The sequence below is a fragment of the Oncorhynchus mykiss genome, chromosome 2, assembly GCF_013265735.2.
Source record: "Oncorhynchus mykiss isolate Arlee chromosome 2, USDA_OmykA_1.1, whole genome shotgun sequence".
Taxonomy (NCBI): Eukaryota; Metazoa; Chordata; class Actinopteri; order Salmoniformes; family Salmonidae; genus Oncorhynchus; species Oncorhynchus mykiss.
The window spans coordinates 839444-911532 of record NC_048566.1 but is presented as its reverse complement, the minus strand read 5'-3'; the positions used below and the strand labels follow the sequence as shown (position 1 = coordinate 911532).

Below are 72089 nucleotides of genomic sequence, written 5' to 3'. Positions count from 1 at the left end.
CGCCATACTGCTATATACAGTACGTTATCCTACTCCATACTGCTATATACAGTACATTATCCTACTCCATACTGCTATATACAGTACATTATCCTACTCCATACTGCTATATACAGTACATTATCCTGCTCCATACTTCTATATACAGTACATTATCCTGCTCCATACTTCTATATACAGTACATTATCCTACACCATACTGCTATATACAGTACAGTATCCTGCTCCATACTTCTATATACAGTACATTATCCTGCTCCATACTTCTATATACAGTACATTATCCTGCTCCATACTTCTATATACAGTACATTATCCTGCTCCATACTTCTATATACAGTACATTATCCTGCTCCATACTTCTATATACAGTACATTATCCTGCTCCATACTTCTATATACAGTACATTATCCTGCTCCATGCAGTACATTATCCTGCTCCATACTTCTATATACAGTACATTATCTTACACCATACTGCTATATACAGTACATTATCCTGCTCCATACTGCTATATACAGTACATTATCCTACACCATACTGACATGTACAGTACATTATCCTGCTGTATACAGTACATTATCCTGCACTATACTGCTATATACCGTACATTGTCCTGCTATATACAGTACATTATCCTGCTCCATACTGCTATATACAGTACTTTCTCCTGCTATATACAGTACATTATCCTGCTCCATACTGCTATATACAGTACTTTATCCTGCTATATACAGTACATTATCCTGCTCCATAATGCTATATACAGTACATTATCCTGGACCATGATGTTATATACACAGTACATTATCATGCACCATACTGCTATATACAGTACATTATCCTGTACGATACTGCTATATACAGTACATTATCCTGCACTATAATGCTATATACAGTACCTTATCCTGCTATATACAGTACATTATCCTGCACCATACTGCTATATACAGTACATTATTCTACACCATACTGCTATATACAGTACATTATCCTACTCCATACTGCTATATACAGTACATTATCCTACTCCATACTGCTATATACAGTACATTATCCTGCGAAATACTGCTATATGTAGTACATTATCCTGCTATATACAGTACCTTATCCTACACCATACTGCTATATACAGTACGTTATCCTACTCCATACTGCTATATACAGTACATTATCCTACTCCATACTGCTATATACAGTACATTATCCTGCTATACACAGTATATTATCCTGCACTATATTGATATATACAGTGCATTATCCTGCTATATACAATGCATTATCCTGCTCCATGCTGCTATATACAGTACATTATCCTGCTCCATACTGCAATATACAGTACATTATCCTGCTCCATACTGCTATATACAGTACATTATCCTGCTCCATACTGCTATATACAGTAAATAATCCTGCACTATCCTGATATATATACAGTACATTATCCTGCTATATACAGTACATTATCCTGCTATATGCAGTACATTATCCTGCACTATACTGCTATATACAGTACATTATCCTGCACTATACACAGTACATTATCCTGCACTACACACAGTACATTATCCTGCACCATACTGATATACAGTACATTATCCTGAACATACAGTACATTATCCTGCTATATACAGTACATTATCCTGCTCCATACTGCTATATACAGTACATTGTCCTGCACCATACTGATATATACAGTACATTATCCTGCACCATACTGATATATACAGTCCATTATCCTGCTATATACAGTACATTATCCTGCTCCATACTGCTATATACAGTACATTATCCTGCACCATACTGATATATACAGTCCATTATCCTGCTATATACAGTACATTGTCCTGCACCATGCTGCTATATACAGTACATTATCCTGCTCCATGCTGCTATATACAGTCCATTATCCTGCTATATACAGTACATTATCCTGCTCCATACTGCTATATACAGTACATTATGCTGCACCATACTGATATATACAGTCCATTATCCTGCTATATACAGTACATTGTCCTGCACCATGCTGCTATATACAGTACATTATCCTGCTCCATGCTGCTATATACAGTACATTATCCTGCTATATACAGTACATTATCCTGCTATATACAGTCCATTATCCTGCTATATGCAGTCCATTATCCTGCTATATACAGTCCATTATCCTGCACCATACTGATATTTACAGTCCATTATCCTGATATATACAGTCCATTATCCTGATATATACAGTACATTATCCTGCACCATACTGATATATACAGTACATTATCCTGCTCCATACAGTACATTGTCCTGCACCATACTGCTATATACAGTACATTATCCTGCTCCATACTGATATATACAGTACATTGTCCTGCACCATACTGCTATATACAGTACATTGTCCTGCTCCATACTGATATATACAGTACATTATCCTGCTCCATACTGCTATATACAGCACATTATCCTGCACCATACTGATATATACAGTCCATTATCCTGCTATATACAGTCCATTATCCTGCTATATACAGTCCATTATCCTGCTATATACAGTCCATTATCCTTCTATACACAGTACATTATTCTACACCATACTGCTATATACAGTCCATTATCCTGCTATATACAGTCCATTATCCTGCTATATACAGTCCATTATCCTGAGGCAATTAAGCAGTGATTGTTGTTATCCTGCTATATACAGTACATTATCCTGCTATATACAGTCCATTATCCTGAGGTAATTAAGCAGTGATTGTCGCTGCACTACCGTGGTTCTCTTGTCTGATACCAAGGTTTATTTCCTACATTCTCTGAACTTTAAACACCATGAGGAATACAACATGCAGCCGTATAGCACTGGAATAACCACATAACAACAACCACATAACAACAACCACATAACAACAACCACATAACAACAACCACATAACAACAACATAACATAACAACAACAACATAACAACAACAACTTCTTCATACTACCAGTCACCACAATGTATATTGTCTTCAACAATGACCACAGTAAACAAATATTTTTGAAAAATATAACATTTCAATTAAATATCATACAATATAAAGCACTTTTAAGGGGAAAGGATTAACATCTCTTGAAGAAAAAAAACTATCTGGAAATATCTTGTTAAAAAATAAAAAATCTTTATTTCTTGTTTCCTGCAGTCATCAGGTCCTCCAGACAGGTGGCGCTGTCAAACCTGAACCCTTCTATGATCAGAGTGTCTCCGTCCTCCTCGATGCCGGCATCCCACATCCGAATCCTCTGGTCCCGCTGTCACAACACCAATAACACGCATAACACGTAGCGAAATAGAACACGCAGCGACATCATTTTATCTCATTGAAAATAGTCAAATCATTAGCTGTGTGTACAGTGTCACATATCCTAATAGCAGTGGATACTGGATACCCAGGAGACTGTTAGTAACATACAGAAGTTACTAGAACCTAAAAAAAAAAATGTCTCTACCTTGCCCTGGTTGTCCTGCTGGTTGGAGTATTGTCTGAGCATCCTCTCAATAGCATGCATTAACCTCTGAGCCTGACTCAACACTGACACACACAGTCATAGGGGGGGGGGGGGAAATCACATCATGCAACACAGAATCAACACATTATCATCACAGAACTATTTGGACAACAGCACGGCATCATCTGCATATATCTGAATGTATTTTATCTACCTATTTCAAATAACAGATTTAACATATGAAACATTGGAACCCGATTCTGGAAACTTCCTGAATGTTGTTAAAAAAACAAATGTACCATGTTAATAAAAGACAGTGGTCAGGTGACAGTATCTCAGAGACTCTTATCAATGCAGTTATTCAGATGTAAGTCTACTCACAATCCTGTGGCTGGAAGTGGCTGATCTGCAGTCTCTCCTCACAGCCCATCTCCCTGACCTTAGCCACCTCCTCCATCGCCACCTCATACGACTTCCTCATAGCGCCTCGCAGGTTCCTGTATCTGGGCTATGCCGGATTTTAAAAAAAAACTTTTATTTTGTTTCTCAGACACAGATTAAGCCTAGTTTTGGAATTAAAAAAAAACAACATTTTTTTTATTAGAGATTCTCCATTGAGAGGTTTTATTCTAGTTTTAGGACAAGGCAAAATCTGTGTCTGGAAAAAAACGGCGCAAAATGTTTTTAACTCCCTCCAAGATAGAGTATGTGTAACATTCTTCGTCGGGAAAAGGAGAGGAGGACCAAAATGCAGCGTGATGATTATCAATTTTAATAGAATACTTGAACAACGAACAAAAAAACAATAAACCGACAAAATGAACGTAAACGTCCCGTGAACACCAACACTGGAAACAGGAACAATCACCCACACCCCACAATACAAAACAGGCCACCTAAATATGGTTCTCAATCAGAGACAACAACTAACACCTGCCTCTGATTGAGAACAATATCAGGCCAAACACATCCAAACAGACAAACTAGACATACAACATAGAATGCCCACTCATATCACACCCCGACCAACCAAAACATAGAAACAAACAAACTAGACATACAACATAGAATGCCCACTATAACTATGGTCAGAGTGTGACAGTATGTCTCGTCATATCACTGAATCTTTCATCTCTATTCGCCTTCACTAACGAACATTAAACTGGCACAGAAATGAAAAGATACATACTTTAGTGGAGGAGTTGTGGTAGAGTTCTACATGCTTGGCAGCAGCCCAGAATCTGGTATGAGGTTTCCCCAGGAACTCAACATGGTAGTGCTCCACATAACCCTCGCTGTCCAGCCTCACATACTCCTCCACGTTGGGGTCTGGACTTAGAATGGCTGGCCACCTGGAGAGAGCAACAATGATTAGTGAACGCTTTATCTGAGGCCTAACACTGGTATGGATGAATTCAATAGAACTAACTGTAGTAGCTAAGGGACGGTTTTCATGGAACTAGATGAAACCTATTTCTGGACTAAAAAGATATTTAGGCCTAGGGTTAGTGCCTGTTTTCATGGAACTATATTAAACCTACTTCTGGACTAAAAAGCCCTTTCAGGCCTAGCCTTGATCTGAGTCCTGGAAACGGGCACATAAGCACCGACTGCCAACCCTCCCGTACCATGGCCAGTTACATGCTTTCACCAGCACCAGGCTCCCGACAGGCAGCCCGGAGTACACAACCTTCAGGCCATGTTCCTTGAACTGGGAGTTGTTGGGGAAAGGGCCCTGAGGGATGCTGCAGTGGCTGAACAGAGGGTCTGGGTTATTTTGACAGTGCCAGGACTTGCCATGGTCCGGCTCAGCCACCGTTTCATCACCCTTTGGTACCAGTCTCCACTTTAGACATCTGGGAGACTCGCACTGGACCCAGGTCTTGTCTGCATAGTAGGATGTTTCATCCTCATTGGCATTCAGGTCTGGAAGAAGACTCATTTTTTTTACAGCTGAACTGAGCGATCTTGGCTGACCTAAACAAGCAAACACAAACATGTTGGCTAGCTAGCCCATCTGATATTGTCATAGAGACAATAAATCAGTGTCAGCGACCTATAATGTATTTGCTAAGACTACTTGCTAGCAAATATGTTTGAATATACTGAGCTACTAGCTAGACAATGAATGAATGGCCTTTGCTAATGATCCACACATTTAGATCGTCATGATTCTAGCTAACGTTAGCCAGCTGGCTAACAACAGTCTAGTTTTGGATTAAAAAAATAATAATTCTTATTAGCGCCTAGCTAACGTCCCTCTTCGTTCAAGTTGTTTCAAAAATATATTAATATGTAATTTACTGGCTGGCTAGCTATCTCCGAATAAATGTATTTAACCTTACACAGATTGAATCGCTAATGTGCATCACTACTACTAGCGAATTTAGCTAGCCAGCTCGCCAATTTAGCATTTTGCTAGCTACCCGGCAAAGGCTAAAATAATCGAGTGTCGAACTTTGCAGGGGAGAGGTCAGTATGAATACACATGATATTGTTTCTATCATCTCTAACCCATAGTTGGAAGCTTTTCAAATATTATAGTATTCATCCGAGTAGTATATCTAGCTACACAACCAGATTCATAGGTTTTTTTTTAAGTCGAGGATGACGTCGGCTTTTATTTTGAAAGTCACATCAACCCCGGAAGTTTTTGAAAGTGACATTTCACAAGACGTTGGACGTTTCCTGGTTCATGGTTAATCACAAATGTATTTTATATCGAAAACATATCAAATAACGATTTACAACAGAGAGATCAAATTTTTTGGCATCACAGTCGTCCCGTAAATTGGTACTAAACCATGCTCGGTAGATACACAACGTGATATCGTCGAAAACAACATCAACAAAGGTAAAATAAGCTAACGCGGCTAGCTAGTATCAATTGATCATCAGCTGGCTGCGTATTCTTGTATCGTTTAGCTGCCAGATAACTGCTATAAGACTGTCATAGAAAACTGTCTCACAGTTGTAAGGTCTAGATGAACAATTTAGCACGATAGATAACACACCAGTCTTTAGTTTTGGTTGATCCATATTGAATAATGGCCTGTCCCGAGTTGCTAACGGTAGCTAGCTATGCTAACGTCCTTCGAAATGCTGATGTTTTGATTTTTTTTCCTGGTGTGGTGGAAAGGGACGTGTTTATTTTATGACAACCTGATATTTGTACGAATTGTTTTTAACCGATAATTGATTATGGTTTTAACTAATCGTTTCAATAATAGATAGATTAATTTCAACAAGTGTCATGACATACAACGTTGGTTTTGGTTTCTCTTTGCCGCAACAGTTCCTTAGCTCTCACTTCCGGTATCGTGTAACATTGGGACACAACATCAGGAGTCGGTGTATTGGGAATCCAAACAATACACAGACTCACGATGTTGTGTCCCAGAGCTGGTTATCGTGGTGTCTTGCACACACAGCCAAGCCCAATGCAGAGCAGGTTATCTTGGTGTCTTGCACACACAGCCAAGCCCAACGCAGAGCAGGTTATCGTGGTGTCTTGCACACACAGCCAAGCCCAATGCAGAGCAGGTTATCGTGGTGTCTTGCACACACAGCCAAGCCCAATGCAGAGCAGGTTATCGTGGTGTCTTGCACACACAGCCAAGCCCAATGCAGAGCAGGTTATCGTGGTGTCTTGCACACACAGCCAAGCCCAATGCAGAGCTGGTTATCGTGGTGTCTTGCACACACAGCCAAGCCCAATGCAGAGCAGGTTATCTTGGTGTCTTGCACACACAGCCAAGCCCAACGAAGAGCAGGTTATCTTGGTGTCTTGCACACACAGCCAAGCCCAATGCAGAGCAGGTTATCGTGGTGTCTTGCACACACAGCCAAGCCCAATGCAGAGCGGGTTATCGTGGTGTCTTGCACACACAGCCAAGCCCAACGCAGAGTGTTATGGTTCAGATAAGAAAGAGAGAGGTGTTCAACCTGCTCCTCCTATTTATTTTTTTACTTTTCTCTGCATTTTCAAACAGTGAGATCAACTCATTGCTAGAATCTCAATCCTGGATTTGTAGCACGGCGCACAATGATTGTCATTCTAAAGTTTGCTGGAAATAAATAAATTTGTTCCCAAATATATGCAACTCTGTCAAACTCATGACTATTGTTTTGTCTTAGTTGTGTTACTACTGACTCCTCGGGTCTACCTCTGTTCTCTACTAGCTAGGTCTGGCATGGAGCTTGGCATTATTGTATTGTCTTAAATGTGTATAATTGACTCCTCGGATCTACCTCTGCTCTCTACTAGCTAGGCCTGGCATGGAGCTTGGCATTATTGTCTTAGTTGTGTATAATTGACTCCTTGGGTCTACCTCTGTTCTCTACTAGCTAGGCCTGGCATGGAGCTTGGCATTATTGTCTTAGTTGTGTATAATTGACTCCTTGGGTCTACCTCTGTTCTCTACTAGCTAGGCCTGGCATGGAGCTTGGCATTATTGTCTTAGTTGTGTGTAATTGACTCCTCGGGTCTACCTCTGCTCTCTACTAGCTAGGCCTGGCATGGAGCTTGGCATTATTGTATTGTCTTAGTTGTGTATAATTGACTCCTCTGGTCTACCTCTGCTCTCTACTAGCTAGGCCTGGCATGGAGCTTGGCATTATTGTCTTAGTTGTGTATAATTGACTCCTTGGGTCTTCCTCTGCTCTCTACTAGCTAGGCCTGGCATGGAGCTTGGCATTATTGTCTTAGTTGTGTATAATTGACTCCTCGGGTCTACCTCTGCTCTCTACTAGCTAGGCCTGGCATGGAGCTTGGCATTATTGTCTTAGTTGTGTATAATTGACTCCTCGGGTCTACCTCTGCTCTCTACTAGCTAGGCCTGGCATGGAGCTTGGCATTATTGTCTTAGTTGTGTATAATTGACTCCTTGGGTCTTCCTCTGCTCTCTACTAGCTAGGCCTGGCATGGAGCTTGGCATTATTGTCTTAGTTGTGTATAATTGACTCCTCGGGTCTACCTCTGCTCTCTACTAGCTAGGCCTGGCATGGAGCTTGGCATTATTGTATTGTCTTAGTTGTGTATAATTGACTCCTCGGGTCTACCTCTGCTCTCTACTAGCTAGGCCTGGCATGGAGCTTGGCATTATTGTCTTAGTTGTGTATAATTGACTCCTTGGGTCTTCCTCTGCTCTCTACTAGCTAGGCCTGGCATGGCGCTTGGCATTATTGTCTTAGTTGTGTATAATTGACTCCTCGGGTCTACCTCTGCTCTCTACTAGCTAGGACTGGCATGGAGCTTGGCATTATTGTCTTAGTTGTGTATAATTTACTCCTCGGGTCTACCTCTGCTCTCTACTAGCTAGGCCTGGCATGGAGCTTGGCATTATTGTCTTAGTTGTGTATAATTGACTCCTCGGATCTACCTCTGCTCTCTACTAGCTAGGCCTGGCATGGAGCTTGGCATGGAGGCAGTGGAGGATGATATCTGCATTCTGAAGCATGAGACGGCGTACGGTGGAGCAGGGGAGAGCCCCGTGTCCGTGTGTGCCGGGGACGAGTCTGTAGCCTCCCACTTTGCCTTGGTCACAGCGTACGAGGACATCAAGAAGAGGCTGAGAGACACGGAGAGAGAGAACACACTGCTGAGGAAGAGAGTCAAACAACTGGAAGATAAGGTACAGGATGAGGGGGGGGGGTGGGGCTTCATTAAGACACAACAGGAACAACTTCATACATGCATATCTTGATACAGTAAGTTCTCAGCAGTAGCATTAAAATACAACTTTATTATCCTGATAGAGTCATTGATTTATTTTTGGGGAACAGATAAAACCTCAAATGGTCAAAGTACATCTAGCTCAATTGTCATGGGTTGTTCGCACAGTAAAACATTGTCACTTATCAATGTGTTGAGGTGATCCTGTTCATGGAGAGGCTTGCATCATGAGATTCAACAGCAGTGTGTTGTACCCTGTAGCTGTGTGTTGTACCCTGTAGCTGTGTGTTGTACCCTGTAGCTGTGTGTTGTACCCTGTAGCTGTGTGTTGTACCCTGTAGCTGTGTGTTGTACCCTGTAGCTGTGTGTTGTACCCTGTGGCTGTGTGTTGTACCCTGTGGCTGTGTGTTGTACCCTGTGGCTGTGTGTTGTACCCTGTGGCTGTGTGTTGTACCCTGTGGCTGTGTGTTGTACCCTGTGGCTGTGTGTTGTACCCTGTGGCTGTGTGTTGTACCCTGTGGCTGTGTGTTGTACCCTGTGGCTGTGTGTTGTACCCTGTGGCCGTGTGTTTTAACCTGTGGCCGTGTGTTTTAACCTGTGGCCGTGTGTTTTAACCTGTGGCCGTGTGTTTTAACCTGTGGCCGTGTGTTTTAACCTGTGGCCGTGTGTTTTAACCTGTGGCCGTGTGTTTTAACCTGTGGCCGTGTGTTTTAACCTGTAGCTGTGTGTTTTAATCTGTAGCTGTGTTGTAACTGATGTGTGGTTGTAACCTGTAGCTGTTCAGGCCTGAAGCTCCTTCCCCTGAAGGACCCCAGTACGTCAACAAGGCCTTCAGTGCCTACCGTGGCATCTACATGGAGAAGGAGGACCTGCAGCTGGAGCTTAATAAACTGGTATGTACAGTCCACTAGGTCCAGCTGGTGTGTACAGTCCACTAGGTCCAGCTGTTGTGTACAGTCCACTAGGTCCAGCTGGTATAGACAGTCCACTAGGTCCAGCTGGTGTGGACAGTCCACTAGGTCCAGCTGGTGTGGACAGTCCACTAGGTCCAGCTGGTGTGGACAGTCCACTAGGTCCAGCTGGTATAGACAGCCCACTAGGTCCAGCTGGTGTGGACAGCCCACTAGGTCCAGCTGGTATGGACAGCCCACTAGGTCCAGCTGGTGTGGACAGCCCACTAGGTCCAGCTGGTGTGTACAGTCAGCTGGTGTGGACAGTCCACTAGGTCCAGCTGGTATGTACAGTCCACTAGGTCCAGCTGGTATGTACAGTCCACTAGGTCCAGCTGGCGTGGACCGTCCACTAGGTCCAGCTGGTGTGTACAGTCCACTAGGTCCAGCTGGTGTGTACAGTCCACTAGGTCCAGCTGGTGTGGACAGTCCACTAGGTCCAGCTGGTGTGGACAGTCCACTAGGTCCAGCTGGTGTGGACAGTCCACTAGGTCCAGCTGGTGTGGACAGTCCACTAGGTCCAGCTGGTGTGGACAGTCCACTAGGTCCAGCTGGTGTGGACAGTCCACTTGGTCCAGCTGGTGTGGACAGTCCACTAGGTCCAGCTGGTGTGGACAGTCCACTAGGTCCAGCTGGTGTGGACAGTCCACTAGGTCCAGCTGGTGTGTACAGTCCACTAGGTCCAGCTGGTGTGTACAGTCCACTAGGTCCAGCTGGTGTGTACAGTCCACTAGGTCCAGCTGGTGTGTACAGTCCACTAGGTCCAGCTGGTGTGTACAGTCCAATATGTCCAGCTGGTGTGGACAGTCCACTAGGTCCAGCTGGTCCGTATCTCTTCCTGTCTTTATCCTGTCTCTTTGTAACTGTCTCTCCTCCTCTCTCCTTCACTGACTCTTCAATTTTTACTCTTCATCATATCTCTCTTTTTTTTAACTGTGTTTCTCTAGAAGAGGGAGAAGAGTGAGTCTGAGAGGCTCCTGAATGAGCAGCTGCAGGCCAAAGAGATGGAGCTGCTGCAGTTAAAGACTGAGATGGAGACCAGCCAAGGTACTTTAATGACCAGGGACTTAACCTCAGCCAAGGTACTTTAATGACCAGGGACCAGCCAAGGGACTTTAATGACCAGGGACTTAACCTCAGCCAGGGGACTTTAATGACCAAGGACTTAACCTCAGCCAAGGGACTTTAATGACCAGGGACTTAACCTCAGCCAAGGGACTTTAATGATCAGGGACTTAACCTCAGCCAAGGGACTTTAATGACCAGGGACTTAACCTCAGCCAGGGGACTTTAATGACCAGGGACTTAACCTCAGCCAGGGGACTTTAATGACCAGGGACTTAACCTCAGCCAAGGGACTTTAATGACCAAGGACTTAACCTCAGCCAGGGGACTTTAATGACCAGGGACTTAACCTCAGCCAAGGGACTTTAATGACCAGGGACTTAACCTCAGCCAGGGGACTTTAATGACCAGGGACTTAACCTCAGCCAGGGGACTTTAATGACCAGGGACTTAACCTCAGCCAAGGGACTTTAATGACCAAGGACTTAACCTCAGCCAGGGGACTTTAATGACCAGGGACTTAACCTCAGCCAAGGGACTTAACCTCAGCCAAGGGACTTAACCTCAGCCAAGGGACTTAACCTCAGCCAAGGGACAATATCATTACCAGGTTTTCCCCTTAGTCTCACCAACAGACTGACATGCAGTGTCATCCTGACCAGGCAGGGACATTCCCTTTACTCTCAGCCAAGGTGTAATCACCAGGATTGTCCCTAATGTCCAGCTAAGGGACAGTTAATGCCCATGACTTTTCACTGAGTCTAGACGCTCAAATCCCAATGTGCCCACTATCCCACAGACAAGCTAGAGTGTTCATTGTTCAACCTTCTCTACCCTGATGTTCAACGTTTCTACAGTGTTACAGAAGTAGAAGGGGACTGATGTCACATGACCCAGAAGTGACAACGTTGTATTCTAACCGTGTGTGTGTGTTCTCTCTCTCCATAGTGATGAAGTCTCTAACCAGTACTCAGGACTACTGGCAGGTGGACAGGATCAACAGTGAACTGAAGATGCATACTCTGCAGGAGGAGTTGGAGAGGATGACTCTGGAGAAGAACCGACTGCAGGGACACTGTGGGGTAAGACTATGTGGATATAAACTAGTGTGTTTCATTCATAAGACTATGTGGATATAAACTAGTGTGTTTCATTCATAAGACTATGTGGATATAAACTAGTGTGTTTCATTCATAAGACTATGTGGATATAAACTAGTGTGTTTCATTCATAAGACTATGTGGATATAGAACTAGTGTGTTTCAAGGTTCTGATGACGGTCTGTTGACCCAAAAACCCCGGTGAAGGTCTGTTGACCCCAAAACCCCGGTGAAGGTCTGTTGACCCCAAAACCCCGGTGAAGGTCTGTTGACCCCAAAACCCCGGTGAAGGTCTGTTGACCCCAAAACCCCGGTGAAGGTCTGTTGACCCAAAAACCCCGGTGAAGGTCTGTTGACCCAAAAACCCCGGTGAAGGTCTGTTGATCCCAAAACCCCGGTGAAGGTCTGTTGACCCCGAAACCCAGTGAAGGTCTGTTGACCCCGAAACCCAGTGAAGGTCTGTTGACCCCGAAACCCAGTGAAGGTCTGTTGAACCAAAACCCTGGTGAAGGTCTGTTTACCCAAAAACCCAGTGAAGGTCTGTTGACCCCGAAACCCAGTGAAGGTCTGTTGAACCTTTGTTTGAGGTCCATGAACACACATTGTGAATCAACCAGAATGCCAGTGTAGTTTCCCTGGCTTTCTTTTCCAGACATGGTCTGTGAACTACGCTCTTATTCTAGGGTTTCAATTATAACTCTTTTGATGACCTCCCTCTTCCTAGGATTCTTCTGGAACTGACTGTGACCAGAATCACGTGGAGTCCAACCCCAGGTATGTCCTTCATCTCCTCAGAACTACTTCTTCAGGTTTGACACCAGGGGGGAAAGATCTCACTAAATAAATTGAAGCAGAATTTAGCCCCATTTGAAACACCTGTCATTGTGTAGATGCCATACACCAGCCACCAGGTGGAGACAGAGCATTGTTTACCTCTGTAGATCTATGTCTGTAGTTTACCTAGCAACAGGGTTCACTTTCAATAAGAAACTCGTCTGAGTACTGGGACATGCCACTCAGATAGACGGATCGTACTAGAATAGACTAGGATGCATGCCACTCAGATAGACGGATCGTACTAGAATAGACTAGGATGCATGCCACTCAGATAGAAGGATCGTACTAGAATAAACTAGGATGCATGCCACTCAGATAGACGGATCGTACTAGAATAGACTAGGATGCATGCCACTCAGATAGACGGATCGTACTAGAATAGACTAGGATGCGTGCCACAGAAATTCAAGGCATCAGTTGTACATAGACACACTCACTGGCTCTATATACACTCACTGGCTCTATATACACTCACTGGCTCTATATACACTCACTGGCTCTATATACACTCACTGGCTCTATATACACTCACTGGCTCTATATACACTCACTGGCTCTATATACACTCACTGGCTCTATATACACTCACTGGCTCTATATACACTCACTGGCTCTATATACACTCACTGGCTCTATATACACTCACTGGCTCTATATACACTCACTGGTTCTGTATACACTCACTGGCTCTATATACACTCACTGGCTCTATATACACTCACTGGCTCTATATACACTCACTGGTTCTGTATACACTCACTGGCTCCTAAATACACTCACTGGCTCCTAAATACACTCACTGGCTCCTAAATACACTCACTGGCTCCTAAATACACTCACTGGCTCTATATACACTCACTGGCTCTATATACACTCACTGGCTCTATATATATATATATATATATATATATATATATATATATATATATATATATATATATATATATATATATATACACACACACACATACCATACGCTCACACACACATATTGACGCCACACACAGACACTCTGTCACACTCTTCACGTTGCTGCTACTCTGTTTATTGTCTCCTGATTGACAAGACACTTTCACCTCCACCTACATGTACATATTACCTCAACTACCTGGTACCCCTGACTCTGTATGGTACTCCTTGTATACAGTCTCATTACTACCTGCTACCCCTGACTCTGTATGGTACTCCTTATAGTCTCATTACTACCTGGTACCCCTGACTCTGTATGGTACTCCTTATAGTCTCATTACTACCTGGTACCCCTGACTCTGTACTGGTACTCCTTATAGTCTCATTACTACCTGGTACCCCTGACTCTGTACTGGTACTCCTTATAGTCTCATTACTACCTGGTACCCCTGACTCTGTACTGGTACTCCTTATAGTCTCATTACTACCTGGTACCCCTGACTCAGTACTGGTACTCCTTATAGTCTCATTACTACCTGGTACCCCTGACTCTGTACTGGTACTCCTTATAGTCTCATTACTACCTGGTACCCCTGACTCTGTACTGGTACTCCTTATAGTCTCATTACTACCTGGTACCCCTGACTCTGTATGGTACTCCTTATAGTCTCATTACTACCTGGTACCCCTGACTCTGTATGGTACTCCTTATAGTCTCATTACTACCTGGTACCCCTGACTCTGTATGGTACTCCTTATAGTCTCATTACTACCTGGTACCCCTGACTGTATGGTACTCCTTATAGTCTCATTACTACCTGGTACCCCTGACTCTGTACTGGTACTCCTTATAGTCTCATTACTACCTGGTACCCCTGACTCTGTACTGGTACTCCTTATAGTCTCATTACTACCTGGTACCCCTGACTCTGTACTGGTACTCCTTATAGTCTCATTACTACCTGGTACCCCTGACTCTGTACTGGTACTCCTTATAGTCTCATTACTACCTGGTACCCCTGACTCTGTACTGGTACTCCTTATAGTCTCATTACTACCTGGTACCCCTGACTCTGTACTGGTACTCCTTATAGTCTCATTACTACCTGGTACCCCTGACTCTGTATGGTACTCCTTATAGTCTCATTACTACCTGGTACCCCTGACTCTGTATGGTACTCCTTATAGTCTCATTACTACCTGGTACCCCTGACTCTGTACTGGTACTCCTTATAGTCTCATTACTACCTGGTACCCCTGACTCTGTACTGGTACTCCTTATAGTCTCATTACTACCTGGTACCCCTGACTCTGTACTGGTACTCCTTGTAGTCTCATTACTACCTGCTACCCCTGACTCTGTATGGTACTCCTTATAGTCTCATTACTACCTGGTACCCCTGACTCTGTACTGGTACTCCTTGTAGTCTCATTACTACCTGGTACCCCTGACTCTGTACTGGTACTCCTTATAGTCTCATTACTACCTGGTACCCCTGACTCTGTATGGTACTCCTTATAGTCTCATTACTACCTGGTACCCCTGACTCTGTACTGGTACTCCTTATAGTCTCATTACTACCTGGTACCCCTGACTCTGTACTGGTACTCCTTATAGTCTCATTACTACCTGGTACCCCTGACTCTGTATGGTACTCCTTATAGTCTCATTACTACCTGCTACCCCTGACTCTGTATGGTACTCCTTATAGTCTCATTACTACCTGGTACCCCTGACTCTGTACTGGTACTCCTTATAGTCTCATTACTACCTGGTACCCCTGACTCTGTATGGTACTCCTTATAGTCTCATTACTACCTGGTACCCCTGACTCTGTACTGGTACTCCTTATAGTCTCATTACTACCTGGTACCCCTGACTCTGTACTGGTACTCCTTATAGTCTCATTACTACCTGGTACCCCTGACTCTGTATGGTACTCCTTATAGTCTCATTACTACCTGGTACCCCTGACTCTGTACTGGTACTCCTTATAGTCTCATTACTACCTGGTACCCCTGACTCTGTATGGTACTCCTTATAGTCTCATTACTACCTGGTACCCCTGACTCTGTATGGTACTCCTTATAGTCTCATTACTACCTGGTACCCCTGACTCTGTATGGTACTCCTTATAGTCTCATTACTACCTGGTACCCCTGACTCTGTATGGTACTCCTTATAGTCTCATTACTACCTGGTACCCCTGACTCTGTATGGTACTCCTTATAGTCTCATTACTACCTGCTACCCCTGACTCTGTACTGGTACTCCTTATAGTCTCATTACTACCTGGTACCCCTGACTCTGTACTGGTACTCCTTATAGTCTCATTACTACCTGGTACCCCTGACTCTGTATGGTACTCCTTATAGTCTCATTACTACCTGGTACCCCTGACTCTGTATGGTACTCCTTATAGTCTCATTACTACCTGGTACCCCTGACTCTGTACTGGTACTCCTTATAGTCTCATTACTACCTGGTACCCCTGACTCTGTATGGTACTCCTTGTAGTCTCATTACTACCTGGTACCCCTGACTCTGTACTGGTACTCCTTATAGTCTCATTACTACCTGGTACCCCTGACTCTGTACTGGTACTCCTTATAGTCTCATTACTACCTGGTACCCCTGACTCTGTATGGTACTCCTTGTAGTCTCATTACTACCTGGTACCCCTGACTCTGTACTGGTACTCCTTATAGTCTCATTACTACCTGGTACCCCTGACTCTGTACTGGTACTCCTTATAGTCTCATTACTACCTGGTACCCCTGACTCTGTATGGTACTCCTTATAGTCTCATTACTACCTGGTACCCCTGACTCTGTATGGTACTCCTTATAGTCTCATTACTACCTGGTACCCCTGACTCTGTACTGGTACTCCTTATAGTCTCATTACTACCTGGTACCCCTGACTCTGTACTGGTACTCCTTATAGTCTCATTACTACCTGGTACCCCTGACTCTGTACTGGTACTCCTTATAGTCTCATTACTACCTGCTACCCCTGACTCTGTACTGGTACTCCTTATAGTCTCATTACTACCTGGTACCCCTGACTCTGTATGGTACTCCTTATAGTCTCATTACTACCTGGTACCCCTGACTCTGTATGGTACTCCTTATAGTCTCATTACTACCTGGTACCCCTGACTCTGTACTGGTACTCCTTATAGTCTCATTACTACCTGGTACCCCTGACTCTGTACTGGTACTCCTTATAGTCTCATTACTACCTGGTACCCCTGACTCTGTATGGTACTCCTTATAGTCTCATTACTACCTGGTACCCCTGACTCTGTATGGTACTCCTTATAGTCTCATTACTACCTGGTACCCCTGACTCTGTATGGTACTCCTTATAGTCTCATTACTACCTGGTACCCCTGACTCTGTACTGGTACTCCTTATAGTCTCATTACTACCTGCTACCCCTGACTCTGTACTGGTACTCCTTATAGTCTCATTACTACCTGGTACCCCTGACTCTGTACTGGTACTCCTTATAGTCTCATTACTACCTGGTACCCCTGACTCTGTATGGTACTCCTTATAGTCTCATTACTACCTGGTACCCCTGACTCTGTATGGTACTCCTTATAGTCTCATTACTACCTGGTACCCCTGACTCTGTATGGTACTCCTTATAGTCTCATTACTACCTGGTACCCCTGACTCTGTACTGGTACTCCTTATAGTCTCATTACTACCTGGTACCCCTGACTCTGTACTGGTACTCCTTATAGTCTCATTACTACCTGGTACCCCTGACTCTGTATGGTACTCCTTATAGTCTCATTACTACCTGGTACCCCTGACTCTGTACTGGTACTCCTTATAGTCTCATTACTACCTGGTACCCCTGACTCTGTATGGTACTCCTTATAGTCTCATTACTACCTGGTACCCCTGACTCTGTACTGGTACTCCTTATAGTCTCATTACTACCTGGTACCCCTGACTCTGTACTGGTACTCCTTATAGTCTCATTACTACCTGGTACCCCTGACTCTGTATGGTACTCCTTATAGTCTCATTACTACCTGGTACCCCTGACTCTGTACTGGTACTCCTTATAGTCTCATTACTACCTGGTACCCCTGACTCTGTATGGTACTCCTTATAGTCTCATTACTACCTGGTACCCCTGACTCTGTATGGTACTCCTTATAGTCTCATTACTACCTGGTACCCCTGACTCTGTATGGTACTCCTTATAGTCTCATTACTACCTGGTACCCCTGACTCTGTATGGTACTCCTTATAGTCTCATTACTACCTGGTACCCCTGACTCTGTACTGGTACTCCTTATAGTCTCATTACTACCTGGTACCCCTGACTCTGTACTGGTACTCCTTATAGTCTCATTACTACCTGGTACCCCTGACTCTGTACTGGTACTCCTTATAGTCTCATTACTACCTGGTACCCCTGACTCTGTATGGTACTCCTTGTATATAGTCCCATTACTACCTGCTACCCCTGCCTCTGTACTGGTACTCCTTATAGTCTCATTACTACCTGGTACCCCTGACTCTGTATGGTACTCCTTATAGTCTCATTACTACCTGGTACCCCTGACTCTGTACTGGTACTCCTTATAGTCTCATTACTACCTGGTACCCCTGACTCTGTATGGTACTCCTTATAGTCTCATTACTACCTGGTACCCCTGACTCTGTACTGGTACTCCTTATAGTCTCATTACTACCTGGTACCCCTGACTCTGTATGGTACTCCTTATAGTCTCATTACTACCTGGTACCCCTGACTCTGTATGGTACTCCTTATAGTCTCATTACTACCTGGTACCCCTGACTCTGTATGGTACTCCTTATAGTCTCATTACTACCTGGTACCCCTGACTCTGTATGGTACTCCTTATAGTCTCATTACTACCTGGTACCCCTGACTCTGTACTGGTACTCCTTATAGTCTCATTACTACCTGGTACCCCTGACTCTGTATGGTACTCCTTATAGTCTCATTACTACCTGGTACCCCTGACTCTGTATGGTACTCCTTATAGTCTCATTACTACCTGGTACCCCTGACTCTGTATGGTACTCCTTATAGTCTCATTACTACCTGGTACCCCTGACTCTGTATGGTACTCCTTATAGTCTCATTACTACCTGGTACCCCTGACTCTGTACTGGTACTCCTTATAGTCTCATTACTACCTGGTACCCCTGACTCTGTACTGGTACTCCTTATAGTCTCATTACTACCTGGTACCCCTGACTCTGTACTGGTACTCCTTATAGTCTCATTACTTACTACCTGGTACCCCTGACTCTGTATGGTACTCCTTATAGTCTCATTACTACCTGGTACCCCTGACTCTGTACTGGTACTCCTTATAGTCTCATTACTACCTGGTACCCCTGACTCTGTATGGTACTCCTTATAGTCTCATTACTACCTGCTACCCCTGACTCTGTATGGTACTCCTTATAGTCTCATTACTACCTGGTACCCCTGACTCTGTATGGTACTCCTTATAGTCTCATTACTACCTGGTACCCCTGACTCTGTACTGGTACTCCTTATAGTCTCATTACTACCTGGTACCCCTGACTCTGTACTGGTACTCCTTATAGTCTCATTACTACCTGGTACCCCTGACTCTGTATGGTACTCCTTATAGTCTCATTACTACCTGGTACCCCTGACTCTGTACTGGTACTCCTTATAGTCTCATTACTACCTGGTACCCCTGACTCTGTATGGTACTCCTTATAGTCTCATTACTACCTGGTACCCCTGACTCTGTATGGTACTCCTTATAGTCTCATTACTACCTGGTACCCCTGACTCTGTATGGTACTCCTTATAGTCTCATTACTACCTGGTACCCCTGACTCTGTACTGGTACTCCTTATAGTCTCATTACTACCTGGTACCCCTGACTCTGTATGGTACTCCTTATAGTCTCATTACTACCTGGTACCCCTGACTCTGTACTGGTACTCCTTATAGTCTCATTACTACCTGGTACCCCTGACTCTGTACTGGTACTCCTTATAGTCTCATTACTACCTGGTACCCCTGACTCTGTATGGTACTCCTTATAGTCTCATTACTACCTGGTACCCCTGACTCTGTATGGTACTCCTTATAGTCTCATTACTACCTGGTACCCCTGACTCTGTATGGTACTCCTTATAGTCTCATTACTACCTGGTACCCCTGACTCTGTACTGGTACTCCTTATAGTCTCATTACTACCTGGTACCCCTGACTCTGTACTGGTACTCCTTATAGTCTCATTACTACCTGCTACCCCTGACTCTGTACTGGTACTCCTTATAGTCTCATTACTACCTGGTACCCCTGACTCTGTATGGTACTCCTTATAGTCTCATTACTACCTGGTACCCCTGACTCTGTATGGTACTCCTTATAGTCTCATTACTACCTGGTACCCCTGACTCTGTACTGGTACTCCTTATAGTCTCATTACTACCTGGTACCCCTGACTCTGTACTGGTACTCCTTATAGTCTCATTACTACCTGGTACCCCTGACTCTGTATGGTACTCCTTATAGTCTCATTACTACCTGGTACCCCTGACTCTGTATGGTACTCCTTATAGTCTCATTACTACCTGGTACCCCTGACTCTGTATGGTACTCCTTATAGTCTCATTACTACCTGGTACCCCTGACTCTGTACTGGTACTCCTTATAGTCTCATTACTACCTGCTACCCCTGACTCTGTACTGGTACTCCTTATAGTCTCATTACTACCTGGTACCCCTGACTCTGTACTGGTACTCCTTATAGTCTCATTACTACCTGGTACCCCTGACTCTGTATGGTACTCCTTATAGTCTCATTACTACCTGGTACCCCTGACTCTGTATGGTACTCCTTATAGTCTCATTACTACCTGGTACCCCTGACTCTGTATGGTACTCCTTATAGTCTCATTACTACCTGGTACCCCTGACTCTGTACTGGTACTCCTTATAGTCTCATTACTACCTGGTACCCCTGACTCTGTACTGGTACTCCTTATAGTCTCATTACTACCTGGTACCCCTGACTCTGTATGGTACTCCTTATAGTCTCATTACTACCTGGTACCCCTGACTCTGTACTGGTACTCCTTATAGTCTCATTACTACCTGGTACCCCTGACTCTGTATGGTACTCCTTATAGTCTCATTACTACCTGGTACCCCTGACTCTGTACTGGTACTCCTTATAGTCTCATTACTACCTGGTACCCCTGACTCTGTACTGGTACTCCTTATAGTCTCATTACTACCTGGTACCCCTGACTCTGTATGGTACTCCTTATAGTCTCATTACTACCTGGTACCCCTGACTCTGTACTGGTACTCCTTATAGTCTCATTACTACCTGGTACCCCTGACTCTGTATGGTACTCCTTATAGTCTCATTACTACCTGGTACCCCTGACTCTGTATGGTACTCCTTATAGTCTCATTACTACCTGGTACCTCTGCACAGTGACTATATACTGGTACTCCTTATAGTCTCATTACTACCTGGTACCCCTGACTCTGTATGGTACTCCTTATAGTCTCATTACTACCTGGTACCCCTGACTCTGTATGGTACTCCTTATAGTCTCATTACTACCTGGTACCCCTGACTCTGTACTGGTACTCCTTATAGTCTCATTACTACCTGGTACCCCTGACTCTGTACTGGTACTCCTTATAGTCTCATTACTACCTGGTACCCCTGACTCTGTACTGGTACTCCTTATAGTCTCATTACTACCTGGTACCCCTGACTCTGTACTGGTACTCCTTATAGTCTCATTACTACCTGGTACCCCTGACTCTGTACTGGTACTCCTTATAGTCTCATTACTACCTGGTACCCCTGACTCTGTATGGTACTCCTTATAGTCTCATTACTACCTGGTACCCCTGACTCTGTATGGTACTCCTTGTAGTCTCATTACTACCTGGTACCCCTGACTCTGTACTGGTACTCCTTATAGTCTCATTACTACCTGGTACCCCTGACTCTGTACTGGTACTCCTTATAGTCTCATTACTACCTGGTACCCCTGACTCTGTATGGTACTCCTTATAGTCTCATTACTACCTGGTACCCCTGACTCTGTATGGTACTCCTTATAGTCTCATTACTACCTGGTACCCCTGACTCTGTATGGTACTCCTTATAGTCTCATTACTACCTGGTACCCCTGACTCTGTATGGTACTCCTTATAGTCTCATTACTACCTGGTACCCCTGACTCTGTACTGGTACTCCTTATAGTCTCATTACTACCTGGTACCCCTGACTCTGTACTGGTACTCCTTATAGTCTCATTACTACCTGGTACCCCTGACTCTGTACTGGTACTCCTTATAGTCTCATTACTACCTGGTACCCCTGACTCTGTATGGTACTCCTTGTATATAGTCCCATTACTACCTGCTACCCCTGCCTCTGTACTGGTACTCCTTATAGTCTCATTACTACCTGGTACCCCTGACTCTGTATGGTACTCCTTATAGTCTCATTACTACCTGGTACCCCTGACTCTGTACTGGTACTCCTTATAGTCTCATTACTACCTGGTACCCCTGACTCTGTATGGTACTCCTTATAGTCTCATTACTACCTGGTACCCCTGACTCTGTACTGGTACTCCTTATAGTCTCATTACTACCTGGTACCCCTGACTCTGTATGGTACTCCTTATAGTCTCATTACTACCTGGTACCCCTGACTCTGTATGGTACTCCTTATAGTCTCATTACTACCTGGTACCCCTGACTCTGTATGGTACTCCTTATAGTCTCATTACTACCTGGTACCCCTGACTCTGTATGGTACTCCTTATAGTCTCATTACTACCTGGTACCCCTGACTCTGTACTGGTACTCCTTATAGTCTCATTACTACCTGGTACCCCTGACTCTGTACTGGTACTCCTTATAGTCTCATTACTACCTGGTACCCCTGACTCTGTACTGGTACTCCTTATAGTCTCATTACTACCTGGTACCCCTGACTCTGTACTGGTACTCCTTATAGTCTCATTACTACCTGGTACCCCTGACTCTGTATGGTACTCCTTATAGTCTCATTACTACCTGGTACCCCTGACTCTGTATGGTACTCCTTATAGTCTCATTACTACCTGGTACCCCTGACTCTGTATGGTACTCCTTATAGTCTCATTACTACCTGGTACCCCTGACTCTGTATGGTACTCCTTATAGTCTCATTACTACCTGGTACCCCTGACTCTGTACTGGTACTCCTTATAGTCTCATTACTACCTGGTACCCCTGACTCTGTACTGGTACTCCTTATAGTCTCATTACTACCTGGTACCCCTGACTCTGTATGGTACTCCTTGTAGTCTCATTACTACCTGGTACCCCTGACTCTGTACTGGTACTCCTTATAGTCTCATTACTACCTGGTACCCCTGACTCTGTACTGGTACTCCTTATAGTCTCATTACTACCTGGTACCCCTGACTCTGTATGGTACTCCTTGTAGTCTCATTACTACCTGGTACCCCTGACTCTGTACTGGTACTCCTTATAGTCTCATTACTACCTGGTACCCCTGACTCTGTACTGGTACTCCTTATAGTCTCATTACTACCTGGTACCCCTGACTCTGTATGGTACTCCTTATAGTCTCATTACTACCTGGTACCCCTGACTCTGTATGGTACTCCTTATAGTCTCATTACTACCTGGTACCCCTGACTCTGTACTCCTTGTATATAGTCTCATTACTACCTGGTACCCCTGACTCTGTATGGTACTCCTTATAGTCTCATTACTACCTGGTACCCCTGCACAGTGACTCTGTACTCCTTGTATATAGTCTCATTACTACCTGCTACCCCTGACTCTGTATGGTACTCCTTATAGTCTCATTACTACCTGGTACCCCTGACTCTGTATGGTACTCCTTATAGTCTCATTACTACCTGGTACCCCTGCACAGTGACTCTGTACTCCTTGTATATAGTCTCATTACTACCTGGTACCCCTGCACAGTGACTCTGTACTGGTACTCCTTGTATATAGTTTCATTACTACCTGGTACCCCTGCACAGTGACTCTGTACTCCTTGTATATAGTCTCATTACTACCTGGTACCCCTGCACAGTGACTCTGTACTGGTACTCCTTGTATATAGTCTCATTACTACCTGGTACCCCTGCACCGTGACTCTGTACTGGTACTCCTTGTATATAGTTTCATTACTACCTGGTACCCCTGCACAGTGACTCTGTACTCCTTGTATATAGTCTCATTACTACCTGGTACCCCTGCACAGTGACTCTGTACTGGTACTCCTTGTATATAGTTTCATTACTACCTGGTACCCCTGCACAGTGACTCTGTACTCCTTGTATATAGTCTCATTACTACCTGGTACCCCTGCACAGTGACTCTGTACTGGTACTCCTTGTATATAGTCTCATTACTACCTGGTACCCCTGCACAGTGACTCTGTACTCCTGGTATATAGTCTCATTACTACCTGGTACCCCTGCACAGTGACTCTGTACTCCTTGTATATAGTTTCATTACTACCTGGTACCCCTGCACAGTGACTGGTACTCCTTGTATATAGTCTCATTACTACCTGGTACCCCTGCACCGTGACTCTGTACTCCTGGTATATAGTCTCATTATTTTATTGTGTTACCATTTCCTAGTTTATTTAGCAAATGTTTCATCCTTAAACTATACATGTTTGGGAAATGGCTGGTGAAGAAGCATTTCACTGTAAAGTTCACTACAGCTGTGTGTGTATCAGGAGCGTTTGACAAATACAAAGGGATTTGATCTCATTTGGACCTCCTCCAGTACATTATTATGTCCACTAGTTGGCGCTACAGACCCAGAGTTTTATTCATAGAGAACAAAGTAATAGCCTTTTATCACACCGAACAGGTGCCTGTCTGAAACGATTCCTTCTCCATCCTGTGAATCTCACAGAGAAATCTTTTAAGCCCGAGCGTCATTTTTTTTTTTTAAGTGTAAGGTTTGAAAAGCACTTGGCAAATAAATATGTTATAATTCAGTAGAAAATCAGTAACGTTGTAGATTTTTTTAAAATATTTTTTTATCCCCTGGTGTCTCTCTCTCCGCTGAGTCCGGTTTAGTCGACGTGTTCGTGAGATCTGTGCTCCTCTACAAGGCAGTCTTCCAGGTGCTGCCACCAACATCACGTCTCAAACTCCCCTTTTTGATGCTCAAAACATCTTGTCTTGTGCATTTATTTATTTATTATTTTTTTCGTGGTATCCAATTGTTAGTAGTTACTGCTCGGGAGAGACGAAGGTTGAAGGTCATGCGTCCTCCAAAACACAACCCAACCAAGCCGCACTGCTTCTTAACACAGCGCGCATCCAACCCGGAAGCCAGCCGCACCAATGTGTCGGAGGAAACACCTGGCGACCTGGTCAGCGTGCACTGCGCCCGGCCCGCCACAGGAGTCGCTAGTGCGCGATGAGACAAGGATATCCTTACCGGCCAAACCCTCCCTAACCCGGACGACGCTAGGCCAATTGTGCGTCACCCCATGGCCTGCTGCGATGCAGTGCCTTAGACCACTGCGCCACCCGGGAGGCCCCTTGTCTTGTGCACCTTGACTCTATAATCGAAAATATGTATTTAGGTCTTTGCGTTAATGTATAATTTTGAAGGATTTTCCTTCTATTATCAATTAAATGTATTTATTTTAGTATTCTGGAATTGCTTGGAGCAGCAGAAAGGGGCAGCATTACTGTTTTCACAAATATAAAAAATAATAATCTGTGTATTCCTGATTTAAGTATGTATTATATAAATATAATAATCTGTGTATTCCTGATTTAAGTATGTATTATATAAATATAATAATCTGTGTATTCCTGATTTAAGTATGTATTGTGCAAATGTAAATGGTCCTGTAGATGAATGTAGGAGTGTTGTCCTGTAGATGAATGTAGGAGTGTTGTCCTGTAGATGAATGTAGGAGTGTTGTCCTGTAGATGAATGTAGGAGTGTTGTCCTGTAGATGAATGTAGGAGTGTTGTCCTGTAGATGAATGTAGGAGTGTTGTCCTGTAGATGAATGTAGGAGTGTTGTCCTGTAGATGAATGTAGGAGTGTTGTCCTGTAGATGAATGTAGGAGTGTTGTCCTGTAGATGAATGTAGGAGTGTTGTCCTGTAGTCTCTTCTCATTGTAGTCTTGTATTGTTATTTTACAGCGATAAGGCAGTGCTACAGTCCTATGAGGCCCTGGCCACTGAGATCTCCTCTCTACACTCAGTGTTGAAACAACAGTCTGACCTGGTGAAGAAGCTCGGAGACAAACCGCAGCTAGCAGCTAACAGACGAGGTGAGTTACAAACCACAGCTAGCAGCTAACAGACGAGGTGAGTTACAAACCACAGCTAGCAGCTAACAGACGAGGTGAGTTTCAAACCACAGCTAACAGACGAGGTGAGTTACAAACCACAGCTAACAGACGAGGTGAGTTACAAACCACAGCTAGCAGACGAGGTGAGTTACAAACCACAGCTAGCAGACGAGGTGAGTTACAAACCACAGCTAGCAGACGAGGTGAGTTACAAACCACAGCTAGCAGACGAGGTGAGTTACAAACCACAGCTAGCAGACGAGGTGAGTTACAAACCACAGCTAGCAGACGAGGTGAGTTACAAACCACAGCTAGCAGACGAGGTGAGTTACAAACCACAGCTAGCAGACGAGGTGAGTTACAAACCACAGCTAGCAGACGAGGTGAGTTACAAACCACAGCTAGCAGCTAACAGAGAAGGTGAGTTACAAACCACAGCTAGCAGCTCACAGACGAGGTAAATTCTAAACCACAGCTAGCAGCTAACAGACGAGGTAAATTCTAAACCACAGCTAGCAGCTAACAGACGAGGTAAATTCTAAACCACAGCTAGCAGCTAACAGACGAGGTCAATACTAAACCACAGCTAGCAGCTAACAGAGAAGGTAAGTCCTGGCTGGGGGCACTTTCAGCAGACGTTCTGTAATGATCTGGAAGGTTGCAGACAGAAATGTCTTGAGACGTGTGTATTTTCTAGGTAATGTATTTCTATCTGAACAATCCAGGATAATGTGCCCTCATTAACATAATCCCTGTGTATGAGGGAGAGGGCCTCGGACTAAAGAGCAGATTGTCTGACATACTGCTACTTATTTAGTGTAGAGAAATTAATGTTTTCTCTTCAGGTTCCCTTTCCTTCTCTGAGTGATAACGAAACCCAACCTGTCTTTTCACACATCTTAAAACAACATGCCATCAACAAGGAATCTTTCAAAATAAAAGTTGTTGATGAAAGAGAGTCTACTATGTAGGCTAGGTGGAAGGAAGACGGATGCTACTGGAGGCTAGGAGGAGAAAGAGGGATGCTACTGTAGGCTAGGTGGAAGAAAGAGGGATTCTACTGGAGGCTAGGTCGAGAAAGAGGGATGCTACTGGAGGCTAAGTGAAGAAAGAGGGATGCTACTGGAGGCTAGGTGGAGAAAGAGGGATGCTACTGGAGGCTAGGTCGAGAAAGAGGGATGTTACTGGAGGCTAAGTGAAGAAAGAGGGATTCTACTGGAGGCTAGGTGGAGAAAGAGGGATGCTACTGGAGGCTAGGTGGAAGAAAGAGGGATGCTACTGTAGGCTAGGTGGAAGAAAGAGGGATTCTACTGGAGGCTAGGTCGAGAAAGAGGGATGCTACTGGAGGCTAAGTGAAGAAAGAGGGATGCTACTGGAGGCTAGGTGGAAGAAAGAGGGATGCTACTGTAGGCTAGGTGGAAGAAAGAGGGATTCTACTGGAGGCTAGGTGGAGAAAGAGGGATTCTACTGGAGGCTAGGTGGAGAAAGAGGGATGCTACTGGAGGCTAGGTGGAGAAAGACAGCTGAGCTATTATCATAGCACTACAATGGTAGAGGATATATTAGGATATTAAAGCCATCTCTCTTTCCTGTTCTGATGTTTTTCACCCCTGAAGAGATGTAGTTTGTTGCTATTCTCTTTGTAGAACAGGGGACCAAACAAGAGGTGTAAATTAGAATGAAATATAAAGAGCAGATATATTTATTCTAGTGAATATCCCAGACTAATCCTGTTTCCTAGATGAGAGAGAAAAAGGGGGAGAGGTGTATTTATTCAAAGACACCGAGCATCTGTATTCGTCAGAGGTTCTTACTACGAAATCACTTTTATTCAAATGGGAAACTCTCATGAGACTCTCTCTCTGTCTCTCTCTGCCTCCTGCTCTTCCATCAAACACAGAGGAACTCTCATTTAAACTTTATTATTATCTGCTCAACATGATGATTGGATAGAAAACCAATGATGTGTGTGTCTAATGTTGCATGCGTTTGTGCTGCATATTAAAGAGGGTGTGTGTGTGTGTGTGTGTGTGTGTGTGTGTGTGTGTGTGTGTGTGTGTGTGTGTGTGTGTGTGTGAGACGTTTGACTGAACTGCTCTGACTCTCTTTACCATAGAAATAAATGTATATTCTCTTTAAATATAGTTGCTAAGCCATGTTATCTCTTGAGGGATGCATCTCTCTAAAAGCCTTAATCAGGCCTGGGTGTGTTGTGTTTCTGAAGCATGTCTAGTTCTGAAGGGAACGTCAGAGGTGTGATTCTCACTCCCATCTCTCCTCACACTACTCAGCCCAATTTAGCTATACAGCCTCTGGAAACTACAGTGTCTGGCTGGCTGTCGCTCTGCCTGTCGCTCTGCCTGTCTGTCTGGTTGTCCCTCTGCCTGTCTGGCTGTCTGTCGCTCTGCCTGTCTGTCTGGTTGTCCCTCTGCCTGTCTGGCTGTCTGTCGCTCTGCCTGTCTGGCTGGCTGTCGCTCTGCCTGTCTGGCTGGCTGTCGCTCTGCCTGTCTGGCTGTCTGTCGCTCTGCCTGTCTGGCTGTCTGTCCCTCTGCCTGTCTGGCTGTCTGTCCCTCTGCCTGTCTGTCCCTCTGCCTGTCTGTCCCTCTGCCTGTCTGTCTGGCTGTCCCTCTTCCTGTCTGGCTGGCTGTCCCTCTGCCTGTCTGGCTGGCTGTCCCTCTGCCTGTCTGTCTGGCTGTCCCTCTGCCTGTATGTCTGGCTGTCCCTCTGCCTGTCTGTCTGGCTGTCGCTCTGCCGGTCTGCATGGCTGTTCGTCTGTCTGTCGGTTTGTCGCTCTGGCTGTCTGTCGCTCTGCCTGTCTGGCTGTCTGTCGCTCTGCCTGTCTGTCTGGCTGCCTGTCTGGCTGCCTGTCTGTCTGTCACTTTGATTTCTAGAGGATAAAACTAAACTAAAATGCTGACTGAATGTAAGATAAATAATTTCTTACTAAATATGCTGTCTATTATATTCACACACTGTTTACTAATTCCTTTTCAGCATCACCCAACCCAACCACATATCCCTAAAGGTACACTCTGTCAGCATCACCCAACCACACATCCCTCAAGGTACACAGGAACCATCTTTAATTCATTAGCCTAGTTATTGGCATTCATCCAATGTAGAGGATAATGGATATCAATCAACAGCATTTTGAGTTGATTATTGAGCCCAAATGATTACTAGAGCCAGTCACACTAACTGAAATGATTACTAGAGCCAGTCACACTAACTGAAATGATTACTAGAACCAGTCACACTAACTGAAATGATTACTAGAGCCAGTCACACTAACTGAAATGATTACTAGAGCCAGTCACCCTAACTGAAATGATTACTAGAACCAGTCACACTAACTGAAATGATTACTAGAACCAGTCACCCTAACTGAAATGATTACTAGAACCAGTCACACTAACTGAAATGATTACTAGAACCAGTCACACTAACTGAAATTATTACTAGAACCAGTCACACTAACTGAAATGATTACTAGAACCAGTCACCCTAACTGAAATGATTACTAGAGCCAGTCACCCTAACTGAAATGATTACTAGAACCAGTCACACTAACTGAAATGATTACTAGAGCCAGTCACACTAACTGAAATGATTACTAGAGCCAGTCACACTAACTGAAATGATTACTAGAGCCAGTCACCCTAACTGAAATGATTACTAGAGCCAGTCACCCTAACTGAAATGATTACTAGAGCCAGTCACACTAACTGAAATGATTACTAGAGCCAGTCACCCTAACTGAAATTATTACTAGAACCAGTCACCCTAACTGAAATTATTACTAGAACCAGTCACCCTAACTGAAATGATTACTAGAACCAGTCACACTAACTGAAATGATTACTAGAGCCAGTCACACTAACTGAAATGATTACTAGAGCCAGTCACACTAACTGAAATGATTACTAGAGCCAGTCACCCTAACTGAAATGATTACTAGAGCCAGTCATAATAGACAGTGGAATAAATGGTGTGGTGTTGCGATACTAACAGAGTTCCATGGACAAAGGATTGCAACATAATCCAAATGAATATTCTCTGGTCTTCATGAACAGTCAGGTGTGATGAGTTGCTTTGTTTGAGTGCTGCTTTGGGGTAGGTGGCAAGGGTGATGGTGCCTGTCTGGCTGTCTGTCCCTCTGCTTTGGGGTAGGTGGCAAGGGTGACGGTGCTAAATACTGGGTCTTGTTCAGTAGGGCATAACGTTGTAGAACATAATGCAACTGAAAACCAACAATTGGTGTCATTGTACCAGTTCAGTTTAGTACCGAAACAACCGCGTCAAAATGTTTCCTCCTGTTTTGACGTCTACTGAAACACAACCAGGTAAAAACATTCTAATTATCTGACAACCTGATTTTGAAGAAAGTTAAAGAAAATGTTTGTGCCCTTCTCTCTCTCTCTAGCTGCACCAACTGTCCCTGTGCAGTGCCTGGACGATGTGGAGAAGAACCTGAACCATGGAACAGTCCGCATGACCGTGCCCCGAGCCCCTAGTGCCCCCCCTGTCCCCTCCAGCTCTGGCCGGCCCTGCCTTCCCCCCGTGGGCCCACCGGCTCTGGAGGGTCTCAGGGAGGACTACTGGCCAAACGGTCCCTGGTCCAGCCACTACCCTGGTGCCTTGGGTCTGGACAGTACTAGTCCTGTCCTCCTGCCTCCTCCTCCTCTCAACCAGGCCTCTCTAGATGACTCCTCCTGGTCCTTCCCCTCCCCGCCCAAACCCAGCGACGCCCTCTTCTGGGAGGGCCAGAGGCAGGGTCTGAGCCAGGGCAGCCCCATCCACTCCTCCAGGGGTAGTACCCCCATGAGCCCTAATGGAGACTGGGCCAAGCCCCCACCCTACTGAGGTGGAGGACCCCCTGGCTCTAAGGCTGCCCTGCCGTGCAACACCCAACCTGCCTTAAGATGAGGAGACAACTCCTATGGACTCTCCAGCCTGGGGAACTTGCTCCAGGATGATTCAACTAGCCACAGAGCAAACCACGGGAGAAGCTTCTGATGGGCTACCCTCTGACCCGGCCCAGACACACTGATGACTCCCCTCCCTGGGAATCAGGTGGCAGAGAAAGGAAGGGGTTTCATCTACCCAAGAGAGAAAGATGATGGGATGAGTCCTCGACAGCCAGATTATGACTGTGTTTATGTGTGTGTGTGTATCCCATACTGGTATTTACTAGAGCTCAAAGCTGTAGTGAACTAATCCACAGTCTGACTGCTTTTCAATTTTAGCCCCTCCCTCCTAATGTGACTTATTTACATGTTATGTATTATAAAGGTATATAGTCAATCCTTCTGTTATCTGTCCTTAATAATATAGAGGTCATAGTGTGTCTGCGCTGTAACAGATACTGGTATATATATATATATATATACACCCACCAGTAGCACCTAAAGCTGTTTTTAATCACACAACCATGAAAAACAGCCCCAGATCGTTATTCCTCCTCCACCAAACTTTACAGTTGGCACTATGCATTCAGGCGGGTAGTGTTTTACAGGTAACGTTCTCCTGGCATCCACAGACCCAGATTCGTCCTTTGGACTGCCAGATGGTGAAGCGTGATTCATCACTCCAAGAGAACGCGTTTCCACTGCTCCAAGAGTCCAATGGCGGCGAGCTTTTACACCACTCCAGCCGACGCTTGGCATTGCGCATGGTGATTTTTAGGCTTATGTGTGGCTGCTCTGCCACGGAAACACATTTCATAAAGCTCCCGACCAACAGTTGTTGTGTTGACGTTGCTTCCAGAGGCAGTTTGGAACTCGGTAGTGAGTGTTGCTTCCAGAGGCAGTTTGGAACTCGGTAGTGAGTGTTGCTACCAGAGGCACTTTGGAACTCGGTAGTGAGTGTTGCTTCCAGAGGCACTTTGGAACTCGGTAGTGAGTGTTGCTTCCAGAGGCACTTTGGAACTCGGTAGTGAGTGTTGCTACCGAGGAAAGACGATTTTTATGCGCTACGCGGTTCAGCACTCGGCGGTCCCGTTCTGTGAACTTGTGTGGCCTACCACTTTGCGGCTGAGCCGTTGTTGCTCCTAGACGTTTCCACTTCACAGTAACAGCATTTACAGTTGACCCGGGGGCAGCTCTAGCAGGGCAGAAATTACAAACTGACTTGTAGGAAAGGTGGCACCCTGTGACGGTGCCACGTTGAAAGTCACCGAGTTCTTCATGAAGGCCATTCCACTGCCAATGTTTGTCTATGGAGATTGCATGGCTGTGTGCTTGATTTGATACACCTGTCAACAACAGGTGTGGCTGAAATCCACTAATTTAAAGGGGTGTCCGCATACTTGTGTGTGTGTGTGTATATATATATATATATATATATATATATATATATATATATATATATATATATATATATATATATATATATATAGTGTATCATGGCAAATAAGCATAGCAGAGATCCCATGAAATATAAAGGCCTTTAACCCAGTACTGCTCCCGACAAGTTCTGGTGGGCTTACGGGCCAAATCCACACAATACCTGGTACCAAGTTCTGGTGGGCTGACAGCCCAAATCCACACCTAACCTGGTACCAAGTTCTGGTGGGCTGACAGGCCAAATCCACACCTAACCTGGTACCAAGTTCTGGTGGGCTGACAGGCCAAATCCACACCTAACCTGGTACCAAGTTCTGGTGGGCTGACAGCCCAAATCCACACCTAACCTGGTACCAAGTTCTGGTGGGCTGGCAACCCAAATCCACACCTAACCTGGTACCAAGTTCTGGTGGGCTGGCAGCCCAAATCCACACCTAACCTGGTACCAAGTTCTGGTGGGATTACAGGCCAAATCCACACCTAACCTGGTACCAAGTTCTGGTGGGCTGGCAGCCCAAATCCACACCTAACCTGGTACCAAGTTCTGGTGGGATTACAGCCCAAATCCTCACCTAACCTGGTACCAAGTTCTGGTGGGCTTACAGGCCAAATCCACACCACACCTGGTATCTTCACGTCAAAAGGAATCTTTATTTCCAAATTACTCACTTTTTTCCCAAAGATTATGGTTCAGCTATTCCGCTTTGAAGTCAATGGAAGTAGGGCTTGTCTTTTACACCAAAACCATGTCAATACAATACAATAATATATATATATATATATATATATGAAAGAGGTGTTATGGGAAGCCCATTTAATCATATGAGAGTTGGTGTGCAGTAGATGTACAGTCTTGTTTCTTGTGAGATGGTAATCCACTAGGTCAGTGGGGCACGCAAGATTTGGCCCCCTATTCTCTATATTAGTGCACTTACCCGGGTTAAAAAAGTAGTTCACTATGTAGGGGATAGTGTGCCGTTTGGGAGGTGCTGAGATCCATGTAGAGTCGTGTACAGTATGTTTTGGAAGTGTTTCTGCCGGGCTGAGTTGAGTTCACTCCAGTGTTTCTTTTAAAGAGGCGTCCTAATATAGAGGAAGCGTCTCCATGGATATAAAGGGGAAATGTCATGTGACTTCCTGTCTTGTCTGGGGGAAAAAAAAGGGGTCCACGATGTTAAAAGGGATTTCTCTGACCTCCATTTTCTCCTTCAGTCCCTTACAATTGTGATCAATGATTATTTATATTTTTAAATTTGTTTTAAACCAACGTTATTTTACAGCAGCTGTTTCATTACTCACTCCTGTAAAAGATTTGCAGACCACAATGCAATGTACAGTAGATAACAATTATATTTTAGAACCTACCGCTGTATGTAAATATGATTTAAATTAAATAAATGATTGAATGTGAATGTCTTTTCACTATTTCATATCCTGTGTTTTAAACTTTGACAAGATTCTACATCATTTTTTATTTTATTTTTATGATACACAAATATTGTGGACTGCCAGTGAGTAGTATTTATTGACTGGTTAGAAACGGGTTGGATAAAGATCACGCTATTTATGCTAATGTGTGAATAAAGGCGTTCACTCACCATCTATTTTTGTGCAACGGATAACTGACCAACCTGAAGAGTTGCCCGTTTTTTCTTAAACCCACTCAGATAATATCCTTTGTAGTTCGAGAGAGAGAGAGAGAGACAGAGAGAGAGAGAGACAGAGAGACAGAGAGGAGAGAGAGAGAGAGACAGAGACAGAGAGGAGAGAGAGACAGAGAGAGAGACAGAGAGGAGAGAGAGAGGCAGATAGAGACAGAGAGAGAGGCAGAGAGAGGCAGAGAGAGGAGAGAGAGAAACAGAGAGAGAGGTTCTGTCTCGTAGACTAAAATAGTTCCGTCAGAGAAGAGCAGGGAAAACGTTGAGCCAGTGTATCTATGTGATAAAACACAGGAAGTGACCCCAGCACCCATACTGTAGTTATTCAGGTTATTCCAGTCCAACCCTGAGACCTATTTCAGTTACACCAAGTACTGTAATATAACGACTGATGGTAGAGTAGTACATATGTAAGTGGCCAACAATACGGTACTTATTCACCAGTCAATCAGTCATGCAATCTAAAGAGTTATTAATATCTAGTTGTAGCTAGTAGGCCCATTGTCCCATGACATTGGTCATTTCTCATTTGGGCATATAATTTTTTTTCTAGCTATCAATTGATTTACATGAGATCAGATTGTGTCTCGGCCTCAGACACCCCACCATCCACATCTCCAGTTATAGACTGACTGGCTCAGATACAGTCCAGTTTTTCACATAGTTGTAGGTACAGTGGGTATCAGAAGTATTCACCCCCCCTCTCTCCCCCCTTGTTCTTATATCATGGATACTGATGATTGGCTAGCTGAGATTTCCAGTTTTTCACATAGTTGTGGGTATCAGAAGTAGTATAGTTGTGGGTATCAGAAGTAGCATAGTTGTGGGTATCAGAAGTAGCATAGTTGTGGGTATCAGAAGTAGCATAGTTGTGGGTATCAGAAGTAGTATAGTTGTGGGTATCAGAAGTAGCATAGTTGTGGGTATCAGAAGTAGCATAGTTGTGGGTATCAGAAGTAGCATAGTTGTGGGTATCAGAGGTAGTATAGTTGTGGGTATCAGAAGTATTATAGTTGTGGGTATCAGAGGTAGTATAGTTGTGGGTATCAAAAGTAGCATAGTTGTGGGTATCAGAAGTATTATAGTTGTGGGTATCAGAAGTAGTATAGTTGTGGGTATCAGAAGTAGCATAGTTGTGGGTATCAGAAGTAGCATAGTTGTGGGTATCAGAAGTAGCATAGTTGTGGGTATCAGAAGTAGCATAGTTGTGGGTATCAGAAGTAGCATAGTTGTGGGTATCAGAAGTAGCATAGTTGTGGGTATCAGAAGTAGCATAGTTGTGGGTATCAGAAGTAGCATAGTTGTGGGTATCAGAAGTAGCATAGTTGTGGGTATCAGAAGTAGCATAGTTGTGGGTATCAGAAGTAGTATAGTTGTGGGTATCAGAGGTAGTATAGTTGTGGGTATCAGAGGTAGTATAGTTGTGGGTATCAGAGGTAGTATAGTTGTGGGTATCAGAAGTAGCATAGTTGTGGGTATCAGAAGTAGCATAGTTGTGGGTATCAGAAGTAGCATAGTTGTGGGTATCAGAAGTAGCATAGTTGTGGGTATCAGAAGTAGCATAGTTGTGGGTATCAGAAGTAGCATAGTTGTGGGTATCAGAAGTAGCATAGTTGTGGGTATCAGAAGTAGCATAGTTGTGGGTATCAGAAGTATTCACCCCCCTTGGATTTCTTCCCATTTTGCTGTGTTGCCATGAGGGATTAATAACAGATTTAATTGTGATTTTTAGTTTGTTTAGGCCTCAATTTAGTACAGGAATAAAAAATGTGTCTTTACAAATCACATAAATGACATGGACTCTGTCTGGAATAATACAACATTTAACACCTGGAAGGTCCCTCCAGTCAAGTGTTGAATTTCAAGCACAGATTCAACTCCAAAGACCAAAGGGAGCTTTTCAAAAGCCTCATAGAGAAAAGAGCCGTGATTGGTGGATGGGTAAACAAGAACCAATCACAGCGTGGTCAAATGAATCATGTATTCTGTGGATGATGTATTACATCACCCAGACACCAAGATAGTGATCCTCCTGAGCTGCAGGACGCGAAGGAAACTGCTCGGGGGATGTCGTCATGACGATTTTTAAAACACTTGATTCCGTGACCCATATGATTTTAAAAAAAAAATTTAGTAGTGACTCCACCAAGGAATATAGTTGTCGGTCCTTATGTTTGGGGAAAATCCACGTCATCACTGAGTAACTGTCTCCTTATTTTCAAGCATGGTGACGGCTGCATCATGTTATGGGTATGCTTAACATCGGCTAAAGACAGGAGTTTTTCAGGATAAAAATAAATGGGATGAGCTAAGCACAGACAAAATCCTAGAGGAAAACCTGCTTCAGTCTGCTTTCCACCAGACACTTGGGAGATGAATTCACCTTTCAGCAGGACAATAACCTTAAACACATGGCCAAATCTACACTGGAGTTCCTTACCAAGAAGATGTGAATTTGGCCAAGTTACAGTTTTGACTTAAATCTGCTTGAAAATATATGGCAAGAGTTATAAAATGCTGTCTAACCATGATACCCAACATCTTGACAAGAGCTTGAAGAATTTTGAAAAGAATAACGGACAAATATTGCACAATCCAGGTGTGGAAAACTCACTAATAAGTCCCGATTCTGTTCTGACTCGAGTTAAGCTCTTAAATGGAATGCAATTCCCTTTTATGCCTCCATAAATGTATTAATAATGTATACATTGATAAGAGCTATTGATAAAACCTAGGTAAATGAGTAATCCATTTGGATAAAGCGATTGTAAATATACATATCAATTATTTTAGATGAGTTTTCCTTATGATCCCTGGAGACGAATGTGAAACCAGCCATATATATGGAAGCCAAACTGAAAATCATATCACGTGTATTGCGGTCCCTTTTAATACTGTGAAATAGGATATAAATACCTTCGCCATTACTCAGAAGTGTTATGGTGTGCCCTCGTCATTTGCATGGATGAAATGTGGACATCCAAGCTACATGCTTCTGTAGGGCTCAACCTGCCGAGTTGTGTATATGCGCTTTCGAATGTCTTGATTATGTCCGGGCTTTTTCTCCGTTTTATTTTACATTTTGTATCATGTTAAATATGAGCGAATATCGAGAGCCACGTCAGTAATACCCACATACATTTATTTTTTTTAAATCATTCCATTCCGTTTACATTTTATTTCCTCTGTCACGTCCTTGTAAAGTTGTTCCTGGGGCGTCGCTAGAGTTAGTGGATGACATTAGACTAACGTTGTGTAATGATTTGGGACGTGTAGCCTATTGAATCATAACGGAACTCACGGAGCGTAGCAGGTTAAACCTGGAGCCTGGCAGCTCGGTTCACCACGGCTGGACGGTGGTCATACAGTTCCATTAGTGAGGATCAGGGTAGATTTATAGGACTATTGTACACTTTTCACCACCTTCCGTTATTTTATGGATTAAACTTGAATATGACATCTTTCAGGATGAATTCAATCAATCACTATTTTTTATTTATCAACATTTTTCGTGCGTAAAGGCTCTCCAAAACGTGTTTTTTTATATGTATATACACGCATACTTTCCTATAACCTAAAATGTGCCTAAATAATCTTGAAGATCAAGAGTATTTTTAAATCTACTAGTTGGTCCTGAAACGGAAGCGAATATTCTCCCCTTGATTCCTGTATTCTGACCCCGTTCTCTCCATGTATTCTAGTGTCTGTCAACTAAATTCTAATTAAAATTGCACACCGTATTTAAAAGGATGGCTAAGATTATTGTACTGAAAACTCTTATTGAATGAAAACTCCACGAAAAAATAAATAAATCTATTGGACAACCAAGTGGGATGGGTTTTCAGCGGTTGAATGAAATGTATTCAGAGGGCGCACGTTATGCTACTGTGTGTAAAGGCATGAATTCCTCCTATAACGAGATCGGCCCTTTAGAGACTTTCCCAGAAAGACTCACAGCTGTAGTCGCTGCTAAAGGTGTTTCTGACGTGTATTGACTCAGGGGGAGTGAATAAGTTATCTAATCAAGATATAGTAGGGTTTTCATTAACCTCTAAAAAAAAATGTATTTTTAAATTTCACTTTTACAGAATATTTTATGTAAATCATTGACAATTTTTTTTTATAATTAAATCCATTTTGATCCCACTTCGTGAAGAAATCCAAGAGGGTGAATATTTATGATAGGGCAGATATCGTGTGTGGGATATTTCATGAACAATCGTCTCACTTGGGTGAGAGACTACTTGCTTTGACAGCCGAACACTGAAAATGGGCCACCGCCACGGCTCGTTGTGTTGCTATTCCTGTCTGGTAGCACACAGCGTCAGGCTCGTATGAATAAAATGAATAGAGATTAACACATGTAATATAAACATGGTAGATGAGATCTGGGCGAGAGTCAGCGAACCACAAACTGTATAAATCAAGGCTGTGTGGAGGTACGACAGTCACAAGCCTAAGTGCCTCAGTAATAAGACTTCAAATAGGTATTTCAAGGGACATTGAAAAAAAAAAACAGAAGTGTGATTGTGAACCTGGAAGTCATTCCTTGTGACACCTGTATGGTTTAAAAAGCAGAAGTCACAACACACACACACACAGAGAGGCTAGAAGATCTGTTTGTCTTTATTTATATGTACGTTAACACAATGTCAAGTCAAATGTTATATTAAAAATCAGACCTTTTTTTTTACAACAACTCTACCCATAATGCTTCACCGGTCATCACACCAGTAGTTACGGCAACCCACCGGTGAATCCTAACTACGGGATAAAGCCTCTATGCAGTATCAATCTTGTGTATAATTATGAACCTTCCGGAACATTCTCAGAGTGGAGGATGTTGGGATGTCAACACCTTGACTATTATTCATGGACTTTGGACAGGTCTTATATCATTGGAATCAATCTCACTTTGGACAGTATTGGTTGCTAACAAACTCAACATGAAAACGTTTCCAAAGCATTGACAGAAAAAATTCTTCATAAATATACAAACTGCAGAGCAGACAGACAGCATCAACAACAAAACATTATTGGATCATTCTGAAATAGGAGGAACAGTGTGATTTTTCCATCATGGCTGTTAGATCAGATCAACCAGAGGGACTCTGTTGAGGACAGTGTGATTTTCCATCATGGCTGTTAGATCAGATCAACCAGAGGGACTCTGTTGAGGACAGTGTGATTTTCCATCATGGCTGTTAGATCAGATCAACCAGAGGGACTCTGTTGAGGACAGTGTGATTTTTCATCCTGACTGTTAGATCAGATCAACCAGAGGGACTCTGTTGAGGACAATGTGATTTTTCATCATGGCTGTTAGATCAGATCAACCAGAGAGACTCTGTTGAGGAACACGTATCTGTAAGAGATTTATTTTCCCTACATACAGGTGAACGGAGGCCTTTAGACACACCTTGCCAATCTGCCTCGTAGTCGTTACACAGGTCACTTAGGGCCTAGGATGACCTCCTGTCTCCTGCCACTTCGTTGATCTAGTTCCTCCCGTTGGGGCAATGAGCATCCCAACCGGATGTACAATACACACACTGTAAAGCCCCGTGAGTAGCCCTCACTCCCCCTGCCACCCTCCGTGACCCCTAGCCCCTGCTACCGAACCAATCCCGTAGATCTGAGAGGATTGGACATGTGGAAGCAACATGGTCAGGGGTCAGGGGTCAATTTGGAACCTACATGCTGGTTGGTAGTTTTTGTGAGCGGTTCTTAGCCGCCACCCCTGTCCTCTGGTACTCCAGCTTCTCCTTGATGTACTCCTGCTTGCACTCCTCGAATAACGCAGAGTCTCTGTAGCTGAGAGAGAGTGGTGTACAGAAGACTTATCATTAGAGCACTGAGTCTCTGTAGCTGAGAGAGAGTAAAACATTTAGTTGATTCTAAGTAGAGATCATTTAATATAAATGCTGAGCGAGTAGAATAAGAGGTGGCACGTTAATAGTGCTTAGTATATAACAGAAGACTGTTATCATTAGAACACTGAGTCAGTATGAACAACAGTTAGTTGACTCACTGTACGGTCAGACACTCCTTCAGGGCAGCGTTCTGATCCCGACACTTGAACACCATCAGGAAGCCAGTCTCTTTACAACAGTGGTTGAACGCTGAAACCAGATGGATGGAAGGAGACAGATTTAGCCAGTAAATTACCACCATCAGGAAGCCAGTCTCTTTACAACAGTGGTTGAACGCTGAAACCAGATGGATGGAAGGAGACAGATTTAGCCAGTAAATTACCACCATCAGGAAACCAGTCTCTTTACAGCAGTGGTTGAACCCTGAAACCAGATGGATGGAAGGAGACAGATTTAGCCAGTAAATTACCACCATCAGGAAACCAGTCTCTTTACAGCAGTGGTTGAACGCTGAAACCAGATGGATGGAAGGAGACAGATTTAGCCAGTAAATTACCACCATCAGGAAACCAGTCTCTTTACAGCAGTGGTTGAACCCTGAAACCAGATGGATGGAAGGAGACAGATTTAGCCAGTAAATTACCACCATCAGGAAACCAGTCTCTTTACAACAGTGGTTGAACCCTGAAACCAGATAGATGGAAGGAGACATAGATTTAGCCAGTGGATCAGAATAGTCTTGAAATCCAAACTTAAATCACGAAAACCAGACTGAATTAGTGAAAGTAAAACAATCGCAAAACGCAGCGTGATTCAGTTTGGATTCCCAAGCTGTGATACCGTTAAGACAAGGGCCTTTTAAAAAGCAACCAGGGTAAGAGCCCCAGTCTAAACAGGTCATGTCTCTTTCAAATCTGTCCCCCTCTGCCAATCTGAGTGTCGCCACAGGCTGAGAGAGAGAGAGAGGGGACAGCCAACCATACTGTCTCTGCTAGGCCTCTCTGCCACACGGTGACAAGCCTGGTCAGAGTAGATACCAATGTAGTGGGTACTGACAGGCCTCTTATCTTACCACAGCCCCAGTGTCTCCTCTTCCACCAGGCTGAGGTAAAAAAAGGAGACTCCATCATATCTATTCATACTTGTGGTTGGTGTTTCTGTCCACATTGGCACCAGTGTAACTATCTGTCTGGCATGGTCCATTATAACGGTCCCTCACACAGACCAGACCTATCTGTCTGGCATGGTCCATTATTACGGTCCCTCACACACAAACCAGGCCTATCTGTCTGGCATGGTCCATTATAACGGTCCCTCACACACAAACCAGGCCTATCTGTCTGGCATGGTCCATTATAACTGTCCCTCACACAGACCAGGCCTATCTGTCTGGCATGGTCCATTATAACGGTCCCTCACACAGACCAGGCCTATCTGTCTGGCATGGTCCATTATAACGGTCCCTCACACAGACCAGGCCTATCTGTCTGGCATGGTCCATTATAACGGTCCCTCACACAGACCAGGCCTAGGTGTCTGACATGGTCCATTATAATGGTCCCTCACACACAAACCAGGCCTATCTGTCTGGCATGGTCCATTATAACTGTCCCTCACACAGACCAGGCCTATCTGGCTATTAATATGAATGGAAAAGAGCAGCAATATAAACTATTCACACAGAGGAGAGGCCCTACATATAGAATAGTGCTGAGCCAATAGGGGTTTCTATTCACACAGAGGAGAGGCCCTACATATAGAATAGTGCTGAGCCAATAGGGCTTTCTATTCACACAGAGGCCCTACATATAGAATAGTGCTGAGCCATTAGGGCTTTCTATTCACACAGAGGAGAGGCCCTACATATAGAATAGTGCTGAGCCAATAGGGCTTTCTATTCACACAGAGGAGAGGCCACACATATAGAATAGTGCTGAGCCAATAGGGCTTTCTATTCACACAGAGGAGAGGCCCTACATATAGAATAGTGCTGAGCCAATAGGGCTTTCTATTCACACAGAGGCCCTACATATAGAATAGTGCTGAGCCAATAGGGCTTTCTAGTCACACAGAGGCCATACATATAGAATAGTGCTGAGCCAATAGGGCTTTCTGTTCACACAGAGGAGAGGCCACACATATAGAATAGTGCTGAGCCAATAGGGCTTTCTATTCACACAGAGGAGAGGCCACACATATAGAATAGTGCTGAGCCAATAGGGCTTTCTATTCACACAGAGGAGAGGCCCTACATATAGAATAGTGCTGAGCCAATAGGGCTTTCTATTCACACAGAGGCCCTACATATAGAATAGTGCTGAGCCAATAGGGCTTTCTAGTCACACAGAGGCCATACATATAGAATAGTGCTGAGCCAATAGGGCTTTCTGTTCACACAGAGGAGAGGCCACACATATAGAATAGTGCTGAGCCAATAGGGCTTTCTATTCACACAGAGGAGAGGCCACACATATAGAATAGTGCTGAGCCAATAGGGCTTTCTATTCACACAGAGGCCATACATATAGAATAGTGCTGAGCCAATAGGGCTTTCTATTCACACAGAGGAGAGGCCACACATATAGAATAGTGCTGAGCCAATAGGGCTTTTTGGAGGTTAGTTCAGTTTCGGTTGCATTTTATTTAAACAATCATCACGGTTTTGGGTTTTGATAACGTATTATGAAATAATGTCACAATGATTTTAGTGAAAATAGTGAACAATCAACTTCCAAAAGCTCTAAAATATGATATTGTCTGTCTCTGTCAGGCCCACGTTGGGTCGACATCAATAGAACAGGAAATTACAATGAAAAAAATACAATATTTCAGTTGCGTATTTTACTTCGTTTTTATTTGATAACTGTTCTTTTACATTCTTTAAAGTAAAATCATCTGATCTCTGCTCAGGCATTAGAGGACAGCCAGGCCATCTAGCGCTATGTGCTCCCCATACTGTACGGCCTTTAGTCTGATTTCTTTCATGAATTATTTGGGCTCCCCCAAAAAAAACGAACTAAATGGAATTCAAGTAATTGAACCGACATCGGTCAAGTAGTTGTTTAATAACCGGAAGAAATAGGAAATGGCTGTTAAATCGCTCAACACTAATGATCTATAGTTACGCTGAATGACGTACAGAACTCTGTAAACCAACGAGGTCTATAGTTACTATGAATAACGTACAGAACTCTGTAAACCAACGAGGTCTATAGTTACGCTGAATGACGTACAGAACTCTGTAAACCAACCAGGTCTATAGTTACGCTGAATGACGTACAGAACTCTGTAAACCAACCAGGTCTATAGTTACTATGAATAACGTACAGAACTCTGTAAACCAACAAGGTCTATAGTTACGCTGAATGACGTACAGAACTCTGTAAACCAACCAGGTCTATAGTTACTATGAATAACGTACAGAACTCTGTAAACCAACGAGGTCTATAGTTACTATGAATAACGTACAGAACTCTGTAAACCAACGAGGTCTATATTGACTCTAAATAACGTACAGAACTCTGTAAACCAACGAGGTCTATAATTACTCTGAATAACGTACAGAACTCTGTAAACCAACGAGGTCTATAGTTACTCTGAATGAAGTACAGAACTCTGTAAACCAACGAGGTCTATAGTTACTATGAATAACGTACAGAACTCTGTAAACCAACGAGGTCTATAGTTACTCTGAATGAAGTACAGAACTCTGTAAACCAACGAGGTCTATAGTTACTATGAATAACGTACAGAACTCTGTAAACCAACGAGGTCTATAGTTACTCTGAATGACGTACAGAACTCTGTAAACCAACCAGGTCTATAGTTACTATGAATAACGTACAGAACTCTGTAAACCAATGAGGTCTATAGTTACTATGAATAACGTACAGAACTCTGTAACCCAACAAGGTCTATTGTTACTATGAATAACGTACAGAACTCTGTAAACCAACCCGGTCTATAGTTACTATGAATAACGTACAGAACTCTGTAACCCAACAAGGTTTATTGTTACTATGAATAACGTACAGAACTCAGTAAACCAACGAGGTCTATATTGACTCTAAATAACGTACAGAACTCTGTAAACCAACCAGGTCTATAGTTACTCTGAATGACGTACAGAGCTCGGTGTGTCTCTTTTAGTTTGACCGTAGAAGACACATTTAGGGCTGAGATGTTCGACTTAACAAAGACTCTCCTTTTCTAACCATTTCATTAAAAAAATACATGATGTTTGCCAAAAAGCAGTTGAGACCCTGACAAACAGCTGAGTGCAAAGTGAATCATACAGAGGTGGAGTTGGCCATTAGACTACAGAGATTTTCTAAAAACACCAAGATATTCCCTGTCAATCCTTTCTAACTGATATCAAGGTGTTGTGGATGAAAAGGTGCCATTGTGTTGGTGGTGTTAAAGAGGTGCTGAAGGGTCCTGGCCTCGTCTCTTCATGCTGTTAGCCAGACTTTAATTAGCCTTGTCCCCCCCCCCCCAACGAGGTCTATAGTTACTATGAATAACGTACAGAACTCAGTAAACCAACGAGGTCTATATTGACTCTAAATAACGTACAGAACTCTGTAAACCAACGAGGTCTATAATTACTCTGAATAACGTACAGAACTCTGTAAACCAACGAGGTCTATAGTTACTCTGAATGAAGTACAGAACTCTGTAAACCAACGAGGTCTATAGTTACTATGAATAACGTACAGAACTCTGTAAACCAACGAGGTCTATAGTTACTCTGAATGACGTACAGAACTCTGTAAACCAACCAGGTCTATAGTTACTATGAATAACGTACAGAACTCTGTAAACCAACCAGGTCTATAACGAGGTCTATAGTTACTCTGAATGACGTACAGAACTCTGTAAACCAACCAGGTCTATATTGACTCTAAATAACGTACAGAACTCTGTAAACCAACCAGGTCTATAGTTACTATGAATAACGTACAGAACTCTGTAAACCAATGAGGTCTATAGTTACTATGAATAACGTACAGAACTCTGTAACCCAACAAGGTCTATTGTTACTATGAATAACGTACAGAACTCTGTAAACCAACCCGGTCTATAGTTACTATGAATAACGTACAGAACTCTGTAACCCAACAAGGTTTATTGTTACTATGAATAACGTACAGAACTCAGTAAACCAACGAGGTCTATATTGACTCTAAATAACGTACAGAACTCTGTAAACCAACCAGGTCTATAGTTACTCTGAATGACGTACAGAGCTCGGTGTGTCTCTTTTAGTTTGACCGTAGAAGACACATTTAGGGCTGAGATGTTCGACTTAACAAAGACTCTCCTTTTCTAACCATTTCATTAAAAAAATACATGATGTTTGCCAAAAAGCAGTTGAGACCCTGACAAACAGCTGAGTGCAAAGTGAATCATACAGAGGTGGAGTTGGCCATTAGACTACAGAGATTTTCTAAAAACACCAAGATATTCCCTGTCAATCCTTTCTAACTGATATCAAGGTGTTGTGGATGAAAAGGTGCCATTGTGTTGGTGGTGTTAAAGAGGTGCTGAAGGGTCCTGGCCTCGTCTCTTCATGCTGTTAGCCAGACTTTAATTAGCCTTGCCCCCCCGTGTCTCATAAACAACAATGGAACGCATCCCAAAATGACAATGTATCCTACCCCCTACGAAGTGCACAACCTTTTAGACCAGAGCCCTGCTCAACAGCAGTACACTGTATAGAGAATAGGGTGCCATTTGGGATGCAAACCCATCATGATAATCTCCCTGTTCTGATCAGCGTGATTATCACCACGACTTGCTTTTCATCCCAACGCAGGAAAACCTGCAGAAGCAATTTGACGAGGCAGAACAGTGTGACTAATGTAAATCAGCAGAACAGAAACACAGAGGACTGTACTGGGGGGGTATCCCATCACACATCAGCAGTCACCCAACACAGTGACTGTGATCTCAGAGGACTGTACTGGGGGGGTATCCCATCACACATCAGCAGTCACCCAACACAGTGACTGTAATCTCAGAGGACTGTACTGGGGGGTATCCCATCACACATCAGCAGTCACCCAACACAGTGACTTTCTATTGGGTTCAGGTCTGGAGACTGGCTAAGCCACTCCAGGACCTTGAGATGCTTCTTACTCCTTAGTTGCCCTGGCTGTGTGTTTCGGGTCGTTGTCATGCTGGAAGACCCAGCCACGACCCATCTTCAATGCTCTTACTGAGGGAAGGAGGTTGTTGGCCAAGATCTCGCGATACATGGCCCCATCCATCCTCCCCTCAATACGGTGCAGTTGTCCTGTCCCCTTTGCAGAAAAGCATCCCCAGAGAATGATGTTTCCACATTCATGCTTCACGGTTGGGATGGTGTTCTTGGGGTTGTACTCATCCTTCTTCTTCCTCCAAACACGGCGAGTGGAGTTTAGACCAAAAAGCTCTATTTTTGTCTCATCAGACCACATGACCTTCTCCCATTCCTACTCTGTTTTAGATTCCGTCTCTCACAGTTGAAGTGTACCTATGATAAAAAATTACAGACCTCTACATGCTTTGTAAGTAGGAAAACCTGCAAAATCGGCAGTGTTTCAAATACTTGTTCTCCCCACTGTATGTGATGAGATACGGAGAGCTGACTGTTCTGAAGTAGCTGATCTAATCAGTTCAGTACTGAGGACACATGTGACTGTTCTGAAGTAGCTGATCTAATCAGTGCAGTACGGAGGACACATGTGACTGTTCTGAAGTAACTGATCTAATCAGTGCAGTACAGAGGACACATGTGACTGTTCTGAAGTAGCTGATCTAATCAGTGCAGTACTGAGGAGTAAGGACACACGTGTCAGAACCAGGTCAGAACCAGGGCAGAACCAGAGCAAACAGCCACTGCAGGCATCAGTAATACAAATAGAGTGGTATGCAGGCAATACAGCAGCTGGGGCGGAGGTGTGAAAAGGAGGGGGCAGAGAGGAGACCAGAAGGGGATTTCCACAGCCCTGCCACCTCGAGGGCTGTGCCTCTCTGGGCGAGCAGCAGCAGGCGTGTCGCCTCAGAGGATGAAGAGGACAGACTTTAGGCCTAACCACAATCAAAGCACCTATGCAGCACCAAGAGTTGCTGTTGGGCAATCCCACAGTAACAGAATGATGCAGAGCCGTTTTCACTTTTAAAATGGACGCCAAACAAAAAAACAATGATTGCTAACTTAAAAAAAAAAAAAAAACAATACAACTCTATGCACGATTACTTTTAACGATTTTCAAAAGAACATTTTTACAACAACAAAAAAACACATTTACTTGAACAGACGGTTTGTGCTGCTGGTGCCATGCACTGTTCCTCAAGAAAATGTGTTTTTGTGAAGAAAAAAAAAAAAATGGTGGAAATTGTTAAAAAGTCTTTATGCATCGAGTTGTAATGGTTCGTTTAACTTTTCAATCATTGTTCTTTTGTTTAACATTGATTTTTTTAAAGTGAAAAAATAAATAAAAAAGAATTCGGAGTCTCAGCATCTCTCCGTTGCCGTGGAAATGCCCTGCAACAACATTACAGCAGCGACCCCCCCCCCCCCCGAGACTCCGTATGGTTAAAAATAAATAACCATGTGGATGCCGGCAGCATAAAGTGAATTTAGAGATGTTAACAAAAACATTTATAACCGCAGTCTGTTTCAAGTATCTTCCTGTAAAGAAAAGGAGAACACGTTTCTGTTAGGCCCGACGTGTTGAGCTATAACACAATCACATCAGCAGCCTCTACTCCTTATAATAAAAGGCACCTTTAACACTGCTATTTAAAAAAAAGGCGTTGGGGACAGAAAAGAGGAAGTGGTATCAAGAGGAATATTCATATTTAACCACCATATCAGGTTTGGTCTCGATAGAAAATGCCTTGACTGTCTTTTTTTCCCCCCTTCATCAGGTCATCTACTTCTGACTGGTTTTCAGACCGGGCATGACAGCCAGATGAACGCAACAGAAAAACCACAAATATACACAACAGGGGAGGTGTCCATTAATACTCTGTCTTGGCTCAGGGCATTAATAGGGCCTTTGCTTGAGCTTGTAACTGGGAAGGTAGAGCCCTCAGCAACCCGACAATGTGTGTAAACAGCGGAGGTGAACTTTGGATGTACAGTTGAAGTCGGAAGTTTACAGACACTTAGGTTGGAGTCATTAAACCTCGTTTTTCAACCACTCCACAAGTTTCTTGTTAACAAAGTATAGTTTTGGCAAGTCGGTTAGGACATCTACTTTGTGCATGACACAAGTAATCTTTCCAACAATTGTTTACAGACAAATTATTTCACTGTATCACAATTCCAGTGGGTCAGCAGTTTACATACACGAAGTTGACTGTGCCAGCTTGACAGCTTGGAAAATTCCAGAAAATTATGTCATAGCTTTAGAAGCTTCTGATAGGCTAATTGACATCATTTGAGTCAATTGGAGGTGTACCTGTGGATGTATTTCAAGGCCTACCTTCAAACTCAGTGCCTCTTTGCTTGACATCATGGGAAAATCTAAAGAAATCAGCCAAGACCCCAGAAATTTATTTTTAGACCTCCACAAGTCTGGTTCATCCTTGGGAGCAAATTCCAAACGCCTGAAGGTACCACGTTCATCTGTACAAACAATAGTACGCAAGTATAAACACCATGGGGCCATGCAGCCGTCATACCGCTCAGGAAGGAGACGCGTTCTGTCTCCTAGAAATGAACGTACTTTGTGTGAAAAGTACAAATCAATCCCAGAACAACAGCAAAGGACCTTGTGAAGATGCTGGAGGAAACAGGTACAAAAGTATCTATATCCACAGTAAAACGAGTCCTAAATCGACATAACCTGAAAGGCCGCTCAGCAAGGAAGAAGCCACTGCTCCAAAACAGCCATAAAAAAGCCACACTACGGTTTGCAACTGCACATGGGGACAAAGATCGTACTTTTTTGAGAAATGTCCTCTGGTCTGATGAAACAAAAATAGAACTGTTTGCCATAATTACCATCATTATGTTTGGAGGAAAAAGGGGGAGGCTTGCAAGCAGAGGAACACCATCCCAACCGTGAAGCACGGGGGTGGCAGCATCATGTTGTGGGGGTGCTTTGCTGCAGGAGGGACTAGTGCACTTCACAAAATAGATGGTGTCATGAGGGAGGAAAATTATGTGGATATATTGAAGCAACATCTCAAGACATCAGTCAGGAAGTTAAAGCTTGGTCGCAAATGGCTTAAGGACAACAAAGTCAAGGTATTGGAGGGCCATCACAAAGCCCTGACCTCAATCCTATAGAACATTTATGGGCAGAACTGAAAAAGCATGTGCGAGCAAGGAGGCCTACAAACCTGACTCAGTTACACCAGCTCTGTCAGGAGGAATGGGCCAAAATTCACCCAATTTATTGTGAGAAGCTTGTGGAAGGCTACCCGAAACATTTGACCCAAGTTAAACAATGTAAAGGCAATGCTACCAAATACTAATTGAGTGTATGTAAACTTCTGACCCACTGGGAATGTGATGAAAGAAATAAAAGCTGAAATAAATCACTCTCTCGAATATTATTCTGACTTCTCACATTCTTAAAATAAAGTGGTGATCCTAACTGACCTAAAACAGGACATGTTTCCTTGGATTAAAATGTCAGGGATTATGAAAAACGGAGTTTGAATGCATTTGTCTAAGGTGTATGCAAACTTCTGACTTCAACTGTATCTCTGTGACCATCTTGGGTTCCAGCCCATATAGCCTGGGTTCCAGCCCATATAGCCTGGGTTCCAGCCCATATATCTTGGGTTCCAGCCCATATATCTTGGGTTCCAGCCCATATAGCCTGGGTGCCACAAGACTGTAAGCCCGCTGACCTAAAGCCTAAGCATTTGTTCAGGTTAGCTAACACAAGTTTTTATTAAATCTCAGATATTCACCTGTAACCTTTTCAGCACAGAGCTCCTTGGCTTTCTCCCTCACCATCTTGGGGATGAGTACATCCGTCTCCACATGCCTCAGGAAAGGCTCCTCTGGAACACAACCCAATAACACACACACACACACACATCAGTCATAGCTACCCTGCTGTACCAGGGCTAGCATATCCATCAAACTAACTAGCTAAACAGCTAGTTAACAACATCTAGCTCACCCAGACGTTTCTGAGGACGTAAACAATGAACGTCGAAGATTAGAAGTATAATAGCTAAAACATTTATGAGTATGTCAGAAAACAATTTAAAGAGGTCGACGTAGATAGCTCTCTAAATATCCAAAATGACAGCTACGTGACTTGTAGATGAATAAAACTCAGTTATAAGTTCAAGTTGAATCGGCTACGACACTTGCTTACCATGATAACAACAAGAAGGCCCCGCCGCACACCGTTAAAGCTCCCAAATCCACCGCTTTACCGACGACGTTTCGATTCGACGAAGATCCGGGTCGGGATGGAAACGTTGTCGGTGAATTGGGAGCTTTGACAGTGTGCGGCGGGGCCTTCTTGTTGTTCACTAGACGTTGTTAGCCCAGAACCTAACGTTATGTTTTTAAAGATGTGCGTATGACCACACACTTTTCTACAGATGCTTTACAACTATACCGATGCCGTAAAAGCGACATAGGAAAATGATACTCAACATATTGTCTATACAATACCTGCTTTGGTTGCTTCCATAATTATCAGCAGTGTTGCTAAATCAAAACATTACAAAACAGAAGCAAAGTGACCTCTCTTCTTTACCACGTTACTTCCGGGTGCGTCACTCAACTGTGGAACGAACTACAATGCCCACAATTCTCCACAACTTTAAACTACAAAGGGCTTGTTTGGAAGCGTGTACAATTTAAAAACGTGTATTACATTGTCCATCACGCATAACTATCAAGTTAAAGAATGGTTCAGTTATCATTTTTTAAATGAGACTGGATCTACCAAGTGAATAACTCCATGTACTGTCTTCAACAACAAATGAAGAGTTGACAGTGGCAGCTCACCTGATATCCAACAGGCGTTCATCCTCCAGTACTTGGTGTTAACGACTTGGTATAAGATAGAAATAACAACATTCACCTCGAAGTACCTCAGCGTTTGACCACAGCTGCATTCAAGGTGGTGCTGGAGTGTCTCCTTCACAGCCGCTGTGCCACACACATGCTGGATGCTGACCACAGTCACACCTGTGAAGTGTAGGCCCATTGTAGACTCTAGACTGGCAGTCATGTGAGGCCCACGGGTGTTTGTGTATGGGTGTCTGGCGTATCTACGACAGGTCTGAAATGTAATGGACGTCACACCTGGACCACCACAACAACAACAGAAGCAGAGCGCCCGTCCGTCTGTCTGTCTGTCAGTCAGTCTGTCTGTTTTTTTTTCCGTCAGCTCTCGCACAGTCCTCTCGACATGAAACACCACGTCTCCTTTCTGCCCACTAGAAGAGGAAAGGTGGGGTGGCAGAGAGTTGGTTGTTTCTTTCTCCCCCCCCCCCCCCCCCCTTCTTCCATCAAAAGAAAAACACCAGAGAGAGAAATCACGTGCAGATGTGTTTTTCTTCTCGAGACGACCATGAGACAAGGAGCTGGGTGCAAAATGGGACCACAGCAAGTCTGTCACCTCCACTGGTAGATGGGGGGGGGGGGGGGGGGTGTGTGTGTGTGTGTGTGTGTGTGTGTGTGTGTGTGTGTGTGTGTTTGTGTTTGTTTGCAGCCTGGTTGTGGAGCAATACGTTGGTGAGATCATGTGTGTGTGCAGGGGCTGTAGGTTCAGATATAAACATCTATCAGACAGAGGGCTGTAGGTTCAGATATAAACATCTATCAGGCAGAGGCTGTAGGTTCAGATATAAACATCTATCAGACAGAGGCTGTAGGTTCAGATATAAACATCTATCAGACAGAGGGCTGTAGGTTCAGATATAAACATCTATCAGGCAGAGGCTGTAGGTTCAGATATAAACATCTATCAGACAGAGGTTCAGATATAAACATCTATCAGACAGAGGTTCAGATATAAACATCTATCAGACAGAGGCTGTAGGTTCAGATATAAACATCTATCAGGCAGAGGCTGTAGGTTCAGATATAAACATCTATCAGACAGAGGCTGTAGGTTCAGATATAAACATCTATCAGACAGAGGGCTGTAGGTTCAGATATAAACATCTATCAGGCAGAGGCTGTAGGTTCAGATATAAACATCTATCAGACAGAGGTTCAGATATAAACATCTATCAGACAGAGGCTGTAGGTTCAGATATAAACATCTATCAGACAGAGGCTGTAGGTTCAGATATAAACATCTATCAGACAGAGGTTCAGATATAAACATCTATCAGGCAGAGGCTGTAGGTTCAGATATAAACATCTATCAGACAGAGGCTGTAGGTTCAGATATAAACATCTATCAGACAGAGGCTGTAGGTTCAGATATAAACATCTATCAGACAGAGGTTCAGATATAAACATCTATCAGGCAGAGGCTGTAGGTTCAGATATAAACATCTATCAGACAGAGGCTGTAGGTTCAGATATAAACATCTATCAGACAGAGGCTGTAGGTTCAGATATAAACATCTATCAGACAGAGGTTCAGATATAAACATCTATCAGACAGAGGTTCAGATATAAACATCTATCAGGCAGAGGTTCAGATATAAACATCTATCAGACAGAGGCTGTAGGTTCAGATATAAACATCTATCAGACAGAGGCTGTAGGTTCAGATATAAACATCTATCAGACAGAGGCTGTAGGTTCAGATATAAACATCTATCAGACAGAGGTTCAGATATAAACATCTATCAGACAGAGGTTCAGATATAAACATCTATCAGGCAGAGGTTCAGATATAAACATCTATCAGACAGAGGCTGTAGGTTCAGATATAAACATCTATCAGACAGAGGCTGTAGGTTCAGATATAAACATCTATCAGACAGAGGCTGTAGGTTCAGATATAAACATCTATCAGACAGAGGTTCAGATATAAACATCTATCAGACAGAGGTTCAGATATAAACATCTATCAGGCAGAGGTTCAGATATAAACATCTATCAGACAGAGGTTCAGATATAAACATCTATCAGACAGAGGCTGTAGGTTCAGATATAAACATCTATCAGACAGAGGCTGTAGGATCAGATATAAACATCTATCAGACAGAGGTTCAGATATAAACATCTATCAGACAGAGGCTGTAGGTTCAGATATAAACATCTATCAGACAGAGGCTGTAGGTTCAGATATAAACATCTATCAGGCAGAGGTTCAGATATAAACATCTATCAGGCAGAGGCTGTAGGTTCAGATATAAACATCTATCAGACAGAGGCTGTAGGTTCAGATATAAACATCTATCAGACAGAGGCTGTAGGTTCAGATATAAACATCTATCAGGCAGAGGCTGTAGGTTCAGATATAAACATCTATCAGACAGAGGCTGTAGGTTCAGATATAAACATCTATCAGACAGAGGTTCAGATATAAACATCTCTCAGGCAGAGGTTCAGACATAAACATCTATCAGGCAGAGGCTGTAGGTTCAGATATAAACATCTATCAGGCAGAGGTTCAGATATAAACATCTATCAGAAAGAGGCTGTAGGTTCAGATATAAACATCTATCAGACAGAGTTTCAGACATAAACATCTATCAGGCAGAGGTTCAGATATAAACATCTATCAGGCAGAGGCTATAGGTTCAGACATAAACATCTATCAGGCAGAGGTTCAGATATAAACATCTATCAGACAGAGGTTGTAGGTTCAGATATAAACATCTATCAGACAGAGGTTCAGATATAAACATCTATCAGACAGAGGCTGTAGGTTCAGATATAAACATCTATCAGGCAGAGGCTGTAGGTTCAGATATAAACATCTATCAGACAGAGGCTGTAGGATCAGATATAAACATCTATCAGACAGAGTTTGTAGGATCAGACATAAACATCTATCAGACAGAGTTTGTAGGATCAGACATAAACATCTATCAGACAGAGTTTGTAGGATCAGACATAAACATCTATCAGGCAGAGGGCTGTAGGTTCAGATATAAACATCTATCAGACAGAGGTTCAGATATAAACATCTATCAGACAGAGGTTGTAGGTTCAGATATAAACATCTATCAGACAGAGGTTGTAGGTTCAGATATAAACATCTATCAGGCAGAGGTTCAGATATAAACATCTATCAGACAGAGGCTGTAGGTTCAGATATAAACATCTATCAGGCAGAGGCTGTAGGTTCAGATATAAACATCTATCAGACAGAGGTTCAGATATAAACATCTATCAGACAGAGGCTGTAGGATCAGATATAAACATCTATCAGACAGAGTTTGTAGGATCAGATATAAACATCTATCAGACAGAGGTTCAGATATAAACATCTATCAGGCAGAGGCTGTAGGTTCAGATATAAACATCTATCAGACAGAGGTTCAGATATAAACATCTATCAGACAGAGGCTGTAGGATCAGATATAAACATCTATCAGACAGAGTTTGTAGGATCAGATATAAACATCTATCAGACAGAGGTTCAGATATAAACATCTATCAGACAGAGGCTGTAGGTTCAGATATAAACATCTATCAGACAGAGGTTCAGATATAAACATCTATCAGGCAGAGGTTCAGATATAAACATCTCTCAGGCAGAGGTTCAGACATAAACATCTATCAGGCAGAGGCTGTAGGTTCAGATATAAACATCTATCAGGCAGAGGTTCAGATATAAACATCTATCAGAAAGAGGCTGTAGGTTCAGATATAAACATCTATCAGACAGAGTTTCAGACATAAACATCTATCAGGCAGAGGTTCAGATATAAACATCTATCAGGCAGAGGCTGTAGGTTCAGACATAAACATCTATCAGGCAGAGGTTCAGATATAAACATCTATCAGACAGAGGTTGTAGGTTCAGATATAAACATCTATCAGGCAGAGGTTCAGATATAAACATCTATCAGACAGAGGTTGTAGGTTCAGATATAAACATCTATCAGACAGAGGTTCAGATATAAACATCTATCAGACAGAGGCTGTAGGTTCAGATATAAACATCTATCAGGCAGAGGTTCAGATATAAACATCTATCAGGCAGAGGTTCAGATATAAACATCTATCAGGCAGAGGCTGTAGGTTCAGACATAAACATCTATCAGGCAGAGGTTGTAGGATCAGACATAAACATCTATCAGGCAGAGGTTGTAGGATCAGACATAAACATCTATCAGGCAGAGGTTCAGATATAAACATCTATCAGACAGAGGTTGTAGGTTCAGATATAAACATCTATCAGACAGAGGTTCAGATATAAACATCTATCAGACAGAGGCTGTAGGTTCAGATATAAACATCTATCAGGCAGAGGCTGTAGGTTCAGACATAAACATCTATCAGACAGAGGGCTGTAGGTTCAGATATAAACATCTATCAGGCAGAGGCTGTAGGTTCAGATATAAACATCTATCAGACAGAGGTTCAGATATAAACATCTATCAGGCAGAGGCTGTAGGTTCAGATATAAACATCTATCAGACAGAGGCTGTAGGTTCAGATATAAACATCTATCAGACAGAGGCTGTAGGTTCAGATATAAACATCTATCAGGCAGAGGTTCAGATATAAACATCTATCAGGCAGAGGCTGTAGGTTCAGATATAAACATCTATCAGACAGAGGTTGTAGGATCAGACATAAACATCTATCAGGCAGAGGTTCAGATATAAACATCTATCAGACAGAGGCTGTAGGTTCAGATATAAACATCTATCAGGCAGAGGTTGTAGGATCAGATATAAACATCTATCAGGTAACATCAAATATACAGTGTTGCTGTGACTAGGTTGCGCGTCCTTTGATTTTTGTACCTGTCATTGGACGAAAGTCTCACCACTCAATACGTGATTGGGTTAAAAGGAAAGCTCCTCCTCTTATGGAGACTTCTCCACGTTCCCAGAAACATTCTCCCAGATGTGATTCCTCTCCCTCCGTTCTGTATAGTTGAGACCATAGTCTAGATGAGACAATATTAGAGCCAACGCACCGTACTGGGACGACCTGGCTTGACACCTCAGTGGCCTCAACCTGTTGGTGGATCACTCAACGGTGTGTGTGTGTGTGTGTGTGTGTGTGTGTGTGTGTGTGTGTGTGTGTGTGTGTGTGTGTGTGCGTGTGTGTGTGTGTGTGTGTGTGTGTGTGTGTGTGTGTGTGTGTGTGTGTGTGTGTGTGTGTGTGTGTGCGTGCGTGCGTGTGTGTGTGCGTGCGGCTGCGAATTGCCAAGGCCCTCACAATACAATATTATCACCGTACTTATGTGCTGATACGATATTTATTGCGATTCTAAATATACTGTGGCGAGGAAAAGTATGTGAACCCTTTGGAATTGATCCTCATCTCGGTCACTAGACAAACACAGTCTGCTTTAACTAATAACACACAAACAATTATACATTTTCACGTCTTTATTGAACACACCGTGGAAACATTTACAGTGCAGGGTGGGGAAAAGTATGTGAACTGTTGGATTTAATAACTGGTTGACCCTCCTTTGACAGCAATAACCTCATCCAAACGTTTTCTGTAGTTGCAGATCAGACCTGAACAACGGTTCAGGAGGAATTTTGGATCGTTCCTCTTTACAAAACTGTTTCAGTTAAAGCAATATTCTTGGGATGTCTGGGGGTGAACTGCTCTCTCGAGGTCATGCCACAGCATCTCAATCGGGTTGAGGTCAGGACTCTGAGTGGGGCCACTCCAGAAGGCCTAATTTCTTCTGTTGATTTGGGTCATTGTCCTGTTGCATCATCCAACTTCTGTTGGGCTTCAATTGGCGGACAGATAGCCTTACATTTTCCTGCAAAATGTCTTGATAAACTTGGGAATTCATTTTTCCGTCAATGATACCAAGCATTCCAGGCCCTGAGGCAGCAGCCCCAAACCACGATGCTCCTTCCAGCACACTGTATAGCTGGGATGAGGTTTCTCTCCACACATAGTGTTGTGTGTTCCTTCCTTCCAAACAACTCAACTTTAGTTTCATCAGTCCACAGAATATTTTGCCAGTAGCGCTGTGGGACATCCAGGTGCTCTTTTGCGAACTTCAGACGTGCAGCAATGTTTGTTTTTTGGACATCAGTGTCTTCTTCCGTGGTGTCCTCCCATGAACACCATTCTTGTTTAGTGTTTTACGTATCGTAGACTCGTCAACAGAGATGTTAGCATGTTCCAGAGATGTCTGTAGGTCTTTAGCTGACACTCTAGGATTTCTTCTTAACCTCATTGAGCATTCTGCGCTGCGCTCTTGCAGTCATTTTGCAGGACGGCCACTCCTAGGGAGAGTAGCAACAGTGCTGAACTTTCTCCATTTATAGTCCTTTTGTCTTTACCGTGGACTGATGAACATCAAGGCTTTAAGAGATACTTTTGAAACTCTTTCCAGCTTTATGCAAGTCAACCATTCTTATTAATCTTAGGTCTTCTGAGATCTCTTTTGTTCGAGGCACGATTCACATCAGGCAATGCTTCTTATAGCAAACTCACATTGTGTGAGTATTTTTATTAGGGCAAGGCAGCTCTAACCAACATCTCCAATCTCGTCTCATTGATTGGACTCCGCGATTGGACTCCGGGTTTGCTGATTCCTGACTCCAATTCACTTTTGGAGAAGTCATTAGCCTAGAGGGTTCACATACTTTTTTTTACAACCTACACTGTCAAATCAAATCAAATCAAATGTATTTATATAGCCCTTCGTACATCAGCTGATATCTCATAGTGCTGTACTGTGAATGTTTAAATGGTGTATTCAATATAGACAATAAACATACAATCATTTGTGTGTTGTTAGTTTAATAAGCAGACTGTGATTGTCTGTTGTTGTGACTTAGAGAGGAAGATCAGATCAAATGTTTTGCCCAATTGATGCAGAAATCCAGGTAATTCCAAAGGGTTCACATACTGTTTCCTGCCACTGCATCGTGATTCATGCGCGATTCTATATAGTATTGAAATTTGATATCGCAGTTCAATGTTCCCAACATATCGCTCTCCATATGTCTGCTGCAGAGAGACTAGAGAGCAAAGAGAAAATTAGTTTTGATCAGTCAAGGAAATAAAAGTGCTGAAAACATCGCTCACCAGACCCTCCCCTCCCCGCCCCTCCCCTCCACTCCCCTCTCCTCTCCTCCCATGGCCAGACCTGAGCCTCCCCTCCCCATCCCATGGCCAGACCTGAGCCTCCCCTCACCATCCCATGGGCAGTCTTGACCTGGCATTAGCCTGCCCTTGTCTTTAGCAGGCTGACAAAAGACTCATCCGTCACAGGTTTTGTAATCAAGAAGTGTACCCCCCCCCCCCCCCCTCCCTCCCTCCCTCCCCCCCTCCCTGGCTAACTCTTCCGGCTGATTACGCGTAATGTAATTTTAATTAAAAACTGCGGTGTCAAAGGGTTTAGTGGGCTTGAGAAATGGGCCCAGATTGCAGCGCTGTGGTAAACCCCCCCCTCACTTGGTTTCGAGAGGAAATGCATCCTGACACCAACCCGTGTGACCTGGACGACCTACGACAACATGAACAAAAGGGCAGTCTACTGTACAGGGACCCGAGGGCACGGTCTGTCCACGGGGCACGGTCAGAATGATAGGATAGTCCACCATGGGTAGAGAAGGTGCTTTCCTATTTTTTTACTGTCACTTGCAATTATAAGGAATTAATACGATATTATTAATATAGAATAGTAGAATAGGAGGAACACAGAAGGTGTGGAGTGTCAGGGGAGGGGTGATGGGGTGAGGGTGAACCCTAAAAGGGTAGTGTGCTCTCCTAACGGACTTTTTAAAGCCACATTCCTGAATTTATGTTTTCCAGCCTAAACAGAATCCCCGCTGCTTGGGTTTTAGCATTAAGCTATTTATCAAAAGGTATATCGAACACGCATTAACACTATGGAGAAAAACCTTTAAATTGTCTCTTTGGAAAGAAGAAATAAAATTAAAATAAAAAGCCAAATCCCTGGTATAGAATCAACAGTTGAGGTCCTCTGGTAGTCGGTAATCCCTTCACCTGGAAACGTTGGGTTCTCTTCTCTCCGTCGACCCTGAAACCGATCCCCCCGCTGCCCTCCGCGCCCAGACTAAACCTCCTCTCTAAAAGCCCATCTCATACCCATCTGCCGAGACATTACTGAGATCCTCTCTCACTCACAGCCTGGAAGAATGGCCAAGGAGGGAGGGGGGTGGGGGGGGGGGGGGGGGTGTAGGGATGGGTACACGGTGGGGGGGGGGGGGGGGGGGGGGGGGGGGGGGGCTTTTGGAGAGGCTCTGACTGACTGGCATAAAATGGACAAGACACCTTATGAGCATCCTGTCCTTCTGGACATGTCACTGTCTGTAGGACCTGATCCGTCCAATGAAAATGTTGGTCTTCGGTGAAGGTAGGTGGGTAGATACTAGATCGGCTAATACTTGGCTTTGTAAGGTTTTAGGGGCGCAAGGACGCAGTGACCCTTTAACACTCTCTGACAGGGGCCTTGTGTTCCTGCCCAGTCGTCTTTGGACAGTTGGCCTGGGCAGTGATGTGTGGACAGACAGTAGGACCACAGTTGGCCTGGGCAGTGATGTGTGGACAGACAGTAGGACCACAGTTGGCCTGGGCAGTGATGTGTGGTCTAATAGGGTTTAACTTTTCTAACCTCCCTTCTGCCAGAGCCAGGGAGACCTGCTGCTCCTTATATTGACCTGGTGTGTGTGTGTGTGTGTGGGGGGGGGGGGGGGGGGGTCTGGTGGGTCAGATCAGATGGGAAGGCCTGGTGGAGACATGCTGCTCCTTATATTGGCCTGGTGGGTCATATCAGATGCTCAGAGCTCCAGCCTCCTGCTATCTCCCCCTGCTATCTCCTACAGCCTCCTGCTATCTCTTTCAAAATCCTGCAAATTCTTCCTGTTATATCCTCCTGGTATCTCCTTGTGCCATTTCCTCTGGCCTCCTGCTATCTCCTGCCTCTTGCTATCTCCTCCTGCTATATCCTCCTGCCTCCTGCTATTTCATCCAGCCTCCTGCTATCTCCTCCAGCCTCCTGCTATCCTTTCTTGCCTCCTGCTTTTTCCACCTGCTTTCTCCTCATCTGTCCACAGAACATTTTGCCGGTAACGCTGTGGAACATCCAGATGCTATTTTGCGAACTTCAGTCGTGCAGCAATGAGTTTTTTTGGACATCAGTGTCTTCTTCCACGGTGTCCTCCCATGAACACCATTCTTGTTTAGTGTTTTACGTATCGTAGACTCGTCAGAGATGTTAGCATGTTCCAGAGATGTCTGCAAGTCTCAAGCCTCCTGCTATCTTTTCTAGCCTCCTGTTTTTTCCTCCTGCTATCTCTGCCCGCCTCATGCTATCTCCTCCAGCCATCTACTCCTACTATCTCCTTCTGCTATCTCCTCCTGCTCTGGCATTAAAGGAGCTGCCTCCTAAAAGAGCCAGTATAATGTTTGGACGTTCGTCACAAATGACACCCTCTTCCCTTTATTTATTTATTTAACCTTTATGTAACCTTTATTTAACCTTTATTTATTTAACCTTTTTTTTCTTTTTTTTAAACCTTAAAAAAAAAAAAAAAAAACTTTTAAACCTTTATTTAACCTTTATTTAACCTTCATTTAACCCTTATTTAACCCTTATTTAACCCTTATTTAACCTTTATTTATTTAACATTTATTTATTTAACCTTTATTTATTTATTTAACCTTTATTTAACCTTTATTTGTTTATTTAACCATTTTTTTCTCCTTTATTTAACCATTATTTATTTATGTAACCTTTTTTAACCTTTATTTAACCTTTATTTATTTATTTAACCTTTATTTATTTAACCTTTATTTATTTAACCTTTATTTATTTAACCTTTATTTCTTTATTTAACCATTCTTTATTTATTTAACCTTTATTTAACGTTTATTTAACCTTTATTTAACTAGGCAAGTCAGTTAAGAACAAATTCTTATTTACAATAATTGCCTACCCCTTGCCAAACTCTTCCCCTTACCCGGATGACGCTGTGCCAGTTGTCCACCTCAATATGTGTCTTCCGATCACGGCCGGTTGAGATAGAGCCCGGGATCAAACCGGGGTCTGTAGTAACACCTCTAGCTCTGTGAAGCAGTGACCCCTCCTGTCTCAGCCTCCAGTATTTATGCTGCAGTAGTTTATGTGTCGGGGGGCTAGGGTCAGTCTGTTATATCTGGAGTACTTCTCCTGTCCTATTCGGTGTCCTGTGTGAATTTAAGTATGCTCTCTTTAATTCTCTCTTTCTTTCTTTCTTTCTTTCTTTCTTTCTTTCTTTCTTTCTTTCTTTCTTTCTTTCTTTCTTTCTTTCTTTCTTTCTCTCTCTCTCTCGGTGGACCTGAGCCCTAGGACCATTCCTCAGGACTACCTGGCCTGATGACTCCTTGCTGTCCCCAGTCCACCTGGCCGTGCTGCTGCTCCAGTTTCAACTGTTCTACCTGCGGCTATGGAACCCTGACCTGTTCACCGGACGTGCTACCTGTCCCAGACCTGCTGTTTTCAACTCTCTTGAGACAGCAGGAGCGGTAGAGATACTCTGAATGAACCACTGTGATTATAATTTGAAACATTTGAACATCTTGGCCATGTTCTGTTATAATCTCCACCCGGCACAGCCAGAAGAGGACTGGCCACCCCTCAGAGCCTGGTTCCTCTCTAGGTTTATAATCTCCACCCGGCACAGCCAGAAGAGGACTGGCCACCCCTCATAGCCTGGTTCCTCTCTAGGTTTCTTCCTAGGTTCTGGCCTTTCTAGGGAGTTTTTCCTAGCCACTGTGATTCTACACCTGCATTGCTTGCTGTTTGTGGTTTTAGGCTGGGTTTCTGTACAGCACTTTGAGATATCAGCTGATGTACGAAGGGCTTTATAAATAAATTTGATTGATTAGTCTGCTGCGACACTCAGTCTCATCTCTGGCCAAAAGTAGTGCACTATACAAGGAATAGGGTGTCAAAAGTAGTGCACTACATAGGGAATAGGGTGTCAAAAGTAGTGCACTACATAGGGAATAGGGTGTCAAAAGTAGTGCACTACATTGGGAATAGGGTGTCAAAAGTAGTGCACTATATAAGGAATATGGTGTCAAAAGTAGTGCACTACATAGGGAATAGGGTGTCAAAAGTAGTGCACTACATTGGGAATAGGGTGTCAAAAGTAGTGCACTACATAGGGAATAGGGTGTCAAAAGTAGTGCACAATTCAAGGAATAGGGTGTCAAAAGTAGTGCACTACATAGGGAATAGGGTGTCAAAAGTAGTGCACTACATAGGGAATAGGGTGTCAAAAGTAGTGCACTACATTGGGAATAGGGTGTCAAAAGTAGTGCACTACATAGGGAATAGGGTGTCAAAAGTAGTGCACTAGATAGGGAATAGGGTGTCAAAAGTAGTGCACTACACAGGGAATAGGGTGTCAAAAGTAGTGCACTACATTGGGAATAGGGTGTCAAAAGTAGTGCACTACATAGGGAATAGGGTGTCAAAAGTAGTGCACTACATAGGGAATAGGGTGTCAAAAGTAGTGCACTACATAGGGAATAGGGTGTCAAAAGTAGTGCACTACATAGGAAATAGGGTGTCATTAGGGACGTTAACACTGTGCTGCTGGTCATGGGAGATCTGATGTTATTAAGCCCCCCCCCTCTGCCCTCTGTTACGGTGTCAGATGGGATGAATAAACAGGGAGGACCAGCGTCTGGCAGGTGTTACGAGGAGGTGGCAGGAAGTGCCACGGAGGGGCTCCTGAAAGGAGGACTCACCCTCAGGTGGAGCCAGCAGGGAGAGGCGCTTCAGCACCTTCAGTCACGACACACTCACACAAAGGCATGCAGACGCACACACACACACACGCACGCACGCACGCACGCACACACACACACACACACACACACACACACACACACACACACACACACATACACACACACACACACACACACACACACACACACACACACACACTCACACAGAGGCAAGCAGACACACACACACACTGTCAGTTTACATGATGGAGAGCTGCATAAATAGCGTACCCCCTGGCCATAAGGAAACAGAGATGTTTCTCTGATTTCAGCTTGGGGTTTGGTCCCTCGCTACGACACTATGATCTGTTCTGAGATCTGTCAGATACAGCCAGACTCTGGGCTCTGAGACACACACTGTTGCCTGGAAACCATCGTCCGGGGTCATACCTGCTATAACCTCCAGTACAGCGGCAGGTACGTTCTCCCACGACTTGTGTCACAACTTCTCCTTCAGAACAAAGCCCAGAAAACGTGTCATCCTAAAGACAAGGAGTTGACGGTTAGTGTCTTTAAGGGTTTAGGAAGGTGACTGAATCCATTTATCGTTAAACTCATGGACAAATATACTGGCGGAGGGAAAACCTCCCATTTCAGAAGAGGATATATCGGTAAACAGCTGAGGGATTGGGGCTGGAGAAATGTAACCAACTCTCAAATTCATAGACAAGGGCTGTGAACGCCAAGGACCGGCCGTTCATGATATCAAAAAGTGTAGTTTTAACCACGTTTTAAGATATACAGTGTTTGTTTACACACATTGGAGTTAATCAGGCTTATATTTTGGGAATCTGATTGGTCGGGGAGGTGTGGGGGAGGGGGGGGGGGGCAATTGACCTTAAGCTCATGAGGAATTTATATGAATATATTATTCAAATCAAATCAAATCAAATTTATTTATCTAGCCCTTCGTACATCAGCTGATATCTCAAAGTGCTGTACAGAAACCCAGCCTAAAACTCCCAAACAGGAAGCAATGCAGGTGTAGAAGCACGGTGGCTAGGAAAAACTAGAAAGGCCAAAACCTAGGAAGAAACCTAGAGAGGAACCAGGCTATGTGGGGTGGCCAGTCCTCTTCTGGCTGTGTCGGGTGGAGAATATAACAGAACATGGTCAAGATGTTCAAATGTTCATAAATGACCAGCATGGTCGAATAATAATAAGGCAGAACAGTTGGAACTGGAGCAGCAGCACGGCCAGGTGGACTGGGGACAGCAAGGAGTCATCATGTCAGGTAGTCCTGAGGCATGGTCCTCCGAGAGAGAGAAAGAAAGAAAGAGAGAAAGAGAGAATTAGAGAGAGCATACTTAAATTCACACAGGACACCGGATAAGACAGGAGAAGTACTCCAGATATAACAAACTGACCCTAGCCCCCCGACACATAAACTACAGCATAAATACTGGAGGCTGAGACAGGATCAATGGGTACAAATCATGCATGTATTACTAAAGAAAAGTGGATGTCACAACTGCAGATTGCCCCTTTAACTGTGTATTGTTTGTACTCTTATAGCTACATTATCATGCAGATAATGTATAACAACTAGAAAACTGTCCCCAATCTGTACGCTATATAGTGGAGTTACAGTGTACAACAAGTTGCACTCCAAGATCATCATGTATGACAGAAGGGAAACTGGGGCGGTGAGACAAAATGGTTGTTCTGTTTGCCACTGCATCAGGGAGAAAGTGGGGAAGAAGAATAAGAAGAAGGAGAAGAAGAAGAAGAAGGAGAAGAAGAAGAAGAAGAAGAAGAAGAAGGAGAAGAAGAAGAACACGAAGGAGGAGAAGGAGAAGCAGAAGAAGAAGAAGACGAAGGAGGAGAAGGAGAAGAAGTAGAAGAAGAAGAAGGAGAAGAAGAAGCAGAAGAAGAAGAAGAAGGAGAAGAAGAAGAACACGAAGGAGGAGAAGGAGAAGCAGAAGAAGAAGACAAAGGAGGAGAAGGAGAAGAAGTAGAAGAAGAAGAAGAAGAAGAAGAAGGAGAAGAAGAAGCAGAAGAAGAAGAAGAAGAAGAAGGAGAAGAAGAAGAAGAAGAAGAAGAAGAAGAAGAAGAAGAAGAAGGAGAAGAAGAAGGAGAAGAAGAAGAAGAAGGAGAAGGAGAAGGAGAAGGAGAAGAACAAGAAAAAGAAGAAGAGGAAGTAGTAGAAGAAGAAGAAGGATAAGAAGTAGAAGAAGAAGAAGGAGAAGAAGAAGAAGAAGAAGAAGAAGAAGAAGGATAAGAAGTAGAAGAAGAAGAAGGAGAAGAAGAAGAAGAAGAAGGAGAAGAAGAAGAAGAAGAAGGAGAAGAAGTAGAAGAAGAAGAAGAAGAAGGAGAAGTAGAAGAAGAAGATGAAGAAAAAGAAGAAGAAGAAGAAGAAGAAGAAATGTTAATGTGACTTCCATCTTGGGGAGAAGAAGAGAGAGGAGAGGGGGGGAATGAAAGGTACAAAGCAACCTCCTGAGTTCTCACTTGAGGGGCCACTCACCCAGGTAATTAAGAGCTTCAGGAAAGCACACAGGAAAAGTGGATGAAGAAGAAGAAGCCACAAAGAGAATGGCTGGAAGGAAATTACTTTTCCTGCCTTGTGCTTTTCTGGCTTTATGCCCCGTTAACAAGGCTGCAACAAGAGATCGGCATCGGATGGTCCTTCTTCAACAGGCTGCCTGGGGGGCAGGCTGCCTACCTGGGGGGCGGGCTAGGGGGGGGGGGGGGGGGGGGCTTCAGGAGGCACGAGGCATGGGGAACAAAACAGACCATTCAGCCTACCTCTCTCTCTGTCATGTTTAAACTATTCATAAAGACAGTCAGTCAGTCAGTCTGTCTGTCTGTCTGTCTGTACTCTGGCCTACCTATCCCAGTGGTGTCTCATTATGAGGTACAGTGTTTAAACTGGTCATTAAGACAGTCAGTCTGTCTGTCTGTCTGTCTGTCTGTCTGCACTCTGGCCTACCTATCCCAGAGTTGTCTCATTATGAGGTGCAGTGTTTAAACTGGTCATTAAGACAGTCTGTCTGTCTGTCTGTCTGCACTCTGGCCTACCAATCCCAGAGTTGTCTCATTATAAGGTACAGTGCTTAAACTGGTCATTAAGACAGTCTGTCTGTCTGTCTGTCTGCACTCTGGCCTACCTATCCCAGAGTTGTCTCATTATGAGGCACAGTGCTGTTCACTCCAAAGTGTTAAAAGGACGAAGATGGGGAAGGAGGAAGAGGAGGGAGATGAAGATGTTGTTTGAATGGGACTTCATATAGAATCCAGGAAGAGCACTAAGCGGCTCCACAGAGAACATCTTCACCTTTCTCTTCTCTGTTCTCTCTAGGAGTGTTCTTCTTTAGGCTTCTTCATTACTGGAGAACCACTGAGTGCTTGAACACAGTTAATTACAAGAAAGAAAACTTTGTACCCGTTGAAAAGACACCCCTTTTTTTTGTTGGTTCGTTGGCTTGTTAAAATGCCAACAAAAGGCGAGATCCAGTGGACGGCCGGAGAGAAAAACCACACAGAGCTTTTCAGAGAGAGACATCTCTAATAAGAATGCGGAGATGAGAGAGAGACTTCCTCTGAAAGCAGGCAGAAGAAAGAAAGGGGACAAAAAAGCTATTTAACTTTTCTCATCCATAATTACCGCACATATCATGAAGAATAGGCGGACAGCCTTTCCTTTAACAACAGAGACAGATGATCAACATCTCCATCTCCCATAGAAAAAAAAAAATCAAGATTGATGGATACCTTTTTAATGTAAAGTCAAGAGTAATTTGGTTTTTCTGGAACCTTTCAGAAGTAACTGTGTGTGAGTGTGTGTCGGAGTCCACTAGTTGACTTGATAGTGGCTCTCTCTCTATGTGGCTCTATACAGTCTAGCTCTGTGACTCTACAGTGTAGCTCTGTGACTCTACCGCCTAGCTCTGTGACTCTACAGCCTAGCTCTGTGACTCTACCGCCTAGCTCTGTGACTCTACAGCCTAGCTCTGTAACTCTACAGTGTAGCTCTGTGACTCTACAGTCTAGCTCTGTGACTCTACAGCCTAGCTCTGTGACTCTACCGCCTAGCTCTGTGACTCTACAGTGTAGCTCTGTGACTCTACAGCCTAGCTCTGTGACTCTACAGCCCAGCTCTGTAACTCTACAGTGTAGCTCTGTGACTCTACAGCCTAGCTCTGTGACTCTACAGCCTAGCTCTGTGACTCTACAGCCTAGCTCTGTGACTCTACAGCCTAGCTCTGTGACTCTACAGCCTAGCTCAGTGAGTCTACAGTGTAGCTCTGTGACTCTACAGCCTAGCTCTGTGACTCTACAGCCTAGCTCTGTGACTCTATAGTCTAGCTCTGTGACTCTACCGCCTAGCTCTGTGACTCTACCGCCTAGCTCTGTAACTCTACAGTGTAGCTCTGTGACTCTACAGTCTAGCTCCGTGACTCTACAGTGTAGCTCTGTGACTCTACAGTCTAGCTCTGTGACTCTACAGCCTAGCACTGCGACTCTACAGCCGTATTATGTTGGCGAAACTAGGGCGTGTAGGACCTGCCTTGTTGATAGTGTTGTTAAGAAGGTAGAAACTAGGGCCTGTAGGACCTGCCTTGTTGATAGTGCTGTTAAGAAGGTAGAAACTAGGGCCTGTAGGACCTGCCTTGTTGATAGTGTTGTTAAGAAGGTAGAAACTAGGGCCTGTAGGACCTGCCTTGTTGATAGTGCTGTTAAGAAGGTAGAAACTAGGGCCTGTAGGACCTGCCTTGGTGATAGTGTTGTTAAGAAGGTAGAAACTAGGGCCTGTAGGACCTGCCTTGTTGATAGTGTTGTTAAGAAGGTAGAAACTAGGGCCTTTAGGACCTGCCTTGTTGATAGTGTTGTTAAGAAGGTAGAAACTAGGGCCTGTAGGACCTGCCTTGTTGATAGTGCTGTTAAGAAGGTAGAAACTAGGGCCTGTAGGACCTGCCTTGGTGATAGTGTTGTTAAGAAGGTAGAAACTAGGGCCTGTAGGACCTGCCTTGGTGATAGTGTTGTTAAGAAGGTAGAAACTAGGGCCTGTAGGACCTGCCTTGTTGATAGTGCTGTTAAGAAGGTAGAAACTAGGGCCTGTAGGACCTGCCTTGTTGATAGTGTTATTAAGAAGGTAGAGCATTGTTTTATTATAGACAGACTTCTCCCCATCTTAGCTACTACTGCATCAATATCTTTTGAACATGACTGTTTACAAACCAAGGGTTACTCCAAGCAGTTTAGTCATCTGTTGAGTCATCCGCATACGTAGACACATTGGCTCAAAGCCAGTGGCATGTCGTTAGTAAAGATTGAAAAAAGTAAGGGGCCTAGACAGCTGCCCTGGGGAATTCCTGATTCTACCAGGATTATGTGGGAGAGGCTTCCATTAAAGAACACCCTCTGTGTTCTCTTAGACAGGTAACTCTTTATCCACAACATAGCAGAGGGTGTAAAGCCATAACACATCAGTTTAACCAGCAGCAGACTATGATCAATAATGTCAAAAGCTGCACTAGCTCTGCGACTCTACAGCCTAGCTCTGCGACTCTACAGCCTAGCTCTGCGACTCTACAGCCTAGCTCTGCGACTCTACAGCCTAGCTCTGCGACTCTACAGCCTAGCTCTGCGACTCTACAGCCTAGCTCTGTGACTCTACAGTCTAGCTCTGTAACTCTACAGTGTAGCTCTGCGACTCTACAGCCTAGCTCTGCGACTCTACAGCCTAGCTCTGCGACTCTACAGCCTAGCTCTGCGACTCTACAGCCTAGCTCTGTGACTCTACAGCCTAGCTCTGTGGCTCTACAGCCTAGCTCTGCGACTCTACCACCTAGCTCTGAGACTCTACAGCCTAGCTCTGTGGCCCTACAGCCTAGCTCTGCGACTCTACAGTCTAGCTCTGTAACTCTACAGTGTAGCTCTGCGACTCTACCACCTATCCCTGTGACTCTACAGCCTAGCTCTGTGGCTCTACAGCCTAGCTCTATGACTCTACAGCCTAGCTCTGTGGCTCTACAGCCTAGCTCTGTGACTCTACAGCCTAGCTCTGTGACTCTACAGCCTAGCTCTGTGGCTCTACAGCCTAGCTCTGCGACTCTACCACCTAGCTCTGCGACTCTACAGCCTAGCTCTGTGGCCCTACAGCCTAGCTCTGCGACTCTACAGTTTAGCTCTGTGACTCTAAAGCCTAGCTCTGTGACTCTACAGGCTAGCTCTGTGACTCTACAGCCTAGCTCTGAGACTCTACAGCCTAGCCCTGCGACTCTACCACCTAGCTCTGTGACTCTTCCACCTAGCTCTGTGGCTCTACAGCCTAGCTCTGTGACTCTACAGCCTAGCTCTGCGACTCTACAGTTTAGCTCTGTGACTCTAAAGCCTAGCTCTGTGACTCTACAGGCTAGCTCTGTGACTCTACAGCCTAGCTCTGAGACTCTACAGCCTAGCCCTGCGACTCTACCACCTAGCTCTGTGACTCTTCCACCTAGCTCTGTGGCTCTACAGCCTAGCTCTGTGACTCTACAGCCTAGCTCTGCGACTCTACAACCTAGCTCTGTGGCTCTACCACCTAGCTCTGTGGCTCTACAGCCTAGCTCTGTTCAGCCCATGCTGAGGGAAGGATAGGGAAGAGATAGTGACAGCAGTCTCTGTCTCTGACCCTGCTTGGCCCTGAGTAACAGGTAATCTTGTGCTGTAAAGGGCCTTCAATGTTTAACACGTTGCCTGGTGATATTGGTGCCAGGGTCTTGGCTGAGAGTGCCCCTGAATAGACAGTGGTGTACTTGTCACATCACAGTGCCTCTATGTGCCCCCTGACTCCTCTGTGAACCCTACTCATCCAACCAACACTCTGTGTGCCCCACTCACAACACCACCGCCCCCCCCCCCCCACCTCCCCTCGTCTCAGCCAAGTGAGAAACGAAGATGACATCAGATCTATTGACTCTTCTGGAGAGAGTGTGTCAAAGCTTAGACAGCGTCCTGTCCTGAGTGCTCCGATTGTCACTAGACAGGATTTGTGATAAGAGGATGTATTACAGTGTGTTGCTGTGTGTATTAGTGTGTTGCAGTGTATTACAGTGTATTACAGTGTGTTACAGTGTATTACAGTGTATTACAGTGTGTTACAGTGTATTACAGTGTATTACAGTGTGTTACAGTGTATTACAGTGTATTACAGTGTATTACAGTGTATTACAGTGTGTTACAGTGTATTACAGTGTGTTACAGTGTATTACAGTGTATTACAGTGTATTACAGTGTATTACAGTGTGTTACAGTGTATTACAGTGTGTTACAGTGTATTACAGTGTATTACAGTGTATTACAGTGTGTTACAGTGTATTACAGTGTGTTACAGTGTATTACAGTGTATTACAGTGTGTTACAGTGTATTACAGTGTGTTACAGTGTGTTACAGTGTATTACAGTGTGTTACAGTGTATTACAGTGTGTTACAGTGTATTACAGTGTGTTACAGTGTATTACAGTGTATTACAGTGTATTACAGTGTGTTACAGTGTATTACAGTGTATTACAGTGTGTTACAGTGTGTTACAGTGTGTTACAGTGTATTACAGTGTGTTACAGTGTATTACAGTGTATTACAGTGTGTTACAGTGTATTACAGTGTGTTACAGTGTATTACAGTGTATTACAGTGTATTACAGTGTGTTACAGTGTGTTACAGTGTATTACAGTGTATTACAGTGTGTTACAGTGTGTTACAGTGTGTTACAGTGTATTACAGTGTGTTACAGTGTGTTACAGTGTATTACAGTGTATTACAGTGTGTTACAGTGTGTTACAGTGTGTTACAGTGTATTACAGTGTGTTACAGTGTATCACAGTGTATTACAGTGTATTACAGTGTGTTACAGTGTGTTACAGTGTATTACAGTGTATTACAGTGTATTACAGTGTGGTACAGTGTGTTACAGTGTATTACAGTGTATTACAGTGTATTACAGTGTGTTACAGTGTGTAACAGTGTGTTACATTGTATTACAGTGTATTACAGTGTGTTACAGTGTATTACAGTGTGTTACAGTGTATTACAGTGTATTACAGTGTATTACAGTGTATTACAGTGTGTTACAGTGTGTTACAGTGTGTTACAGTGTGTTACAGTGTATTACAGTGTGTTACAGTGTATTACAGTGTGTTACAGTGTATTACAGTGTATTACAGTGTATTACAGTGTGTTACAGTGTGTTACAGTGTGTTACAGTGTATTACAGTGTATTACAGTGTGTTACAGTGTATTACAGTGTGTTACAGTGTATTACAGTGTATTACAGTGTGTTACAGTGTATTACAGTGTGTTACAGTGTATTACAGTGTGTTACAGTGTATTACAGTGTATTACAGTGTATTACAGTGTATTACAGTGTGTTACAGTGTATTACAGTGTGTTACAGTGTATTACAGTGTGTTACAGTGTATTACAGTGTGTTACAGTGTGTTGTTGTCCGTTGTTATCCTGTTCTATACTGGAGAATGAGAGCAGTCCAGAGGTATTGTATGCCTGCAGCATACCACCCTGCATACCACTGCTGGCTTGCTTCTGAAGCTAAGTATGGTTGGTCCTGGTCAGTCCCTGAATGGGTGACCAGATGCTGCTGGAAGGGGTGCTGGAGGGCCAGTAGGAGGCACTCTTTCCTCTGGTCTAAAAAAAAATATCCCAATACCCCAGGGCAGGGATTGGGGACACTGCCCTGTGTAGGGTGCCGTCTTTCGGATGGGCCGTTAAACGGGTGTCCTGACTCTCTGAGGTCATTAAAGATCCCATGGCACTTATCGTAAGAGTAGTGGTGTTAACCCCAGTGTCCTGGCTAAATTCCCAATCTGGCCGTCAAACCATCACAGTCACCTAATAATCCCCAGTTTACAATTGGCTCATTCATCCCCCCTCCTCTCCCCTGTAACTATTCCCCAGGTCATTGCTGCAAATGAGAATGTGTTCTCAGTCAACTTACCTGGTAAAATAATGAATAAA

At 43.8% G+C, this 72089-nt stretch overlaps 3 protein-coding genes across 11 annotated transcripts; 1 reads left to right on the top strand and 2 right to left on the bottom strand.

Moving 5' to 3' along the window:
- Positions 1 to 2956: 2956 nt before the first annotated feature.
- Positions 2957 to 5957, bottom strand: LOC110506977 (zinc finger CW-type PWWP domain protein 2). 4 transcript variants are annotated; one of them, XM_021586856.2, is made up of 6 exons: positions 5790 to 5949; positions 5114 to 5462; positions 4675 to 4837; positions 3867 to 3993; positions 3486 to 3568; positions 3073 to 3287 (listed from the first exon to the last, which is right to left on the bottom strand). In XM_021586856.2, the coding sequence occupies exons 2-6, from the start codon at positions 5425 to 5427 to the stop codon at positions 3159 to 3161; spliced, it is 816 nt and encodes a 271-aa protein (XP_021442531.2). In that variant the 5' UTR covers positions 5428 to 5462; positions 5790 to 5949; the 3' UTR covers positions 3073 to 3158. The 4 variants fall into 4 exon arrangements, with proteins under 4 accessions (XP_036790843.1, XP_036790865.1, XP_021442531.2 ...); XM_021586864.2 differs by having other exon boundaries at positions 5831 to 5915; XM_036934948.1 differs by having other exon boundaries at positions 2957 to 3287; positions 5114 to 5939.
- Positions 5958 to 6114: 157 nt separating this feature from the next.
- Positions 6115 to 31715, top strand: azi2 (5-azacytidine induced 2). 2 transcript variants are annotated; one of them, XM_036934934.1, is made up of 8 exons: positions 6115 to 6339; positions 8883 to 9118; positions 9936 to 10052; positions 11057 to 11156; positions 12123 to 12256; positions 12999 to 13048; positions 26258 to 26388; positions 30833 to 31715. In XM_036934934.1, the coding sequence occupies exons 2-8, from the start codon at positions 8894 to 8896 to the stop codon at positions 31270 to 31272; spliced, it is 1197 nt and encodes a 398-aa protein (XP_036790829.1). In that variant the 5' UTR covers positions 6115 to 6339; positions 8883 to 8893; the 3' UTR covers positions 31273 to 31715. The 2 variants fall into 2 exon arrangements, with proteins under 2 accessions (XP_036790829.1, XP_036790831.1); XM_036934936.1 differs by having other exon boundaries at positions 6118 to 6339; positions 8887 to 9118.
- Positions 31716 to 39018: 7303 nt separating this feature from the next.
- On the bottom strand, positions 39019 to 51074 carry cmc1 (C-x(9)-C motif containing 1). Of its 5 annotated transcripts, XR_005034563.1 has the most exons (5): positions 50924 to 51074; positions 50203 to 50295; positions 40443 to 40620; positions 39749 to 40225; positions 39019 to 39512 (listed from the first exon to the last, which is right to left on the bottom strand). XR_005034563.1 is itself a non-coding variant. In XM_036934922.1 (4 exons), exons 2-4 carry the CDS (start codon positions 50246 to 50248, stop codon positions 40105 to 40107), a joined length of 345 nt encoding a protein of 114 aa, XP_036790817.1. In that variant the 5' UTR covers positions 50249 to 50295; positions 50619 to 50732; the 3' UTR covers positions 39556 to 40104. The 5 variants fall into 5 exon arrangements, 4 of the variants coding, with proteins under 4 accessions (XP_036790817.1, XP_036790805.1, XP_036790822.1 ...); XM_036934922.1 differs by lacking the exons at positions 39019 to 39512; positions 50924 to 51074 and adding an exon at positions 50619 to 50732 and having other exon boundaries at positions 39556 to 40225; XM_036934910.1 differs by lacking the exon at positions 39019 to 39512 and having other exon boundaries at positions 39557 to 40225.
- Positions 51075 to 72089: the final 21015 nt, after the last annotated feature.

Excerpts from the sequence above, each read along its gene's own strand:
- cmc1 (XM_036934910.1), bottom strand. Across the intron at positions 40,621-50,202 it reads CTGTGCTGAAAAGGTTACAG|CGTTCAACCACTGTTGTAAA; the intron begins GTGAATATCTGA and ends ATCTGGTTTCAG. Across the intron at positions 40,226-40,442 it reads AAGGAGTGTCTGACCGTACA|CTACAGAGACTCTGCGTTAT; the intron begins GTGAGTCAACTA and ends ACTCTCTCTCAG.
- azi2 (XM_036934934.1), top strand. The coding sequence starts at position 8,894 with ATGGAGCTTGGCATGGAGGCAGTGGAGGATGATATCTGCATTCTGAAG. Across the intron at positions 9,119-9,935 it reads TCAAACAACTGGAAGATAAG|CTGTTCAGGCCTGAAGCTCC; the intron begins GTACAGGATGAG and ends TGTAACCTGTAG. Across the intron at positions 12,257-12,998 it reads GACTGCAGGGACACTGTGGG|GATTCTTCTGGAACTGACTG; the intron begins GTAAGACTATGT and ends CCCTCTTCCTAG.
- LOC110506977 (XM_036934948.1), bottom strand. The coding sequence starts at position 5,484 with ATGTTTGTGTTTGCTTGTTTAGGTCAGCCAAGATCGCTCAGTTCAGCT. Across the intron at positions 3,994-4,674 it reads ACCACAACTCCTCCACTAAA|CCCAGATACAGGAACCTGCG; the intron begins GTATGTATCTTT and ends AATCCGGCATAG. Across the intron at positions 3,288-3,485 it reads AGCAGGACAACCAGGGCAAG|CGGGACCAGAGGATTCGGAT; the intron begins GTAGAGACATTT and ends GTGTTGTGACAG.